General features: G+C 45.4%; 1 protein-coding gene and 2 pseudogenes across 1 annotated transcript; all 3 read right to left on the minus strand.

Annotated features, from left to right (window-relative positions):
* Nucleotides 1-18,421: 18,421 nt before the first annotated feature.
* On the minus strand, nt 18,422-29,013 carry LOC138667645 (homeobox protein AKR-like). Its single transcript, XM_069755770.1, has 2 exons — nt 28,797-29,013; nt 18,422-18,599 (listed from the first exon to the last, which is right to left on the minus strand). The coding sequence occupies exons 1-2, from the start codon at nt 29,007-29,009 to the stop codon at nt 18,462-18,464; spliced, it is 351 nt and encodes a 116-aa protein (XP_069611871.1). The 5' UTR covers nt 29,010-29,013; the 3' UTR covers nt 18,422-18,461.
* On the minus strand, nt 27,416-28,447 carry LOC138667894 (EKC/KEOPS complex subunit Tp53rkb pseudogene; annotated as a pseudogene).
* A 35,799-nt stretch (nt 29,014-64,812) lies between the features above and the next one.
* On the minus strand, nt 64,813-65,660 carry LOC138666754 (EKC/KEOPS complex subunit Tp53rkb pseudogene; annotated as a pseudogene).
* Nucleotides 65,661-70,705: the final 5,045 nt, after the last annotated feature.

Consider the following 70,705-nt stretch of genomic DNA (forward strand, 5'->3'; position numbering starts at 1 on the left):
GAGGGATCAGATCGAAATCACATCCCAGATTGCATGGGGGCAAGGAGTCTCGTCCGGATCCTCCTCTGGTACCTGTAATCGAAAAAGTGACCAATAACGCTCACACAAAGCATCGGTTGCAGCAAAATGACTGCTTCTACCAGAATTGGCTTTCAGCCAAATGTTATGTTTAAGACACACCAGAACCAGTTGTCTCAAAATACTCGCAGCCCATTTGTTTTTGGAGGACAATGTGTTAATGGAAAGATTCACTTCTGGGTTAAGAGATAAAATGATAATCCTAGAGTTTTTAATAAGTGAACCCCATGTAGCGATACCCAAAAAAATAGAAAAAAGCTCCAAAACCACCAGGTTGCTGGTAACACCACCAGCAACCCAAGAATCAGGCCAAAGTTGCATGATCCAATGCGAGGAAAATAAGATGGCAAAACCAGGGTAACTCCGAATAGAGACAGCAAAAGGAATAGAATCCGAAGAAGCGAAAGGGGTTTGCCAACAGCATTTACAGTTATAATTCGAAATGAAAGACAGCCAAATTCTGGCATCTTTCTTCAATTCAGAACTGATTCTGATGTGGGAGTTGGGACATGAAAAGCCCTTCGTGGCCTCATAAAGGCGACGAGAAAATGCCCGGCCAATAGGAATAATTCTTAAAGCAAAATTCAGAAGACCCAATAAAGACTGTAATTCTTTCAAGGTGGATTTTGGTTTGGAGAGAAAATTGATCAAGGCAGAGCGCAGCTTAGCAACTTTCTCATCCGGGAGTCTACATTCCATAGAAGAAGAGTCCAAAGTAATGCCTAGAAATTCAATTGACCTAGAGGGAAAAAACGTTTTTTTTGTGCGCAATGGGAACACCAAAAAGAATTCAACGTAAGAAAGCACTCTGAAGAAGATTAAGGACCAACAAACAAAAAGTCATCCAAATAGTGCAATATACCTGCTTCAGGAGAATTTGTTTCCAACACCCAATGTAAAAACGAGGAAAAGCTTTCAAAATAAAAGCAGGACAGTGAGAAGCCCATGGGAAGGCATTTATCAAAGTAAAAGCAATCAAGGAAATGAAAACCCAAAGAAGAAAATCGGTAAGGATGCACAGGAAGAATCCGAAAGGCAGATTTAATATCGGATTTTGCCATTAAAGCGTCCTGACTGAACTGCCTCAAAATATCCACAGCCCTATCAAAGGAAGAATAGGAAACTGAACAGGTTGAACTATCAACCTCATCATTTAGCGAAGACCCAACGGGAAAAGATAAATGGCGAATAAGCTGAAAAGAACCCGGGTCTTTTTTAGGGACAACGCCTAAAGGAGAAATTCTAAAATTAGGAAACGGGGGGGGGGGGGGGGATGAGAAAGGACCAGCTATCCTACCAAGTTTCAATTGGCTCAATAATTTCTCTCAAACTACATCTGGATAAGAAACTGAGCGTAAATTCTTAATGATTTGGCAACCCGACCCCTTAAAAGGAGGAATGAAAAAAACAGAAAAAAATCCGTTAAACAGCAAACTACTGATCATTTGATCTGGGTAATGATTTAGCCATGAAACCATTCTTTCCACCTTCACCGGGGTCTGTGCTCTTTCCATTAGCATCCTTTGAAAGGGACTGAGCTGATTGTTTCTTGAAACACTTAAGGTACCTTCACACTAAACGATATCGCTAGCGATCCGTGACGTTGCAGCGTCCTCGCTAGCGATATCGTTTAGTTTGACACACAGCAGCGATCAGAATCCTGCTGTGATATCGCTGGTCGGGGCTAGAGGGCCAGACCTTTCTTTGGTCGCTGGCTCTCCCGCTGACATCGCTGAATCGGCGTGTGTGACACCGATTCAGCGATGTCTTCGCTGGTAACCAGGGTAAACATCGGGTTACTAAGCGCAGGGCCGCGCTTAGTAACCTGATGTTTACCCTGGTTACCAGCGTAAAAGTGAAAAAAACAAACAGTACATACTTACCTACCGCTGTCTGTCCCTGGCGCTGTGCTCTGCACTCCTCCTGTACTGGCTGTGAGCGTCGGTCAGCCGGAAAGCAGAGCGGTGACGTCACCGCTCTGCTTTCCGGCCGCTGTCTTCACAGCCAGTACAGGAGGAGTGCAGAGAAGCAGAGCGCCGGGGACAGACAGCGGTAGGTAAGTATGTACTGTTTTTTTTTTTTTCACTTTTACGCTGGTAACCAGGGTAAACATCGGGTTACTAAGCGTGGCCCTGCGCTTAGTAACCCGATGTTTACCCTGGTTACCGGGGACCTCGGGATCGTTGGTCGCTGGAGAGCTGTCTGTGTGACAGCTCTCCAGCGACCAAACAGCGACGCTGCAGCGATCCGGATCGTTGTCGGTATCGCTGCAGCGTCGCTTAATGTGAAGGGGCCTTTAAATGCGGGGTGAGAATTCCCACAAAAGGAGCAGTCATGACAGAATCGACAATTAGAGCTCCATTTACAATTGGATTCATTAAAGGCAAAACAAAAGCCTTTCTTAGAGAGAGGGGTAGTAGATGATCTACCAGAAAAATGTCTTTGAGGAAGCATTAGATTCAACCATAAGCCGACATCTTTACTACCCCAATGAACCTCGGGGTGCACCACTAGCTTTTGGCGGAAAGCTTCATCATAATGAAGCCAAGCGACTCCGCCAAAATTGTGGTACGCTTCGAGAATGATATCAATGTGCTGGAACAGCTTGCTACACAGATGCGGGGATTTCTCGCAAAAGCCTGGATCCAATTATTGAAAGATTTAAATGTACGCTTAGCGTCATCAGAATCAGGCTTGTCATCTTTCTTATCTCCTTTATTCGGCTGTTCCCTGCGGGGGAAAAAGCGAAAACAAATCTACATACTGATTGCTCCAAATGAGCTCTTTAGTAGCAGAGCTCAAATGGAAGCCTAAAGGGGATAATTCGCATGTCAAGGCTTCTTTAAAAGTGTTCTTAGGAGAAACAGTAGTAAGATCTACTGAGGGAATGGAAGGGGGAGCTGATGGAATTATACCGCTTAAGGCCTCTGAAAGCACATTCTGTAAAATGTGCTTTAGATCAGAATTATACATAGATAAAGGCATATTAATGTTCTCACCCCTTCCAGCGTTTCTATCGACGAGTGGTATCTCCGGTGCGCAGCCTGCGCTCAAGCCCTCCATGTTAGGCGAGCGCACCTGCGTGGCAGTGGTAGGCAGGACTTCAGTAACCCTGGAGTGCGCGGGCAGATTTCTTGAAAGAAGGGGAAAGCAGGAACTTGCAGCCGCTGAAGACGCCGACAGGGTATTTGAATTTGGCGCTGCTGTCGCGGTTCTCTGACGGCCGCGAGGCTCACTAGCCCTGTCGGCGGTTCTTGATGACATAGTCGGCCGTTCTTCTTGCCGCCTATGGGAATCTCGCGATGCACTGCGAGACTTCCTTGTTGGAGGCCGGCGGGACTTCTTGCTGGGCTCCTCTCTGGGACGGCTGACCGGAGAAGCTGCAGGGGATGGGGAGTAAGCGGTCTGGGGCTTCCTCTTCCTTGCAACGCCACGGGAGCTCGGCGGTGAAACTGGAGGTGGGCACGGTGGCTGTAGCGGTGAGCAAGGTTCCGAAGGAGGAGGGACGGTTTCTGGAGCTGTGGTAAGAGGTCTCGTGGCGAGGCAGCTCCTTAACCATTCAGCGCTGTCTTCTTCCCCTGCTCTAGCCAGGATCTGCTGAAGGAGGTTCTCCATTCTGACCGGTATCTTCTTTCTTCAGACGGTACCTCAGAATGATTGAAACCTGCCAGCACCTGGCTTTAAATATCCCAGCGACAGCCCAGCAACGGGCTGACAACCAATTGTCAGCCGTTAAAAGACCGCCAAAAACAGCTGGCTGAAGCCGGATTTACCCTCAGACAGACAACTGTAAACAAACAACCACTGGGTTTAACCCTTAGTTAACCTTAAAACTCCCAATGAGTTATAGTCTGTGTGGCCATGTGACCCCCCCTATATTCCCTACTTAAAGTAGGGGGGCTTCCATTCTTTGGCTTCATTAGACTCTACATCAGATTCAATGAAACAAAAGTAGTACAATAAAATGAATGAGCAACACGAACACAGCACAATTACAAGATTCATTTCTGTGGTAAATTAGTTAGGGAAGAAAACCAACTGTTTCTAAAAACAAAGAAAATTGTATTTTTCCTTATTTCTGTATATTTTACCCTTTCAAGCATGGAGGTGCAGATAAACATTATTGGTCCCATTATTATTCGTCCCTTTATTTACCTTGTATCATACTTTTGTTATTAGATACTCAGCAGAAGATTACATGAGATGAAAGTGCACACATTTAGTAATATGAAGACAAATCAGAATAATGGGATTCAGTTCTGGGATAATATTTTTTGGGGGGAAACCAACTTGTGAAAAACCCAGGTGCCATTTCTGTACTAGGCACATTCATTTGCAAGTTAATTGCTGAACCTCCAGAAGTTTTCAGAGGCAAAATCAGAACTCAGTGTTTATTGTGCATATACTCCTCAACATTGAAATTGCAAAACCAAGAATCACAGGCTGGATATACATCTTAATGATATGGAAATGATGGAAAAATAAAAAATTCAAACTATCTTGATATATTTAGTATCACGTACAACTGCCAAGCACACAATTACACATGGCATGCTATTAATGATTTTATGTTCTGCCCCACTGAATACACTTGGGTATGCAAATCATCAAGGTCCACCGCGGACAGCTCCCATTACAATTGCCAGCCCATGACATTCCAGATGAGTTTTTGGGCACTTTTCTATTGCAATTTCTTACCGTAGAGGACTGATATATATATTAATTAGAAAACACAAATAACACCTGTCCCTTTCATGTGTTTTTTTTGTATTTTTTTTTTCAAATTTGAAAGGTCCAGGTGGAAACCACTCCACTTGATCTGAATGGGCTGAGCCATTTCTATGAGCTAACATATCAGTCATTCATATACATTACTAGTGATAAATTCTTTTCGAGATCACAGTACAGGGAGTACTGAGTAGAGATATTGAGTGGCCAACAGTATATAACATCAGTTTGTGGAAAAGTTAAGGTACCGTCACACTCAGCGACGCTGCAGCGATATAGACAACGAGCCAACCTAAACTAGATCGCTGGAGCGTCGCTGTTTAGGTCGCTGTAGAGATGTCAAACACAGCAACTCCAGAACGATGCAGGAGCGATCCAGTGACGTAACGGCGACTCTCTTCTCGTTCTCGCTGGTTGTTAGCTCCATGTCAAACAGCCGGAGTGTACCGACCTGGCAAGAAGGAGACGCTGCGACGCCCCCTATGCTCGTTGCTGGCGTCTTTGCTTTTGATGTCAAACATGACGATACACGCCGACCTGGCAACGAAATAAAGTTCTGGACTTCTAGCTCCGACCAGCGATGGCACAGCAGGATCCAGATCGCTGCTGCGTGTCAAGCACAATGATCTCGCTATCCAGGACGCTGCAACGTCACGGATTGTTGTCGTTCTCTTTGCAAAGTTGCTGAGTGTGACGGTACCTTTAGGCTCTACAAGACTGTTCACAGGGGAATGGGGCCCATTTGTTAGTAACTGAATCAAAAAATCTCCTCCCTGAGAGGATTAGTAGAGCAGATTCCTTTAAAAGAGATAGGAAGTTAACCCTTTTTTAGCATTAGGACTGTCATTGTCCTGTAGGTATTTTATGTTGTATGGCTTTGCTGTTTGACAAATGTCATCTTACAATGGCCCTCCAGATGTCATCTTCCATAGCATAAGTAAATGGCAAGAAGCCCTTTCTGTCCAAATGGATGGATTGTGAACCCTAAAGGGCTTATACAGCTTTGGAAGCATTGATTTTTTTTAAATAAAATGCATCTATTTGGGGATAAAAATCTTTTTTGCTATTTGGTTACATTGAAACTTTTCCACTGTTTGTTATCTATAGTCTGTGTTAAGTGTTGTGAATTCTGCTTTTGGGCTCCCTCCGGTTGTTGTAGGTGGTAATACAGTTGTCCCTGGCTTGCAGTCCTGGTCAGGTGTATCTGCTGATTGCAGTTCTGACTGGGGTATTTAGGTGTGCTGGATTCATTAGTCTGTGCCAGTTGTCCATGGTTTTTGGAGGTTTTGGATCCCTGTCTGGTTCCTCCTGCCTTGCTGCCAAATCAGCAAAGATAAGTGTCTGGTTTTTGTTTCTGTGGCACACATGCTGTGTGCTAAATTATTTCAGTGCTATTCATTTGTTTTTTCTTGTCCAGCTTAGATTGTGTCAATATTTTCTCAGTCTTGTTGGATTCTCTGGAGTTGCAGATATACGTTCCACGTCTTTAGTTAGATGGTGGAATTTTTGTACTTTCTGCTGTGGATATTTTTGGAAGGGTTTTAATACTGACCGCTTAGTATTCTGTCCTATACTTTCCTTTTTAGCTAGAGTGGCCTCTTTTGCTAAAATCCTGTTTTCTGCCTGCGTGTGTCTTTCCTCTACTACTCACAGTCAATATTCGTGGGGGGCTGCCTATCCTTTGGGGTTCTGCTCGGAGGCAAGGTAGATTTCCTATTTCTATCTATAGGGGTATTTAGTTCTCCGGCTGTGTCGAGGTGTCTAGGATTTGTTAGGCACACCCCACGGCTACTTCTAGTTGCGGTGTTAGTATAGGATTTGCGGTCAGTATAGTTTCCACCTACTCCAGAGAAAGATTCATGCGGCTCCAAGGTCCACCGGATCATAACAGTTAAGGTACCGTTACACTAAATGATTTACCAAAGATCACGACCAGCGATACGACCTGGCCGTGATCGTTGGTAAGTAGTGTTGAGCATTCCGATACCGCAAGTATCGGGTATCGGCCGATACTTGCGGTATCGGAATTCCGATACCGAGATCCGATACTTTTGTGGTATCGGGTATCGGTATCGGATACATAGAGATGTGTAAAATAAAGAATTAAAATAAAAAATATTGATATATTTACCTCTCCGGCGGCCCCTGGACTCAGCGCGGGTAACCAGCAGGCTTCTTTGTTCAAAATCAGCGCTTTTAGGACCTGAGAATCACGTCCCGGCTTCTGATTGGTCGCGGGCGGCCCATGTGACCGCCACGCGACCAATCACAAGCCGTGACGTCATTCGCAGGTCTTTAAAAATGAGCGCGTTAATGACTTTCAAAGACGTCGCGGCTTGTGATTGGTCGCGGCCACGCGACCAATCACAAGCCGCTACGTCTTTGAAAGCCATTAACGCGCTCATTTTTAAAGACCTGCGAATGACGTCACGGCTTGTGATTGGTCGCGTGGCGGTCACATGGGCCGCCCGCGACCAATCAGAAGCCGGGACGTGATTCTCAGGTCCTAAAAGCGCTGATTTTGAACAAAGAAGCCTGCCGGTTACCCGCGCTGAGTTCAGGGGCCGCCGGAGAGGTAAATATATCAATATTTTTTATTTTTATTCTTTATTTTACACATCCCTATGGATCCCAGGGCCTGAAGGAGAGTTTCCTCTCCTTCAGACCCTGGGAACCATGAGAATACCTTCCGATACTTGATGTCCCATTGACTTGTATTGGTATCGGATATCGGTATCGGCGATATCCGATATTTTTCGGGTATCGGCCGATACTATCCGATACCGATACTTTCAAGTATCGGACGGTATCGCTCAACACTATTGGTAAGAGGTTGTGTGGTCGCTGGGGAGCTGTCACACAGACAGCTCTCCAGCGACCAACGATGCCGAAGTCCCCGGGTAAGCAGGGTAAACATCGGGTTACTAAGCGCAGGGCCCCAAAAAACACTACATACTTACATTCTGGTGTCTGTCACATCCCTCGCCGTCAGCTTTCCGCACTGACTGTGTCATTGCCGGCCGTAAAGCAGAGCACAGCGGTGACGTTACCGCTGTGCTCTGCTTTTACTTTACGGCCGGCAGGTGCTCAGTCAGTGCGGGAAGCTGACTGCGAGGGACGTGACAGACACCGGAATGTAAGTAATGATTTTTGTTTTTTTTTGTTTATTTTTACATTTACAATGATAACCAGGGTAAACATTGGGTTGCTAAGCGCAGCCCTGCGCTTAGTAACCCGATGTTTACCCTGGTTACAAGCGAACACATCGCTGGATTGGCGTCACACACGCCGATCTAGCGATGACAGCGGGTGATCCAGCGGCGAAATAAAGTTCTGGCCTTTTAGCTCCGACCAGCGATATCACAGTAGGATCCTGATCGCTGCTGCGTGTCAAACACAACGAGATCGCTATCCAGGACACTGCAACGTCACAGATCGCTGTCGTTCTCGTTCAAAAGTTGCTCAGTGTGACAGTACCTTTACACTGTTGTGGAGAGTCCGCAAACGAGCTTATGCTAAGGGTTTGTTTACATGATCAGATAATCCTTTCAAGGATGAATGTTCATACCTCACAACTAGAAAACAATTGACCAAACTAGAAAATAAGGGCTTAAGGTACCTTCACACTGAACGATATCGCTAGCGATTTGTGACGTTGCAGCGTCCTGGCTAGCGATATCGTTCAGTTTGACATGCAGCAGCGATCAGGATCCTGCTGTGATATCGTTGGTCGGAGCTAGAAGGCCAGAACTTTGTTTCGTCGCTGGACTCCCTGCAGGCATCGCTGAATCGGCGTGTGTGACGCCGATTCAGCGATGTCTTCACTTGTAACCAGGGTAAACATTGGGTTACTAAGCGCAGGGCCGCGCATAGTAACCCGATATTTACCCTGGTTACCATTGTAAAAGTAAAAAAAAAAAAAACAGTACATACTCACATTCTGATGTCTGTCATGACCCCCGGCGTCCACGAGAGCTTCTCTGCACTGACGGTCAGCGCCGGCCGTAAAGCAGAGCACAGCGGTGACGTCACCGCTGTTACGGCCGACGCTGACACATTCAGTGCAGGGAAGCTCTCAGCAGCAGCGCGTGCATTAGCAAGCGCTCCTGCCGAAAGCAGTTTTAACCCTGTGGACGACGGCGGGGGACGTGACAGACATCAGAATGTGAGTATGTACTGTTTTTTTTTTTTAACTTTTACAATGGTAACCAGGGTAAATATCGGGTTACTAAGCGCGGCCCTGTACTTAGTAACCCGATGTTTACCCTGGTTACCCGGGTGCTGCAGGGGGACTTCGGCATCGTTGAAGACAGTTTCAACTATGCCGAAGTCGTTCCCCTGATCATTGGTCGTTGGAGAGAGCTGCTGTGTGACAGCTCCCCAGCGACCACACAACGAATTGCCAACAATCACGGCTAGGTCGTATCGCTGGTCGTAATCGTTAGTAAGTCGTTTAGTGTAACGGTACCTTTAGTGTATTTTCAACCATTCTATTCACGATTCTTATAAAGATCGTTATACTGTAACATCAAACATCGTGCACTGTGTTCTAATTGGCAGATATCTATTTAGGACTTTTGTCTGTCTAATTGTTGAATGATTGAGCAATTGCCATTTTCATTACACGATTTTCTACAGATGAATGAGACTTTTTTTTACTTGTCTAAACGATTTCATGCAAGATGAAATACGCACCGTTCAGTCACTCAACCAATTCGCATTCTACAATTATGATGTATCAGTCTTACAATCTTACAGATTATTGGCCAGTGTAAATGAGCCTTTAGGGAATGTTCACATGACCATAGATTTGGTCCAAGTGTTGTCTGTGAAAAAAATTGACTACACTTGGAAAGTGTTAGGACCAATGTTATTCAGTTGCCCCTCCACTGTTCAGATGAATGTTTTTCTTCATGGACCAGAAGTCTGTGAAACAAAAATCACATCATGCATTACATTTTTCTGTATTTGAGTTAGACTCGCTTATTCCAGTCTATGGGTGCTGTTGTGAATTCTGTGGTCAAGCTCCCTCCTGTGGTAATGAGTGGTACTTCGGCTGGTTCTGTCTATGAGTTTCCTTCCGCAGGTGACGAGGTTAAGTCGTTAGGTGCTGCTCTACTTAACTCCACCTAGTTCTTTGTTCCTGGCCTCCAGTCAATGTTCCAGTATTGGCCTTGCTTTCTCCTGGATGTTCCTGTGGCCTGTCTGCCTTGCATGAGCTAAGTTTTGCTTATGTTACTTTGTTTCCTAAATTTTCTGTCCAGCTTGCTATATTGGTTTTTCTTGCTGCTGGAAGCTCTGAGACACAGAGGGAGCACCTCCGTACCGTTAGTCGGTGCGGAGGGTCTTTTTGTCCCCTCTGGGTGGTTGTTTGTAGGTTTTTGTGCTGACCGCAAAGCTATCTTTCCTATCCTCGGTCTATTCAGTAATTCGGGCCTCACTTTGCTAAAATCTATTTTCATCTCTTTGTTTGTATTTTCATCTTACTCACAGTCATTATATGTGGGGGGCTGCCTTTTCCTTTGGGGATTTTCTCTGAGGCAAGGTAGGCTTATTTTTCTAACTTCAGGTTAGCTAGTTTCTCAGGCTGTGACGAGGCGCCTAGGTTCTGGTCAGGAGCGCTCCACGGCTACCTTTAGTGTGGTATGATAGGATCAGGGATTGCGGTCAGCAGAGTTCCCACGTCTCAGAGCTCGTCCTTTTTTGTAACTAAACAGGTCACTTGTGTGCGCTTAACCACTAGGTCCATTGTGGTTCTGAATCACCTGTTCATAACAGTTCTGGAGGCCCAAAGTACTAATGCTTCTCAATAGAGGGAAAGGAGAAGTTCTGAGACCATTTTTTTTTCTTTGCACTGTGTTTTGTCTTTTTTCCCCTAGACATTTGGGTGGTTCAGAACACAGGTGTTGTGATGGACATTCAAGCTCTGTCCTCTTTGATGGATAATCTCGCTATAAGTGTACAGAACATTCAAGATTTAGTGGGTCAGAATCCTATGTTAGAACCTAAAATTCCTATTCCTGAGTTATTTTCTGGAGATAGAGCTAAATTTCTGAATTTCAAAAATAATTGTAAACTATTTCTGGCTTTGAAACCCCGCTCCTCTGGTCACCCAGTTCAACAAGTAAAGATCATTATTTCTTTATTACGCGGCGACCCTCAAGATTGGGCATTTTCTCTTGCGCCAGGAGATCCTGCATTATGTAATATTGATGCGTTTTTTCTGGCGCTCGGATTGCTGTATGATGAACCTAATTCAGTGGATCAGGCAGAGAAAAATTTGCTGGCTCTGTGTCAGGGTCAGGATGAGGTAGAGATATATTGTCAGAAGTTTAGGAAGTGGTCTGTGCTCACTCATTGTAATGAATGCGCGCTGGCAGCAATTTTCAGAAAAGGTCTCTCTGAAGCCCTTAAGGATGTCATGGTGGGATTTCCTATGCCTGCTGGTCTGAATGAGTCTATGTCTTTGGCTATTCAGATCGATCGACGCTTGCGTGAGCGTAAAACTGTGCACCATTTGGCGGTATTATCTGAGCATGGACCTGAGCCTATGCAGTGCGATAGGACTTTGACCAGAGCTGAACGGCAAGAACACAGACGACGGAATGGGCTGTGTTTTTATTGTGGTGATTCCACTCATGCTATCTCCGATTGTCCTAAGCGCATTAAGCGGTCCGCTAGGTCTGCCACCATTGGTACTGTACAGTCGAAATTTCTTTTGTCAGTTACTTTGATCTGCTCTTTGTCATCCTATTCCGTCATGGCATTTGTGGATGCAGGCGCTGCCCTGAATTTGATGGACTTGGAATATGCTAGGCGCTGTGGGTTTTCCTTGGAGCCCTTGCAGCATCCTATTCCATTGAGAGGAATGGATGCTACGCCTTTGGCCAAGAATAAGCCTCAGTATTGGACCCAGCTGACCATGTGCATGGCTCCTGCGCATCAGGAGGATATTTCCTTTTTGGTGTTACATAATTTGCATGATGTGGTCGTGTTGAGGTTGCCATGGCTACAAGTCCATAATCCAGTATTGGATTGGAAATCAATGTCTGTGTCCAGCTGGGGTTGTCAGGGGGTACATGGTGATGTTCCATTTCTGTCTATTTCATCATCCACCCCTTCTGAGGTCCCAGAGTTCTTGTCAGATTACCAGGATGTATTTGATGAGCCCAAGTCCAGTGCCCTACCTCCGCATAGGGATTGTGATTGTGCTATCGATTTGATTCTTGGTAGTAAATTTCCTAAAGGTCGACTGTTTAATTTGTCTGTACCTGAGCACGCCGCTATGCAGAGTTACGTAAAGGAATCCTTGGAGAAGGGTCATATTCGTCCGTCGTCTTCACTATTGGGAGCAGGGTTCTTTTTTGTGGCCAAGAAGGATGGTTCGCTGAGACCTTGTATTGAATACCGCCTTCTAAATAAAATCCCGATCGAATTTCAGTACCCCTTGCTGTCTGATTTGTTCGCTCGGATTAAGGGGGCTAGTTGGTTCACCAAGATAGATCTTCGTGGTGCGTATAATCTTGTGCGTATTAAACAGGGTGATGAATGGAAAACAGCATTTAATACGCCCGAGGGCCATTTTGAGTACCTGGTGATGCCATTCGGACTTTCTAATGCTCCATCAGTGTTTCAGTCCTTTATGCATGACATCTTCCGAGAGTACCTGGATAGATTCCTGATTGTATACTTGGATGATATTTTGGTCTTCTCGGATGATTGGGAGTCTCACGTGAAGCAGGTCAGAATGGTGTTCCAGATTCTGCGTGCGAATTCTTTGTTTGTGAAGGGGTCTAAGTGTCTCTTTAGTGTTCCGAAGGTTTCATTTTTGGGTTTCATTTTTTCCCCTTCTACTATGGAAATGGACCCTGTTAAAGTTCGAGCCATTCATGATTGGACTCAGCCGACATCTCTGAAGAGTCTGCAAAAGTTCCTGGGTTTTGCAAATTTTTATCGTCGCTTCATCAATAATTTTTCTTGTATTGCTAAACCGTTGACTGATTTGACCAAGAAGGGTGCTGATGTGGTCAATTGGTCTTCTGCTGCTGTGGAAGCTTTTCAAGAGTTGAAGCGTCGTTTTTCTTCTGCCACTGTGTTGTGCCAACCAGATGTTTCGCTCCCGTTCCAGGTCGAGGTTGATGCTTCTGAGATTGGAGCAGGGGCTGTTTTGTAGCAAAGAAGTTCTGATGGCTCGGTGATGAAGCCATGCGCCTTCTTTTCCAGGAAGTTTTTGCCTGCTGAGCGTAATTATGATGTTGGCAATCGTGAGTTGCTGGCCATGAAGTGGGCATTCGAGGAGTGGCGTCATTGGCTTGAAGGAGCTAAGCATCGCGTGGTGGTCTTGACTGATCACAAGAACTTGATTTATCTCGAGTCAGCCAAGCGGTTGAATCCTAGACAGGCTCGTTGGTCGCTGTTTTTCTCCCGTTTCGACTTTGTGGTTTCGTACCTTCCGGGCTCAAAAAATGAAAAGGCGGATGCCCTGTCTAGGAGTTTTGTGCCCGACTCTCCAGGTTTGTCTGAGCCGGCGAGTGTTCTCAAGGAGGGGGTAATTTTGTCTGCCATCTCCCCTGTTTTTCGGCGGGTGCTACAAAAATTTCAGGCTAATAGACCTGACCGTTGCCCAGCGGAGAGACTGTTTGTCCCTGATAAATGGACGAGTAGAGTTATCTCTGAGGTTCATTGTTCGGTGTTGGCTGGTCATCCTGGAATCTTTGGTACCAGAGATTTGGTGGCTAGATCCTTTTAGTGGCCGTCTCTGTCGCGGGATGTGCGTTCATTTGTGCAGTCCTGTGGGATTTGTGCTCGGGCTAAGCCCTGCTGTTCTCGTGCCAGTGGGTTGCTTTTGCCCTTGCCAGTTCCGAAGAGGCCCTGGACACATATCTCTATGGATTTTATTTCGGATCTCCCCATCTCTCAAAAGATGTCGGTCATTTGGGTTGTTTGTGATCGCTTTTCTAAGATGGTCCATTTGGTACCCTTGTCTAAATTGCCCTCCTCCTCTTATTTGGTGCCATTGTTATTCCAGCATGTGGTTCGTTTACATGGCATTCCGGAGAACATCGTTTCTGATAGAGGTTCCCAGTTTGTGTCGAGGTTTTGGCGAGCCTTTTGTGCTAGGATGGGCATTGATTTGTCTTTTTCCTCGACTTTCCATCCTCAGACAAATGGACAGACGGAACGAACCAATCAGACCTTGGAAACATATCTGAGATGTTTTGTTTCTGCCGATCAGGATGATTGGGTGTCCTTTTTGCCTTTGGCTGAGTTCGCCCTTAATAATCGGGCCAGCTCGGCTACTTTGGTTTTGCCGTTTTTCTGCAATTCCAGCTTCCATCCTCGTTTCTCTTCAGGGCAGGTTGAGTCTTCTGACTGTCCTGGTGTGGATACTGTGGTGGATAGATTGCAGCAGATTTGGACTCATGTGGTGGACAATTTGACATTGTCTCAGGAGAAGGCTCAGCGTTTCGCTAACTGCAGACGCTGTGTGGGTCCCCGACTTCGTGTTGGGGATTTGGTTTGGTTGTCATCTCGTTATATCCCTATGAAAGATTCTTCTCCTAAGTTTAAGCCTCGTTTCATTGGTCCGTATAGGATTTCTGAGGTTCTTAATCCTGTGTCTTTTCGTTTGACCCTTCCAGCTTCTTTTTCCATCCATAACGTGTTCCATAGGTCATTGTTGGTGAGATACGTGGCACCTATGGTTCCATCCGTTGATCCTCCTGCCCCGGTTTTGGTTGAGGGGGAGTTGGAGTATATAGTGGAGAAGATTTTGGATTCTCGTATTTCGAGACGGAAACTCCAGTACCTGGTTAAGTGGAAGGGTTATGGTCAGGAAGATAATTCCTGGGTCTTTGCCTCTGATGTTCATGCTGCCGATCTGGTTCGTGCCTTTCATTTGGCTCATCCTGGTCGGCCTGGGGGCTCTGGTGAGGGTTCGGTGACCCCTCCTCAAGGGGGGGGTACTGTTGTGAATTCTGTGGTCAAGCTCCCTCCTGTGGTAATGAGTGGTACTTCGGCTGGTTCTGTCTATGAGTTTCCTTCCGCAGGTGACGAGGTTAAGTCGTTAGGTGCTGCTCTACTTAACTCCACCTAGTTCTTTGTTCCTGGCCTCCAGTCAATGTTCCAGTATTGGCCTTGCTTTCTCCTGGATGTTCCTGTGGCCTGTCTGCCTTGCATGAGCTAAGTTTTGCTTATGTTACTTTGTTTCCTAAATTTTCTGTCCAGCTTGCTATATTGGTTTTTCTTGCTGCTGGAAGCTCTGAGACACAGAGGGAGCACCTCCGTACCGTTAGTCGGTGCGGAGGGTCTTTTTGTCCCCTCTGGGTGGTTGTTTGTAGGTGTTTGTGCTGACCGCAAAGCTATCTTTCCTATCCTCGGTCTATTCAGTAAGTCGGGCCTCACTTTGCTAAAATCTATTTTCATCTCTTTGTTTGTATTTTCATCTTACTCACAGTCATTATATGTGGGGGGCTGCCTTTTCCTTTGGGGAATTTCTCTGAGGCAAGGTAGGCTTATTTTTCCATCTTCAGGTTAGCTAGTTTCTCAGGCTGTGACGAGACGCCTAGGTTCTGGACAGGAGCGCTCCACGGCTACCTTTAGTGTGGTATGATAGGATCAGGGATTGCGGTCAGCAGAGTTCCCACGTCTCAGAGCTCGTCCTTTTTTGTAACTAAACAGGTCACTTGTGTGCGCTTAACCACTAGGTCCATTGTGGTTCTGAATCACCTGTTCATAACAGGGTGCTCAGAAAACATTGCATCCCATCCAGAACTGTATTGCATCTGCTCTGATTTTTATTAATGGCTGATGTATAAAAATGATGCTATATGGATTGAACACGAATTACAATACAGGTGAAAAATTGTCCATTTATTCAGGAAGAAAATCAGGCAATTTTATATATGCTTGTGTCAACTTCACCTAGTGCCCGTCATTCCCATTATATGGCTGTGGGCCAAACTATGGTTCTGCCATCTTTTTCTTCATCCATCCTGGCCAGCTCTCCCATACACAGGAGTGCTTGCTCGGGCAAGCATTACTATGGTTTCTATGAGACAGCCACTGACAGACATGTCATCCAGTGGCTTATCTCCAGGAGAACAAGAGGATCAGAAATTTGGACATGTCTGACCATTATTTCCCCCACGCTCAGTTGTCCTGGGCCCCCATACATTTTAGACTCTTGATCAAACCTGTTGACATCAATTGGTGCAGCAAACATTAGTGTAATGTGGATAGTAGGAATAAGGGAGAGTTTGTAGATCATTTCATCTTTTTCTGAGCTCTTCTCAGCTGATTTATGACCACAGACGGCTTCACAGTTGAATGTGCAGGAAATCTAACAGCCTATAAAATACAACCTGTGCAACATTTTTAATAAGACACAATTGAATCATTTTAAGCCTTAAATACATGCACTAAAATAAAAAATCTCCCTAAAGGTAGACAACCCCTTATAATATTTGCTATTTATTTAAGCCTTTCTCTGCATATATCTTTTTTATCTAATTTGCAAACATTGCTGCAGGGTATGTTAGTGTTATACAAATTATTAAATCATAACTGTTATTCCCCCTGGTTTTTCTACTTGGATTAAGGTGTTTTTATGTTTTATTGTGAACCATCAATGAATCCAAATTCAGTTTACAATTTTATATTGATCAGCAGAAAATTAAATACAATAACAGGAATTATTTATGTTCATTCACAAATGTCCAATTGCTTTGTTGTGCTGACTTTGAGGGTATGTGCACACGTTGCGGATTTTGTGCGGATTTCGCCTGCATTTTTACACCTGTAGATTCCCATTATGAAATAGGTGTAAAACACTGCGGAATCCGCAGAAAGAATTGACATGCTGCGGAAAATAAACCGCTGCGTTTCCGCGAGGTATTTTCCGCAGCATGTGCACTGAGGATTTGGTTTTCCATAGGATTACATGGTACTGTATAACGCATGGAAAACTGCTGTGAATCCACAGCGCCAAATCCTCTGCAGATCCGCAGGAAAATCCGCAACGTGTGCACATACCCTGAAAGGGTTGTCTGTTAGATTGGACATCAGGGCACATTTACTAAGGGAACGTCTCATGCTGCGCTGCCACATGCATCTGACAGCCATTGTCGCCTACATGGGCTAATGAGGGCACAAGTTTGTGAGAACACGGAATTTGCTGTAATGTTTTTGATGTCAAAAACACTGTGAACCTGATGTGCCCTATTTAATAAGATCCATCAGTTTTTGGGGGACCTGATTGAAACACATCTATCATTTCTGAATTAGCAGCTTTTGAGAACATGGGTGTTTCTGCTTAGTTTCTAAAATACCCAAAATGTAAAGACAAGTCATGATGTGCACAGTGCCTTGTGGCAAAATGGTTTTTATAGTGTTTTTGGAAAATACTATTGACTTTTTCACAGATCCTCAAACACAATGCTCTTTTATGATCTCTACTCTTCAAGTAATATGATCAGATTAATGTTTTAGCGTAAAAGTTAAAAAAAAAAAAACACTTCATACTTACCTTCCGCTGTCTGTCCTTCGGCGTTCTGCTTCTCTGCACTGTGTAAGCACAGCGGCCGGAAAGCAGAGCACAGTGGTGACATCACTGCTCTGCTTTCCGGCCGCTGTGCTTACACAGTGCAGAGAAGCAGAACGCCGAAGGACAGACAACGGAAGGTAAGTATGTATTTTTTTTTTTTACATTTACGCTGGTAACCAGGGTAAACATCGGGTTACTAAGCGCGGCCCTGCGCTTAGTAACCCGATGTTTACCCTGGTTACCAGGGGACCGGCATCGTTGGTCGCTGGAGAGCTGTCTGTGACAGCTCTCCAGTGGCCAAACAGCGATGCTGCAGTGATCGGGATTGTTGTCTGGATTGCTGCAGCGTCGCTAAATGTGAAGGTACCATAAGAATTATCACTTGCTCCTCCACCAACCAGGCTGATTGTTTTTCTCCAGCCAAGGAGATCTCAAGCTAACAATTTTTGAGCAAACAACCCCCCCCCCCCCTTTGTCCACCTTCACATTTAATAGTGCAGGGTGCATGTGAAATCTGACATTGTGGGTGATAGGAAAGAGGCTTTCCCCCTAATACAGCTTCCTGTAGCCACAGGCTCCATTTTGTGACATCCCACCCCCTTCCCTGTTCTTTGGCATCTACTTTAGACAGAGAGAAAAACATTCATGTCAAATAAAATGTCTGAAGGAAACAAAGCGTTTCAACAAAACCTTCAGTCATTGCCTTCTCACAACATAAAAAACACAGACCTCTTTTTAGGCATGATATTTATACAACACACCTGTGTATTTAATGGTAATTAGTTGCAAATGTCCATTCTTTATTAGCAAAAAGACAAAAAATCTTGACAACAATGAATTACAATAGATTTCCATGCTTTTTCCAGAATAGATGAGTTTCAATCCTTGCTCAGCCAGATCAGTGTTTGCCTCATGCTGTGCTCCCTTCACTACTAATTTTCAGACCCATTAAGTTCAGGTTCCCTTCAGCCAATATCGATGGGTTCGATTGATGGTCCAATTTGTATGGGAGCGCCATCAACTGATGATAGGGGCAGCTGTCAATCATGTATGTCCAATTTTGGACTGCTGATCGCATTGCTCTCTCTGAGCTAAGCTGACAGCTGACATGTCAGTGGCGCTCTCTTAGAGAGCAGAAGAGTGCTGGGCCGAGCAATCGCTTCTGTTGAACAGTCGGTTTAGATGGCTGTTGGACGGACGATTGGCCAAATCCTCGCTCATCCGACAGTCTTCTCGTGTATGGCCAGCTCTATGGAATACAGATGAAAATAGATTCAAAATAGTCAAAGGTTTTCATGGGTATAATTGCTCTAATTGATTACAGTGCAATCTTCAAGGCCAAGTTCTCACCTTGCATAAATACTGATTTTGTGCTTTTTATCCTTGTGTTTTCTGCAGCGGTTTACACAAAAGTACACAATGTGGCTGTGGGGGCATCATACCATGTGCACGTATGTGGGGGCATCATCATACTAATCTGAGAGCAGGGCAATATATAGTCCGAGACCTGTAACCCTGATTCCTGCCATGTGTCACTTACTGGGCTGCTTAGTGTAGTTTTGATAAAATCACTGTTTTATCATCATGCGATTATCATTAGAGGAATAGTAAACCTGCTGCAATGCTAGACCTGCAGAAGATAAATTACAGGTTTTATCTAAAATATACAAACAGGTCCAGTATGTAATGTGATTCTGGAGTAAGGGTTTCTTCTCAGACGGTGTAGAAAAAACCTAGTGACCGGTTTACTGTAAGGATTTGTGCACACGATAAACGCTGCAGGTTGAATGCTGCATACTTGTGCAGCGTCCAATCCACAGCATCCAGATGTTACGGCACAGAGGACGGGATTTCAAGAAATCTTATGCCCACTATCAGTGTCGGACTGGTGTGCCAAGGGCCCACCAGTAACATTGACTTTGGGGGCCCACTTTTCACCTGCATACAAATATTATACTACCCTCAGACACAAAGTTACCTATATCTCTACATAATAACAAACTAGCTAGTTTGGTTACTGAATGATGATATGCTATTTTTTTCTGTACAGAGTAAATCATGTGAATTATGCCAAGTACTGCCCATACAGTGGGGTTGGTGGCCCAGACCTGCACAGGGGCCCACCGGGCGATTCCCCTGTTACCCTGTGGGCCAGTCCGAGCCTGCCCACTATTCGTTCACCTATGCCTGTTTATCAGACGAACATGCGGCGCGTCTTTCCAGGACGCAGCATGTCTTTTTATCTTTCTGAGATTCGAGCCTCGCAAGAGAAATTTCACCCGTACAATGTATTAGGGGCGGTGAATCTGCACGGTTCAGGGAACACATGCGAATATCGCTGCGTGTAATAACCGGCAGCAATTGTTCCATATAGAATGGAGGGGTGGGGGCGGGAGCGTCACTTTTTGGTTCTATATATTTTTTCACATTTATATGTTTCCATTACCTAAAAATTAGCTGTAATAAGTTAAAATGTAAAGGGGTTATCCCACAAGGGATATTTATCACTTCTCATCCAATAGGTGATAAATGTCTGATTAACTCAGTTACGAGCTTTAATGGAGCAGTGCCTGAGCGTTACTAATGTCACTGCATTCAGTGGAGTGATTTAGCAGATTTAGCAGATTTTTTAATATGTCTTAAAGGGGTTGTTCAGTCCTGTGACTACAGACTTCTGAATCTTCTGCACGCTGTGAGGATTCTCCAGCGCCGACACAGGGAGCCAGTGGTCATGTAAAGAATGTAATCTGCATACTCCTGGCCACATTCTGACAAGATGGCCGTGGCCTCGCTCAATGCAGGTGAATTGAGTCAAGCCAGAAACCGTCGAGTCGGGAGTATGCATCATATCTTGAAGTGTCACAAAACTTTTGCACAATTCGAAGTTATATAAAACTTTTGTGATGTTTGTGGTTTTTGCACTAGTTTCTGCCAGCTCTGCCAATACTGGGCACAATGCCAGTCTTAATTGGGTCCAGAATATCATATAAACCTAGAAGACACATAAAATGAAACTAAAAGCAGTGATTTAATACCTTTTTAGCTTCAGAAAATAGTATTCTCAGAACTTAACGTAAACCTCAGCTGATACGTACTGCCCACACCGTGTGCAGCATGTGTCAGACACTAGATATATCCACTCGGCCAGGTATGTTTCACTCCGGAACACTGTGATGTCCGACTAGTCTACAGTGCGGTCTTTATCACCAGCGGCTTTTAAAGAATGTTTTTCTCTGAAACGCCGCTGTGTTTCAGAGTCAGACATACCTGTTTGAATTAATTTAACCAGCGTCTGATACATGCTGCCTACGGATTGGGCAACATGTGTAACGTGGCAAATGGTGGTAGCCGAGGGTGAGATATAGCAAGGTACCTATATCATAGGGGCACATTATGCACTTATTGGCTTTTATCTGCTAGCTGGGTGGTATGCTGGCATGTTATGACATCTGAATTGTATCTATCATTTTTTGATCATGTTGCTCTATAGTAGTACCAGTAAATTCCCAATACTTATATGGGGCCAATGATATGGTGTTATCAAGATGTTGCTGAGTGTGGCAGGGTGTGGCCGCCATGATTTGATGCATCCATCACCCAGAGCTGATAGGCCTGATGTTCCAAGAATTATTGGCATGTTTGACAACAAATCCAATGTTGTACAAAGAATCCTCAGGAAACACTGGGATACTAAGAGCTGATCCCGAGTTAAGAGATTTCATCCCACCAACCCCTAAAATTACTTACCGGAAGGTTAGATCCATCAGAGACCGATTGGTCCACAGTTTCTACGAAAAAGGGAAACCACCTGGCACGTGGTTAGACCGCAAACCGTGTGGTACTTTTAGATGTGGAGACTGTAAGTTCTGCCCGTGGGTTAGAAGGGAGAAATCCTTTTGGGGTACCACATCAGAAAGGGTCTATTTTATTTGAGACTTTGCAAACTGTAAGACAGAAGGGGTAGTATACATGGCTTCCTGCTTGTGTCCACTCAATTATGTCGGGAAAACAAAAAGGGACCTACGCAGGCGCATTGGCAAACATCTTGGTGACATCAAGCACAAAAGGGATACACCTCTAGCAAAACATGTTAGGTTTGTTCATCAAGATGATCCCAAGGTGCTGTCATTCTGTGTCCTTGAGGTAGTGCGACGGAACCCATGGGGTGGGAATTTAAATAAACTTCTTCTTCAAAAAGAATGTCAATAGATATTCAAACTACGAACTCTTGTGCCGGATTGCTTAAATGAGCAACAAAATTATTGTTGCTTTATGATTCAAATGTCCTTTATCACTAGCCAGAATCAAGACTGTTAGGTTTTATCCAGTCATTATATCGCATATCTTTCTATATATCTTTTGTTAATCTTTGGCATTATTTTCTTTCCTTGTCTTAGATACCTGGTATTATGGGGGCACTATTCTGATTAAAAAAAATGTATGGCTATCTGTGTAAATATGTGCTCCTGTTTGTAACATTGCAGCTTTAGAATGCAAATATATGCTCCTTCTTGTAACATTGTGTTTAAATGTAGTCCGGGTGGCAGTGTGTGTAATAGATTGCGTTTGTATGTTGGTGCATATAGGGCAATGTCTATACTTTAGCAGGATATGTTGCCTTGGGGGGATGATCCGGACACAAAGCGTGGGCCCTACACACTGGTTGGCTGCTATACACATGGGTTAACACTGTGCTTAATTACGCAGTTTCCCTGTTGGCGGCGCATGCGCGGTAGTGTTTGGCTGTTTGCCATAATATAGCTGATGTAAGACCGACGCATGCGCTGTATGCAGTGTGTAGTGATCTTATCGGTTCATGTGACCTGTACATCTAGCATCTCCCAGGAGGGGGAGCATGTGCACTGTAGATTGGTGCGACTTGCCTTCAAGGTAATGGCGCTGCTCACCCCAATGCAGGGCTCTCTCATAGACCGTTTGGAGGAGTGGCGAATCTGGGTATACCCGCCAAACAGGAAGCAGCTGGCATACCACATTAAGGAGGATGTTTCTATGTGTAGTCTGCAGCCTTTTTTTTGGACAACTCTCTACTGTCATGTGATTATTGAATCTCTCCTGATGAACCCGTGTGTAGGGGAAACACGTCGAGAGTCTATTTGTTTCATGTGAGGAGTCTCTTCATCGGGACCCTAAACTGTCTATACACCACAGACTAACAGATGAGTATAAATTGTATTATCAAGGTACCTATATCATAGGGGCACATTATGCACCTATTGGCTTTTTTCTGCTAGCTGGGTGGTATGCTGGCATGTTATGACATCTGAATTGCATCTATCATTTTTTGAGCATGTTGCTCTATAGTAGTACCAGTAAATTCCCAATACTTATATGGGGCCAATGATATGGTGTTATCAAGATGTTGCTGAGTCCCTAGACGCCTATTCTGTACGTGTTTATACACCTGATATTGTGTACATGGGGGATGAATGACATATTCTGTCTCATCTCTTACATCACATTTCTGGTTGGTCCCATTCATTTTATACAACACAATATACCATTACACGATTGTGACAGGCCGTCTGGCCTTCTATTTCCAACTATCATCTTATAGGGTATAAGCAGGAGATTAGGGACAGCCACCGTACGAGCGGGGGCGCCATTCTCGTGTTAGGGTGCCAACCTCTGCATCTAGGTAGGCAGATATATAGGTGTTTTTTGTAGTGTCTAGGGAAATATCACCCATTTCTACACATCTATTGAATGAGTAAGCGGCAGCACTCTCTTGTCACTGGTTCAAGGTACTACTGCATGATATCTTAAGGTGGGCTTACATCTCTATCTTTTCTAATAGAGGTTATTAGTGCCTGGGTAGATATCATCCTAGTCATACCAGGGGAAGATATCCCCTTACAATTTTCTATAGCCCAAACCATATAGGCTATTCTACTTTAGGGTATTTCTACCTATTTGTTCTTAATCAATATTTAATAAAGGTTATATACATTTTTACAGGGTTTCTTTTCTGTAAACCGGTGTTCTTCCCTTGTTGGTTATTTAGTTTGTGAGAAGTCTTTCCTGCCCTGGCATAATACATGAAGATGGGGTCCTGGCTGGGTGTGTGGACCTTAGCTTCGGGATGTCACACCCTTGCAGGCAGCATGGTTGCCGGTGACTTTGGCTGGCCAGGACCAGGTTTTACAAAGCTCAATGAGAGAGACAACTACTTAAAATGGAACGGTCTTTTACCGAACAGTAACTTGGTGGGAGTTATGTACAAAAGATAGTGGGTGCATAACTTCATGAACATTTCACTTAATACATGGAACATCTTCCTACACATTTTCTTTCTTCCCTTACTTAGTCCTCTGACTTCACCATGATTCAGCATGGTACTTCATAACCTTCCCTCAACCTCCTATTAAAAGTGAATATGATCTCTGCCACAGTAGTTGGGTATAGACAGAACACGTTGAACAGAGCTGTGCTGTTCTGCTAAGTTCATTGCTTACATCCAATCAACTCCACAGTTGAAAACAGCTGTGTAGTGTGGGTGCTGGATGATGGACCCCCATCTATCTGATAAGATAAAGCTATCTGATCTGGAGGCCATCAGTATCTTAAAGAGAACCTGACGCTTGATTCACATTGCTCAATTTTCAGACAGCATGACTTAGGGCCTGGCAGCACAATTGCAACCAGGTTTTTTTTTCTCTGAATCGTTTCAGTGTTTTAGAAGAAGCATAGTTTAAAGATTCGGCAAGATGTGTTGAGATTACCCCTCCACACTGCTCAATCTCCTGTAGTGTGGCGGTGAGACGTTGCATCAGACTCATTCCATCTCTGTCAGCTGGATCTTTAAACTTAGGCAGTGATTCACGTTGTGCATAGTTTGCGCAGCTAAAATCAAGTGACAGGTTGCCTTTAATTACATGAAAGCCCTTCAACTCTTGCTTTTCAAGAAACTGAATTTTTTTTTTATCAAAAGGCTATATTTGTCTTCCTCAGAAACTCATAGGATTGTGTTAAAATGCCTTCTGATAGCTGTCTCTAATGATTCCATCATACACCTGAATGCTCAACTCAAGAGCTGATTCTTCTCATATCTTCCAATGTAGGAGAGTCAGGAGGCCACCATCCCAATTTAGCAGACTTTAACATAATGGATATGGAGCCAGCTTAATTCCTTTATGTATATTGCTGTGCACAATCTCAGCAGTCTGTGCAATGTACACAGTCTCCCTGATTCACCAACACACTTAACATTTGTCTTTTACCAGGAGATAATTATATTAAGTGATAGCACATGTGACAAGTCAAACAGTGATCTCCCCATGTCTAGCATGCAAAATAAGCACCACACTTGACTGCGTATCACCAAGATTGGTCCTTCATTCTAATGACATCATCCACCCCACTCAATACCAAATTCCCCATAAAAAATGCTTAGTACCGAACGAATTAAGACATGACCATTCTTTTCTTTGGATAAATTGGCCACAGCGGCCATTTTATTGACAAAACAAGCATAAATAACACCAATTATACAATTGTGTAAAAAACTTGAGGGGAGGGTTCTTGGAGCTAAAAAATCTGGCACACCATGGGCCCCCCCACAAACTTATAACAAAAACCTTCTTTACCCTCAGCCGTAACCACCAGCTCGAGGGACCATGTAACCCGTTTCCGGGCAAACAAACTCCAAAGCTCTCGAGGTAAACTCCCCTTCCAGAGCCCGTAAACCAAAGCCAGATCAACCCCACAAAACCTCAACTCCAAGAACCCCACCCCCCCGCCAAACCAGCCACTGTGACGACAATATGAACATGAACTCCCTAGAAGTAAATAACCTGGTTAATTCCAGATGCCCCAACCCAAACTAATCACCCAAGCCCCAACCCCAAAAAAGGGAGGGTGGGTGGGTCTTCTCTCCTTGCTGATGCAACGTGCAGTGTCCCTTCCCGCGCTTTTTGCCCCAAAACCCGCCCCTCCTCAACCTAAGCACCCGCTCCGTTTTATCCCCTTTGAACCAATCCCACTGCGCTTATTACAGCCCCCCCCCCCACTTGTTTATAGATCAAAGTAAAAAAATTGGCTATAGACATTTAATATCTCAGTAACAGTTCTCATAACTAATAGATTAAATTGCTAAACCTGCCAATAGGTGATCTAATGTACACGGGAACTTCATGACTCTCCACAGCTTAAAGCTGTTACACATAACTAGTTATTGAACCCGTTCTACGCCTGGGTGGTGAGCATTTATATTGGTATATGGTCTCCATCCTGGTATGTTTCTTTCATCCTGCGCCCTAATCTTGTCATGTGCTGCTACCATCTTGCGCCCCCATCCTGTCATGTGCAGCCCCCATCTTGTTTTGTGTGCCTCCATCTTGTGATGTGCTACTGTCTTCCTGAGCACTCATCCTGTCATGTGCTCCAATCCTGTACCCCAATGCTGTCATGTGGTGGTCCCATCCTGTACCCCAATCCTGTCATGTGGTGGTCCCATCCTGTACCCCAATCCTGTCATGTGGTGCTCCCATACTCCACCCCAATCCTGTCATGTGCTGCTACCATCATGCGCCCCCTTTCTGTCATGTGCTGCTCCCATCCTGTGCCCTTATCCTGCCATGTGCTGCTCCTATCCTGTGCCCCCATCCTGTCATGTGCTGCTCACATCCTGTCATGTGCTGCTGCCATCCTGCTCCCCCATTCTGTCATATGCTGCTCCCATCCTACTTCCCCTTTCTGACATGTGCTGCTCCCATCCTGTGACCCCATGCTATCATGCTTTGCTCCCATCTTGAGCCCCCATTCTGTCATGTACTCCTCCCATCCTACGCCCCAGTTTTGTCATATGCTGCTACCATCCTGCGGCCACATTTTGTAATTTGCTGCTCTCATCCTGCGCCCCCATCATGTCATGTGCTGCTGCCATCCTGCACCCCTGTTCTGTCATGTGCTGCCCTATTCTGTCATGTGCTGCTCCCATCCTGCGCCATTGTTCTGTAATTTGCTGCTCCCATCCATATGCCCCATACGCTGCTCCATAAAGGTTGATGGCCCCCATAAGATGCTCCATAGTATATGCTCTGTATGCTGCTCCATAAAGGTTGATGGCCCCCATAAGATGCTCCATAGTATTATATGCTCTGTATGCTGCTGCAATAAAAAAAAAAATAACATACTCCCCTATCGTCGCTGGGCGCCGAGTGCTGGGGGGCCTGAGTAGGCGGGGACACCGGCGCGCTGTGGGGGTCAGGTGCCTGAGTCGGCACTAGCTCAGGCCCACGGCACTTGCTATAGTCACCTGGCCCTGATCCACTGCTGCGTGCCGCTCCGTCTTCCGGGTCCTCTGGCTGTGACTGTTCAGTCAGAGGGCGGCGCGCATTAAGCGCGTCATCGCGTCCTCTGAACTGAACGTCAAAGGCAGAGGATGTCGAGGATGGAGCAGCGCGCATCGGTGGAACGGGACAGGTGAATATAGCCGGACCCATTGCACGGCGTTAATTGCGACATTTTCGCCGTGCAACGCAGTCCGTTAGCGTTAACCCATTTACGCAATGTGAACCTAGCCTAATTGTGGGGAGAGTAGAGGACAATGTGAGCTGTCTTCAGCACCCGGCGCCTGAGAACAGAGCAAAGTGTGCTGGCTTGTCTCAGGTGTAGATGCGCGTGATACTGATGCGGCACACGTATGAAACACAGGGCATCTCCGATACTGTTTTTTTCCAGTACCGTAAATATTAGGACATGTGATGGAGGCCTAAGATGGATGACTGACTACCAGAAAGAGCTGAAAGAATGAGGGGGTGACCTCCTACTGTGACTATCTGCCAGGAAGAGATGAGTGACGAATAAACACCCTTACTGTCACTGACTTCTAGGGACAGCTGAGAGAGACAGCGGGACAACGGAGTGACCAGATGACAGGTCAATGATCCCTTAATGACCTAATGGCCAATAATGGTTGATGGCAGAAACAGTACTCTGGAGTATAAACCATTGAGAAAGAAAATCAGGAGCGGGATTATGGCTGGTGGTGTTGGAGTTTCCTTTTTGGCTGGAGGAACATTGCATCTGTCCTATATCACACTGGCATAAAAAAGTATCAAGATTTAATAGTATTTTCATTACCATCATAAACAGAATATCAAATGCAACCCAAAGGATGTCCTATATACGACGGTCTACCCAACCATGGACCGCTTCCTGCCTCTCAGTCTGACTTCGTCCAGTTTTTTAATGACGGGGCTGGATTTCTTGGAGGCGGCTGTGTAGCTTTGGAGCAGAGCTCTGAACACGTCCTCTGTCTGGGGGTGAGTGCTGAGGAAAGCCTTTTCCAAAACATAAAGGTCGACACCTTTATCTTCTGGGAGAGCAGAGATGAAGCTCAGGCCGAAATCGATCAGCACCAGGTTCAGGTCCGGATGTGAAGGCCGTAGGAGCATGTTCGAGGTGGTCAGGTCCCCATGGACGACATCCTCATCATGCATCCAGGCCAATATCTGACCAATCCTTTCTGCAAGGCTGTACAGGCTGCTGCCATGTTCTTGCGCTGTCATTATGAAGTCCCGAACAGTGACTGATCCTTCTATATCCTCCAGGTAGATGCAGTTAGAGACATAATCAACAAAATAAACCACAGGAGTGGCAATACCTGCCTTCCTGCACCTGAAGATTGAGCGCACCTCCTGGGCGGTCCGCCGGTGTGTCAGCTTCTCGTCCAGGGGAAACGCTCCTTCACTACAGCCGCTTTCCCCAGGAAACTTCCCCGGTACACCCGAGCCTCAGCCCCCTGCTTCATGAGCTGCAGCCCCCCAGGTACCGCCGAGTCCGCTCCCTGCTTATGCTGTCCACGCTGTTCTCCACAGCATTCATGGTAAAGGGTAAACCCAAGCATCCTGTAGTGAAAGCATGAACAGGTTGTCTAACAGGGTAGATCAGAGGCAGAGGTACCAAGTTACCAGCCATAGTGGGGACAGCCAGCATACCAGGTATGGTATGGTGCTCCATCTGTGTCATTGACGAGAAGGCAATTGATCTTTGCTGAATTGGGGGAGACTCGGGGTTTTGGTTTCCCTTCCGAGAGATTGTGTACTGGTTAGGGTCTTTACCATCCTTACGCAGCATGTCCGGCAAGGTCTGTCTTTGAGCATTTATAAACCAGTTGGAAATCTACATGTACAGCACTGCTAAGACTTTGCATGGTATTGCAGAGCAGCCCCATGTAAGGCAATAAGGCCACGCTGCAATACCACAAAGTCAAGAGAGGCACTATTTAAGGGGGCAAATCATTTTTCTTTCAATCTTTTTTTTTTTTTTTTTTGCAACAAGTACAAAAACATTGACTGGTTCCAGAAAACCAATTTTGTTACCCCTATCACCGCTATTGTGTCATTATTATACAACTATCCTAAAATACTGGCTTCAAAGGAGAACCACTATGTACTCATATATAAGAAATCATTGGGGGTCGTACCTGCAGCACTGTGAGACGAGTCTGTAGAGATAACATATCTTTCTCCGTGTCTGAGGGATAAGCATTGTGTCTGTGCTCATACAACCAGTCGTGTAGGACTTTCACAGCCTCTTTCGGCAGATTGCCTCTGCGCTTCCTCTTTGACCCGGGAACTTCCAGCTCCACGCTGTCATGCTCACTGTCAGTCAGGATACATTCCTTTATGTTGGCCATAATTGGTCCTGTGGTGAGAAACATTGGGTCAAACAATGGTAGAGATATACACAGCATGAAAAATGTATGTTCTACATAGTGTAGAAATGGCCGTCATGAACAATCTACCAGGACTGAAAGGCATCACTGCACTACAGGAGTCTGGTTTCTTCCTGAAAATGGCCAGAGAGTGGTGAGGGGCTTCATTTACACATGAGGGTCATCCTACTTAGCATTGTCTAGACTTCCTTCAATCAGACATCACATACCTAAAGGATACACCATAAATATTTGATAGATATGGGTCTTAAAAGGCAATATCATGTGCATAAGCCATAAAACATAGAAAGAATAAAATAGTGAAAAATAGAAGTATGTAAACTACTAATCTCATGGGACTCCTATAAGTAAACAGACAATCATTGGTTGACTGTCACCGTATAAAGGCTGGCCATGCAAAAATATTGAAAACCATTGGCTCTGACAGCTATCTTCCTTACGCCCTACACAGCAACTCAGCTGAGCATTCCTGTATTCCCCATGGGGAGGGTAGATTTAAGGTACCTTCACACTGAACGATATCGCTAGCGATCCGTGACGTTGCAGCGTCCCGGATAGCGATATCATTGAGTTTGGCACGCAGCAGCGATCAGGATCCTGCTGTGACATCATTGGTCAGAGCAGAAAGGCCACAACTTTATTTCGTCGCTGGCTCTCCCGCAGACATTGCTGAATCGGCGTGTGTGATGCCGATTCAGCGATGTCTTCACTGGTAACCAGGGTAAACATCGGGTTACTAAGCGCAGGGCCGTGCTTAGTAACCCGATGTTTACCCTGGTTACCAGTGTAAATGTAAAAAAAAAAAAACACTACATACTTACATTCCGGTATCTGTGGCGTCCTCCGGCGTTCTGCTGTCCTGCACTGTGTCAGCGCTGGCTGGCCGTAAAGCAGAGCACAGCGGTGACATCACCGCTCTGCTTTACGGACGGCGCTTACAGTGCAGGGAAGCATAGTAACATAGTAACATAGTTAGTAAGTCCGAAAAAAGACATTTGTCCATCCAGTTCAGCCTATATTCCATCATAATAAATCCCCTGATCTACGTCCTTCTACAGAACCTAATAATTGTAAGATACAATATTGTTCTGCTCTAGGAAGACATCCAGGCCTCTCTTGAACTCCTCGACTGAGTTTGCCATCACCACCTCCTCAGGCAAGCAATTCCAGATTCTCACTGCCCTAACAGTAAAGAATCCTCTTCTATGTTGGTGGAAAAACCTTCTCTCTTCCAGACGCAAAGAATGCCCCCTTGTGCCCGTCACCTTCCTTGGTATAAACAGATCCTCAGCGAGATATTTGTATTGTCCCCTTATATACTTATACATGATTATTACATCGCCCCTCAGTCGTCTTTTTTCTAGACTAAATAATCCTAATTTCGCTAATCTATCTGGGTATTGTAGTTCTCCCATCCCCTTTATTAATTTTGTTGCCCTCCTTTGTACTCTCTCTAGTTCCATTATATCCTTCTTGAGCACCGGTGCCCAAAACTGGACACAGTACTCCATGTGCGGTCTAACTAGGGATTTGTACAGAGGCAGTATAATGCTCTCATCATGTGTATCCAGACCTCTTTTAATGCACCCCATGATCCTGTTTGCCTTGGCAGCTGCTGCCTGGCACTGGCTGCTCCAGGTAAGTTTATCATTAACTAGGATCCCCAAGTCCTTCTCCCTGTCAGATTTACCCAGTGGTTTCTTGTTCAGTGTGTAATGGTGATATTGATTCCTTCTTCCCATGTGTATAACCTTACATTTATCATTGATAAACCTCATCTGCCACCTTTCAGCCCAAGTTTCCAACTTATCCAGATCCATCTGTAGCAGAATACTATCTTCTCTAGTATTAACTGCTTTACATAGTTTTGTATCATCTGCAAATATCGATATTTTACTGTGTAAACCTTCTACCAGATCATTTAATGAATATGTCTGTGTGACAGCTCTCCAGTGACCACACAGCGATGCTGCAGCGATCGGCATCGTTGTCTTGATCGCTGCAGCGTCGCTAAATGTGACGGGCAGCACGGTGGCGCAGTGGTTAGCACTCCAGCCTTGCAGCGCTGGGGTCCTGGGTTCTAATCCCACCCAGGACATCTGCAAAGAGTTTGTATGTTCTCTCTGTGTTTGCGTGGGTTTCCTCCGGGCACTCTGGTTTCCTCCCACATTCCAAAGACATACTGATAGGGATTCTAGATTGTGAGCCCCATCGGGGACAGTGATGATAATGTGTGCAAAACTGTAAAGCGCTGCGGAATATGTTAGCGCTATATAAAAATAAAGATTATTATTATTACCTTTAGCCTCAGCCAGAATTACCAGTAGTCAGTTAGAACAGATCCAACTGCAATCCATTGACAAACAAGTTGTCCAGACTAAAAAAAAAAAAAAACATTATTTCAACTGGATACATTTTTTTAACATTGAAAGCTAAATGGCCATCCATTTGAAACTGATCAATAAGGAAAAAATGGATGGCCAGTTAACAGATCTGTTTTCCATAGACTTCAATGTTAAAAGACCAGATCCAGTTTAAATCAATTTTACTTAGCACAACTTTCTGACAATAAATTGCTGCTGGATCCGTTCTACTGAAAGGCTCTGTTCACATGTACAGTAATCAAAGGCGATGTTCACATTTCCACCAACAATTTAACATAACTTAAGCATACAGCATCCAGCTAAAGCAAAAAATACTTCAACTGGCACCAGTTCTTGTGTGGTCTTTGTTCAGCCGATCACCCAGGTCTGGACCTAGCACACACAAGAAATACTTCAGTTGCCACCATGCTGATCTCCCCACTATTTGTGGAGGAGCAGATCACAATCTATTGTTCCCCATCAGAGTGGCTGCACAAGAATTACTGACAACAAGACAACAGTTTAACAAGAAAGTGAATCAGAAAAGTCACAGCATATATAATCCCGAATCTTCCAGAAACATTCCCACACGTGTTTATCCCACCAGCCTCTCACTTGCAGGGACAACTGCCCTTTGACATCACAGCACTGGTACAAGCTCACTGACAGTGTAAGGAAGAAGTATACTTACGAGATGGGACGTAGCAGATGCTCAGGTCTCACTGGGTTCTTGGATCCTTGATCCTGGAAGTCCTTAGTCCTGGTGGTCTATAGTTATGGAGGTCCTTAGTCCTGGGGTTCAGGTGAGATCAGTCACAGATTGCGATAGTTCTGAAATCTCAGGACCTTAGGTGACAGCTTTATCCCCTGACTCTCCAGGTTTTGGGCGGGGTAGTGTTTGAATTCGGTGCTCTGGGGGGCTCATGGTGTCAACTTCTTGTCACTTGCTATCCTGGAATTCTTTATCCTGGAATTCTTTATCTATTGGTATGCAATGGTATGCAATTGTTCCCAATGTTTTGAATACACTTGGTCCCCAGCTGGCTGCCTGTGTATTATCATGCAGACATGGTAGTAGCCCTACTTCAGCCCTGGTGGTGTGGGGAAGTGTGTAAAACAGGAATTCCCCCACTCCTGCATCCTCCCCTTACATGCCTGAGTTAAATTTGTCCTGTGTGTGGCACCCATGAGCCAAGTATGCCTTAATATGTAGAGAAGTGATGACATCCAGTCAGTTTTCTGTCATAGATACAGTTCTGGAGCAAATATGGGATTTCTCAGGTTATAGAAACATTCACTGACACACAATCCTCCAAAATTCACCTCACAACTCGTCATCTCCTCTTTGCGTTTCACATGAGGAGATTTTTTTACATTTTTTTTTCTCAACATTTTTTTCCTCGAAATTTGAAAAATTATTGAAGGGTGGAAAAGCGCATGACATTTTTTTTAAAATAAGTTTTTGAAGAGTTTTACTTCAAAATCTATCGCAATCTCTTCTAAACCTCTTCAGAAAAAAATGTCTCTAAAAAATATTGTTTCTTGAAGCAACTCGCATTAAAAAAAAATCAGTGTGCACATAGCCTGAGAAATAGATGTATGTCCTAGAGTAGGTATAAAAAGTCATCAAGAAAAGTGAGACGATTTTTTTTTCACTTATCCATATACAATCCGTTTTTTTACCGCAGCGTCTAATACCCATTTACAGTTTCCTAAGGTACAGAAGTGCAATATATCCCTAAATATCGGATGTTGCACTGTGGCTCGGTATGGCATCTGATTTGTGCCCCTATAGACCTGAACGGGCGAGTCTCATCCCATTTTTAGAATAAACTTGTGCATGCTGCCATGTTTTCACATTCAGAAAATAATCGCTCCTCTGCAGCGCCCTCTAGAATAACATTGGTCCGAGTGCTGTCTATTTTGTACTTGTGCTGTCCATTTTGTACTTGTGCTGTCCATTTTGTACTTGTGCTGTCCATTTTGTACTTGTGCTGTCCATTTTGTACTTGTGCTGTCCATTTTGTACTGGTGCTGTCCATTTTGTACTGGTGCTGTCCATTTTGTACTGGTGCTGTCCATTTTGTGCTTGTGCTGTCCATTTTGTGCTTTTGCTGTCCATTTTGTACTTGCGATACGATACGATGCACTTTATTAATTCCGTGGGAAATTATGGTATCACAGCAGCACAACTTACATCATAAGAATCATAAAATGAATTACTTAGTTGACATGACGGTTTGTTGACAGAAGGACATTATACATTAGAATAGGACATACTCAGCGGGTGAACTGAAAAGTAGGAGAAATAAAGTAGACAATCACCTTTATGATTTAACCCTAATGTTATTGTTGTACATACCCATAGCAGTTAGCACAAACGATTTCCTAATTTTTTCCTTCTTACACCTCAGAAGTATTAGCCGGTTACTGAAGGTGCTCTTCTGTCTCATGAATAGCTCATATAGTGGATGTGCATTATTGTTCATAATTGCCCTACACTTTCTCAGAGTTCTTCTCTCCACTACCTCCTCAAGAGAGTCCAGATTGCAGCCGACAGCAGAGCTTGCCTTTTTGATAAGCTTATTCAGCTTATTAGCATCAGAGGCCTGCACACTATTACCCCAGCATATGATTGCAAAAAAGATGTCACTTGCCATTACAGACTGGTAGAACATTTCTAACATTTTGCTGCACACATTAAAAGACCTCAGGTTCCTTAGGAAATAAAATCTGCTCATCCCCTTCTTGTAGACAGTCTCTGAGTGGCATCTCCAGTCCAGTTTGCTATCCAAATGGACCCCCAAATATTTATAACTCTCCACCTGCACTACCTCCTGACCAGCAATAGTGATCGGTAAGCATTCCAACTTAATCCTGCTATAGTTGGTGTTGTGAATTCTGTTGCCAAGCCCCCTCCTGTGGTCATGAATGGTACTTCGGCTGGTTCTGTCCATGAGCTTCCTCTGACGAAAGTGAGTGGGGATGTGGCTTCTGAGTTTCCTTCCACAGGTGACGAAGTTAATTCGTTAGGTGGCGGCTCTATTTGACTCCATTTAGATCTTTCCTCCATGCCACCAGTCAATGTTCCATGTTATGATTAGGTAGTTCAGAACCAAAATGGACCTTGAGGTACAGGGCATACAAAGTGACCTGTCAATAATCAAAACATAGGACGAGCTCTGAGACGTGGAAACTTTGCTGACCGCAATCCCTGATCCTATCATACCACACTAGAGGTAGCCGTGGATTGCTCCTAACGCTCCCTATGCAACTCGGCACAGCCTGAGAAACTAGCTAGACCTGAAGACAGAAAAATAAGCCTACCTTGCCTCAGAGAAATTCCCCAAAGGAAAAGGCAGCCCCCCACATATAATGACTGTGAGTAAAGATGAAAATACATACACAGAGATGAAATAGATTTAGCAAAGTGAGGCCCGACTAACTGAATAGACCGAGGATAGGATAGATAACTTTGCGGTCAACACAAAACCCTACAAAGAACCACGCAGAGGGGAGCAAAAAGACCCTCCGCACCGACTCACGGTACGGAGGTGCTCCCTCTGCATCTCAGAGCTTCCAGCAAGCAAGAAAAAGCAATATAGCAGGCTGGACAGAAAAATATAGCAAACAAAAGAAACACCAGCAGAACTTATCTTATGCTGGAGAAACAGGCCACAGGAACATCCAGGAAGCAAAAGGACAAACACTGGAACATTGACTGGAGGCTAGGATCAAAGCACTAGGTGGAGTTAAATAGAGCAGCAGCTGATGACTTAGCCTCATCACCTGAGGAAGGAAACTCAGAAGCCGCAGTACCACTCATGTCCACCAACGGAAGCCCATAAACAGAATCAGCCGAAGTACCACATTTGGCCACAGGAGGGAGCCTGACCACAGAGTTCACAACAGTTCCAGTATTGGTCTTGCTCTCTTCTGGATCGTTCTTGTGACCTGTCTCCTCTGCATAAGCTAAGTTCTGCTTGTGTTTCTTTTGTTTGCTATTTTTCTGTCCAGCCTGCTATTTTGATTTTTCTTGCTTGCTGGAAGCTCTGGGACGCAGAGGGTGCGCCTCCGCACCGTGAGTCGGTGCGGAGGGTCTTTTTGCGCTCTCTGCGTGGTCCTTTTGTAGTATTTTTGTGCTGATCGCAAAGTTACCTTTCCTATCCTCAGTCTGTTCAGTAAGTCGGGCCTCACTTTGCTAAATCTATTTCATCTCTGAGTTTGTGATTTCATCTTTACTCACAGTCATTATATGTGGGGGGCTGCCTTTTCCTTTGGGGAATTTCTCTGAGGCAAGGTAGGCTTTATATTTCTTTCTTTAGGGCTAGCTAGTTTCTCAGGCTGTGCCGAGTTGCCTAGGGAGCGTTAGGAGCAATCCACGGCTGCTTCTAGTGTGTGTGATAGGATTAGGGATTGCGGTCAGCAGAGTTCCCACGTCTCAGAGCTTGTCCTATGTTATTTATAACTATCAGGTCATTTTGTGTGCTCATAACCACCAGGTCCACTGTTGTCCTAACCACCAGGTCATAACAAGTTGGCCACCAACTCCTTGGTTTTCTTAACATTTAGTTGTAGATAGTTACCATTGCACCAATCCACGAAATTCGACACCACCCTTCTATATTCTTCATCCACCCGATCTCCCCTAATACATCTCACAACCACGGAGTCATCCGAAAATTTTTGAAGGTGGCAAAGTTCAGATTTATACTGAAAGTCTGATGTATATAGTGTGAATAGAAAGGGTTCAAGCACCGTTCCCTGGGGGTCACCTACACTGCTCATGACCCTGGACAGATCGATTATCCTCCCTTTTTGACCTCACTCCCCTGAAAAATGACAGACACATTTTCTTTTGGATATTAAACGGCCACAGCAGCCAATTTATTAGTAATTACCAAGACTCTTGGTAGGGTCCTTGAAGTCATAAAAATTCTAAAGTCTGGTGGTCTATGTTTCCATGGCATTGCCCCTTCCCCCCCCCCCCCCCCGCTTTTTACTCCTAGCCGCGTTTAATTTTAGCTCAGGAGCACCGCGAGTCCAGGGGAAGAGGTTACCTCCATTCTGTTAACGTGACCCCGATGTTCCATCGCCAGGTGTCACTCAAAACTCACGACCATGTGACCCCGACATACCATCGCCGGATGCCACCCATTACCACCAGCCCACCACCAGGTAACCAACCAATGAAGGGGGTTTGTGGCCTTTTAAAGAATCCCCACTTCAAATTTTTACCGACTTTGAGGACTCACCAACGCCACACCGAGAGCACCTCGCCTCAGGAGCTCGAGACCCCACCAACTAGCAATGCTGTGGCCTTCATTATCCCTCCTTGCAGCACTGCGATCCACACATCCATCCCGGCTGCATTCAGGTGTACCCCGTCAGCTCGCCAAAATGCCCTATGCACATCCTCCAGGCCCGCACGGCGAACCGCCACTCCCCCTCTCTGCACTACGAATTTGGATATTGCTTTATTAACCTTCATGCGTGCTTTGTTAACCTTCGGCACTGACCGCGCTCCTCGCCAGAATTTTCTAGGCACAATGTCAGACCATACTACTTAGAGGGACATACACAGAGGGAGCACCTCCGTACCGTTAGTCGGTGCAGAGGGTCTTTTTGTCCCCTCTGGGTGGTTGTTTGTAGGTTTTTGTGCTGACCGCAAAGCTATCTTTCCTATCCTCGGTCTATTCAGTAAGTCGGGCCTCACTTTGCTAAAATCTATTTTCATCTCTTTGTTTGTATTTTCATCTTACTCAGTCATTATATGTGGGGGGCTGCCTTTTCCTTTGGGGAATTTCTCTGAGGCAAGGTAGGCTTATTTTTCTATCTTCAGGTTAGCTAGTTTCTCAGGCTGTGACGAGGCGCCTAGGTTCTGGTCAGGAGCGCTCCACGGCTACCTTTAGTGTGGTATGATAGGATCAGGGATTGCGGTCAGCAGAGTTCCCACGTCTCAGAGCTCGTCCTTTTTTGTAACTAAACAGGTCACTTGTGTGCGCTTAACCACTAGGTCCATTGTGGTTCTGAATCACCTGTTCATAACAGCCAGCCCCCTATGTTTGTTAGATTTAACAGGCACCGTGCTAGCCAGCTCGTTTTCCAGGGTCCTTTGTGAAGGACCCCGGAAGCAAGATGGCGGCGCCCATTCCTCCACGTGTTCCCTGGCTTCGCAGCGCTGCCCCTGTACCGCTAGCCCACTGGATCGCTGCCTGACATTTGCAGGCTGAACGGCGGGGGGGTCGCTGCGTCTCCCAGCTATATAGCTGCCGCGCTGGGGGATTACTGCTGCTGAACGCCCTGCAGGGGGTCCGCCGCGCTGGGGAATTACCGCTGCCGAATGATCTTCAGGGGGATCGCTGCGCCTCACTGCTATGTGGCCGCCGCGCTGGGGGATTGCCGGTTCGGACGACTCTGCGGGGGGGTCGACACCCGCACCTCTCCTGGCCTGCACTCTTCCAGGCCGCACAGGCTGCACAGGGGGGGGCCCCAGCTCTCTGCCTGCCTTTCTTGACCGTTGGAGCCACCGGGGATGCCCTCTGGCAGCCCATCTCCGAGACCCCCGCTACGTGAGGATCCCGTCCCGGGCGTGCTGGCACATGGGCCTCTCAGAGCACCGGACCTACGCCCAGCTGCACCGACCCGACGTCTATTTGTCCCCGCTCTGGATCTATGTGCCCCAGTCGACATAGCTGGGCTACCCCCACTACTACCACCTAAGATCCCACTAATGGTCGTCTCTAACCAGCCCGGAGGGTGAATGGATGCAGCGGCCTGCAATTTACCTATCAGGTCCTCCATACTCGGTGAGTACTTGTTATCCAGCCGTCTGTCTGTGGTCAAAGAACACCTAGGTCCTGCCCAGTCCTTTTAACCCTTCCCTGAGACCACACCTCCCATTATCCTCTGTCATTTCTTCCCTGCTGTCCCTTTCACCCAGCCCCACCCCCCATCCCCTCCACCTCCCTGTCTATTCCAAACCACTAACTCTCTTCCAGTGTCATGTCCGCTTTCCCCTATCCTTGCGTGCGCGTTCAGCGGATACTGTAATCTGCTTGACACAACTGCTCCCATCTGTACAAACTGTGGCCGATCTGATGATAGTCAGTTATCCAATTTCTCATCCCCACCTCCACCTTCATATCAGTCATCTTTTTGTGTAGTAAAGGTGGCTGCAGGGAATTAAATGCACTCGAGAAATCAAAGAACATCGCTCGCACCGTGGTTCCATCAATCTCCAGAAATGAATGTACACTATGTAACAGAGAGAGAATAGCATCGTCCACCCCCAATCTATGTCGGTAAGCAAACTGAAGGGGATCAATAAAAGCGTTAACCCTCGGTCTTAAGTGAGCAAGAACTAATCTTTCCTAGGCCTTCATAGCATGAGATGTTAAGGCTACAGGACGATAGTCATTTAGGGTTGCAGGAGAAAAAGTCTTGGGTACCGGCACCAGACAGGAAGTTTTCCATAACACTGGTACCCTCTGTGTTTGTAGACTTCCATTAAATAGGAGTGTAAAGACAGTACACAGCTGGTCTGCACAAACTTTAAGGACACGTGAGCGGAGTCCATCTGGTCCTGCTGCTTTACCAATGTTAAGTGACTTAAACTGCCTCCTCACATCATTTTCGGATACTGTAAAATTAGTCTGCTCCTCCTCCAATATCGATGTTGCAGAATTTGCACCCAATTCCCCTCCACTTCCAGTTGGCAGTACACATGTACTGCTAAATCTATTGAAATACTCGTTCATCTCATTAGCCTTGTCCAGTTTTCCTCCACCGTGTTCAGACCTTACCTTAAGCCCAGTCAGTAATTTCATTCCTGACAAAACCTCCCTGGTATTATTGTGGGACAGTTTCTTTTCAACTTTAATTCTGAAGGCTTACTGGGCCTCCTTTATTTTATACTTCAATTCATACTGTATCATTTTAATTTCCTCTTTGTCGCCTAATTTAAATGCCTTTTTTTCCTGTTGAGCAAATGCTTCAATTCCTTTGTTATCCATGGCTTGTTTGCAAAACACCTAATCTTTTTAGCTGGCACCAGCATATCAGTGCAGAAGTTAAGGTACCTTCACACTGAACGATATCGCTAGCGATCCGTGACGTTGCAGCATCCTGGCTAGCGATATTGTTCAGTTTGACACGCAGCAGCGATCAGGATCCTGCTGTGCTATCGTTGGTCGGTGCAGAAAGTCCAGAACTTTATTTCGTCGCTGGACTCCCGCAGACATCGCTGAATCGGCGTGTGTGACGCCTATTCAGCGATGTCTTCACTGGTAACCAGGGTAAACATCGGTTTACTAAGCGCAGGGCCGCGCTTAGTACCCCGATGTTTACCCTGGCTACCAGCATAAACGTAAAAAAAAAACAAACACTACATACTTACATTCCGGTGTCTGTCCCCCGGCGCTGTGCTTCTCTGCACTGTGTAAGCGCCGGCCGGAAAGCAGAGCACAGCGGTGATATCACCGCTGTGCTTTCCGGCCGGCGCTCACAGTCAGTGCAGAGAAGCAATTTGTTGTAAGCTGCCATTTTTCCAAACTGTCTGAGGGCTTCAATTTCGCATGCTGAGCTATAGATTTTATTGGTATAATTTCAGGCTGCATACTAGGTTTTTTATTGCTTTTTTTGGTGAATGCACCTGTACAGGTTACTGTTTTATATTTTAATAGACTTTTATCGACGTGGTGATACCAAATATGTAGATTTTTTTTTTTTTACATTTATATATTTTTTACTGGGGAAATGAAGGAGCGATAATTGTTGTTTTTAAATATGTATTTTTTTTACTTTTCACTTTAAGTCCCTATTGAAGACATCAATTTGAAAAAGCTTGATCGCTTGTTGTATATACTGGAATACCATGGTAGCGGTCATAAATGCAGTACTGCCAATCGCTAACCGCAGTACTGCCAATCGCTAACAGTAGACCTGTCAGTCACTGGCAGCAGTACTGTAAGGCTATGTGCACCCGTCAGGATTTCTAGCAGAAATTTTCCTGACAAAAACCAGACATTTCTGCCAGAAACTCATGCGTTTTTTCACGTTTTTCATGCGTTTGACACTTTTTTTGTGCGTTTTTTCCCAAATGCATAGAATTGTGGGAAAAACGTGGAAAATCCGCAAAATTAATGAACATGCTGCTTTTGTTATCGCGATGCATTTTTTTCGCAGGAAAAAAACGCACCATGTGCACAAAACATGCAGAATGCATGCTAAATGATAGGATGCATAATGTATGCATTTTAAATGAGTTTTTATAGCGTTTTTATCGCGAAAAAATGCGAAAAAACCTGAACGTATGCACATACCCTAAATCTTTGGTAGCAGTCATAAATGCAGCTTTCATTGATTGACAGTATCATGAAAGGGATTTATAGCAGAGTTTGGAGCTCAGCTGGTCTCAGCGTTTTGTGGAGCGGGCACCAGCTTCATCTATGACATAAAGGTAAATCACGGAGCCTCTAGTAGTTAATCTAGAGTAGAGAATATTAATAACATTTGTGTTTCAATTACTCAGTTGTGTTAATAATATGACTAAAAATTGCCCAAAATTTGCCAAGTGTTTTTGAGGAGTTTTGAGTTACAGAGGAAGAATTTAGTGCGTTTCTGGTCTAAAAACTCATCAAAACACAGTATGATCAGTGTTTTTTGAGATGGAAAAGTCCAGTAATTTCAAAAGAAATCCGTATCAGAAATCCTTGCAGATTGTTAATGTAATTTTCAGTTCTTTTTTTAAGATAACAGTTTTTACAGCTTTTTTTGTTGCGCTTTGGCTTAATTGACAATATTACAGTAAATTCCACTAGGAACACACAACTTTTTTTAAACGCAATATGCTTTTTGCAACCACATTATAAAAAAACTTACTATATGAACAAAGTCTCTCAAAATCCACCAAAAGCTTATTCAAAGAGTGTATGAGGCAATCACAATAAAAAAAAACAAAAAACAAAACACTGCATGAACAAATTCCGAGGGTCATTTTAGTATTGAAATTAGTGCTGATTTCTTGTGGCTTTATTTATTTAAATGGGATATTAAGGTACCTTCACACATAACAATATCGTTAACGATATCGTTGCTTTTTGTGATGTAGCAACGATATCGTTAACTAAATCATTATGTGTGACAGCGACCAACGATCAGGCCCCTGCTGGGAGATCGTTGGTCACTGGGGAAAGTCCAGCACTTTATTTTGTCGCTGGATCTCCCGCTGACATCGCTGAATCGGTGTGTGTGATGCTGATTCAGCGATGTCGTCACTGGTAACCAGGGTAAACATCGGGTTACTAAGCGCAGGGCCGCACTTAGTAACCCGATGTTTACCCTGGTTACCGTTGTAAATGTAAAAAAACAAACACTACATACCTACATTCCTGGTGTCTGGTCAGGTCCCTCGCCTTCAGCTTCCCGCACTGACTGGTGAGCGCCGGCCAGCCGTAAAGCAGAGCACAGCGGTGACGTCACCGCTGTACTTTACGGCCGGCGCTTATCTTGACCCACTCCTCCATGCAGATCTTCTCCAAGTTATCTAGGTTCTTTGGGTGTCTCATGTGGACTTTAATCTTGAGCTCCTTCCACAAGTTTTCAATTGGGTTAAGGTCAGGAGACTGACTAGGCCACTGCAACACCTTGATTTTTTGCCTCTTGAACCAGGCCTTGGTTTTCTTGGCTGTGTGCTTTGGGTCTTGTCTTGTTGGAAGATGAAATGACGACCCATCTTAAGATCCTTGATGGAGGAGCGGAGGTTCTTGGCCAAAATCTCCAGGTAGGCCGTGCTATCCATCTTCCCATGGATGCGGACCAGATGGCCAGGCCCCTTGGCTGAGAAACAGCCCCACAGCATGATGCTGCCACCACCATGCTTGACTGTAGGGATGGTATTCTTGGGGTCGTATGCAGTGCCATCCAGTCTCCAAACGTCATGTGTGTGGTTGGCACCAAAGATCTCGATCTTGGTCTCATCAGACCGGAGAACCTTGAACCAGTCAGTCTCAGAGTCCTCCAAGTGATCATGAGCAAACTGTAGACGAGCCTTGACATGACGCATTGAAAGTAAAGGTACCTTACGGGCTCGTCTGGAACGGAGACCATTGCGGTGGAGTACGTTACTTATGGTATTGACTGAAACCAATGTCCCCACTGCCATGAGATCTTCCCGGAGCTCCTTGCTTGTTGTCCTTGGGTTAGCCTTGACTCTTCGGACAAGCCTGGCCTCGGCACGGGAGGAAACTTTCAAAGGCTGTCCAGGCCGTGGAAGGCTAACAGTAGTTCCATAAGCCTTCCACTTCCGGATGATGCTCCCAACAGTGGAGACAGGTAGGCCCAACTCCTTGGAAAGGGTTTTGTACCCCTTGCCAGCCTTGTGACCCTCCACGATCTTGTCTCTGATGGCCTTGGAATACTCCTTTGTCTTTCCCATGTTGACCATGTATGAGTGCTGTTCACAAGTTTGGGGAGGGTCTTAAATAGTCAGAAAAGGCTGGAAAAAGAGATAATTAATCCAAACATGTGAAGCTCATTGTTCTTTGTGCCTGAACTACTTCTTAATACTTTAGGGGAACCAAACCGAATTCTGGTGGGTTGAGGGGTTGAATAATAAATGACCCTCTGAAAAGACTTTTCACAATTTAAAAAAAAAAATAAACAAAGAAATAACATTCTTTTTTGCTGCAGTGCATTTCACACTTCCAGGCTGATCTACAGTCCAAATGTCACAATACCAAGTTAATTCCAAATGTGTAAACCTGCTAAATCTGCAGGGGGTTGACTACTACTTGTAGGGACTGTAAGTCAAGATGTGCACAGTGCCTTGTGGCAAAATGGTTTTTATAGCGTTTTTGGAAAATACTATTGACTTTTTCACAGATCCCCAAACACAATGCTCTTTTATGATCTCTACTCTTCAAGTAATATGATCAGATTGATGTTTTACCAGAATTTGTTCACGTCACATTCCAGTGACAATGCAAAAGGCACTGGGGTCAAGAATCACCATTTTTTCTTTATTAATTTGTGCCAAGTTTCGCAAACTTATTCATGGGGCGATTCGAGTCTTTCTAAGCCTGTTTTTTATGACAAAATAAGGCTTTATAAGCGCTTCATAGATGATCTGATCATCATATGGAAGGGGACATAGGAGGAAGTGGCACAATTAATAAAGGAGCTCAAAAATAACACCTGGGGGATTACCTTTACATCACAAATTAATAAAGAAAAAATGGTGTTTCTTGATTTAGAGATCAGCCATAATGGGAAAAAAATCATCACCAAATCCCACTTCAAAAAAGTGGATTCAAATGGCTTTTTAGATTTCAATAGTGCACGTTACAAGAAGTGGAAGGTCAATATACCCCACAGCCAATTTTATCGCATCAGAAAGAATTGTACGAGAGAATCTGATTATGTAGCTCAGTCTAAAATTTTAAAAAGAAAATTTAAGGAAAAAAGATACCCGAAAAATTTGATAAATGGTGCATATAGGGACAACAAAATAAAAACACAGGAGGAATGTTTAAAAGGAAAAACCAGGAAGGGGGATACTTTGACTACTGGTAAGGTGTTCTGTCCTCACTAGCTGAGGCAGGCTCATACGTAGCTATACAGTCAGCTAAACCGCTATACCGGGGTCCAATAAGGAGACTGTGGTTGAGTCTGTGCTTTATTAAACGTAGTGGTATATTGATGCGGTGAAACTGTGAACAATGATATACATAGTATCAGTGCAGGGTATAGAACAAATACATAATACACATGATATACATTATGCATAACATTAGAAGGCTAGTAACTGAACTGGGAGTACAACTGGCTAAGCTAGGCTAGTATAGAGCAGGGATTATCTAGAGAAGGCATAAAGACATACCGGCAATGCAATCGCAAGGGGGATGAAGTGAAGCGTCTTTCCTTGAAGGCAAACTGAAGAAAGTGAAAGGAAAAATGGAGGGAAATGGAGGCTGAGCTACCATAATGCATTGCAAAAGAGGAGGAGAATCATACATGGATAATACAAAAACAAGATTGAACTGCCAACATAACTCTGGCCGCTAGAGGGAGCCAAAGCATCACAGATGAATAAAGGCATGAATATATCAATACTGTATACTGAGGAAACTGCAATTATGCAAGCAAATAATCAGGGTAACAATATTAGATGGCGGAGACAGAACACTCCCCGTCTGGCATCAACGGATGTCACTACTCCTTTCTTCCGAAGGCAACAATAGGACCAGTTCAGATACCGGTCTGGAAAATGTCTTAGGTTCATTCCCTTTGGTCATCCTTAGCTCAACTTTGCGGACGTTGCCGTCCTTGCTCGGGAACGTTGCGGTAACTAGGCCAAGTGGCCACTGGTTCCGATGAATCTGACAGTCTTTCACAAGAACAAGGTCACCTATGTTCAGATTAGGTTTAGTAGATTGCCACTTCGTCCGTGGCTGCAGGGTAGACAAATAGTGTTTGCGCCACCTGTCCCAGAAAGTATTTGCAAGACTTTGTACCTGTCTCCATTGGCGCTTGTAGAGGTCCTTCGCGTCGAATCCTCCTGGAGGGGCACTGGACAGTCCCGTTTTCTGGGTAAGTAGAGTAGCTGGAGTCAATAACAAGGGCTCCTCAGGGTCGTTAGGAACTGGAACCAGGGGTCTTGCATTAATTATAGCTGCAGCTTCAGCCATGAAGGTGATTAGGCTTTCGTGGGTAAGCCTCGCTGCTCCTTTACATTTTTCCATGTCACGAGTTCTGGTGGTCCTGAATGAGCGAGCTATATGAGTCAGGCAGGTAATGGCTCGAGTAAGTGACTTCCAACTTGAGAATCTGTCGAACCTGCAAGATCCAAGCTGGATAACAGAGGTCATTGTATGTAGTGTAGACACCTGGGGGCGGATTTCAGCATCTGAGTCCTGTCCTACTAGTTCAAAGGTGTCTGGAAAACATTCCTAAATGTACAATAGTTTTGGTCCAGAGAGCCACGTTGTGCTTCCTAGTCGACTTGCGTCAACTGCTCTAGTTGCATGATCTGCGGGATTCTGGTCTGTGGGTATGTAATGCCACTGCTGTGGGTGAACTGATCTCCTGATTCGTAGCACTCTGTTATTGACATAAACGTAGAATCGCCTGGTTTCGTTGTGGATATATCCCAGGACTACTTTGCTGTCTGAGTAGAACTTGGCCTGTGTCAAGTCGATATCCATTTCGGATGCGATGAACTCCGCTAACTCAACGGCTAAGACTGCGGCACAAAGCTCTAACCTGGGTATAGTGTGCTCTGGTTGTGGTGCGAGTTTGGCCTTTCCCATGATGAAACCAATGTGGCACTGACATTTGGAGTCTACAGTTTTGAGGTAGGCAACAGCGGCAATTGCTTTGACAGAAGCATCTGCAAATACGTACAGTCTTTGGCTCTGTATCTCAGTAGATGGCACAGGGGTGTATGGTCTTGGCACATGCAGGTTGGAGAGTGCCGCTAATGAGTTCTTCCACTCTTCCCACTGGATCCTCTTATCAGGTGGCAGAGGTGCATCCCAGTCAGATGTTTCCCTAGTTAAGTCTCTTAGTAGGGCCTTGCCTTGTATAGTAACAGGAGCTGCGAAACCCAAGGGATCGTACAGACTGTTGATGGTAGACAGGATGCCTCTACGTGTGAAAGGCCTTTCTTCCTGGCTGACCTGAAAAGTGAAAGTGTCTGATTGTAGGTTCCAGAGAAGCCCAAGGCTGCGTTGCATTGGTGCGGGGTCTGACCCCAGGTCCAGGTCTCTGAGACCATTACATAGGTCTTGAGAAGGGAACGCTTCCATGAGTTCTTGGCTGTTTGAGGCTATTTTATGAAGCCTAAGGTTTGAGCAGGCAAGCATGTCCTGGGCTCTCCTGAGAAGTCTGATGGCAGTCTCATTTGAAGGCATGGCTTTTAGACAGTCGTCGACATAAGTCCTTTTATATGAATTGTCTGACATCTGCTCCGTATTCTGGTTCTCCTTCCTGAGCTGACCTTTTGAGTCTGTAAATGGCGACTGCAGGTGAAGGACTGTTGCCAAAGATGTGCACTCTCATGCGATACTCTGTGACTTCTTTAGTAGGATCATTGTCTCTGTACCAGAAGAATCTTAGGCAGTTCCTGTCTCTCTCTCTCACAAGGAAACAATGGAACATTTGCTGGATGTCAGCGATGAAGGCAATGGAATCCTTACGGAAGCGCATAAGTACACCCAGTAGTTTGTTATTGAGGTCTGGTCCTGTCAGTAGAACGTCATTCAGGGAGACATCATTAAACTTAGCACTGGAATCAAACACTACTCTGATCTGGCCTGGTTTTTTAGGGTGGTATACTCCGAACATGGGTAGGAACCAGCATTCTTCAGAGTCTTTGAGAGTGGGAGTTAGTTCTGCGTGACGGTTTTCAAAAATCTTTGACATGAAGGAGAAAAAGTGATTTTTCATCTCTGGTTTCTTTTGCAGATTACGAATGAGAGAGGAGAAACGTTGTAATGCCTGATTTCTGTTCTTCGGTAGACGTGGTCTGTGGGTTTTGAAGGGAAGAGGTGCGACCCAGCTGTTGGTCTCCTCTTTACCGAGTCCCTTGTCCATTACCTCTAAGAACAACTTGTCCTCTACCGACATTGCCACTTGGTTGTCCTGCTTAGTTCTCTGGAAGACTGTGCACCCTAACTGATCCTCATAGCTTCCCGACACTATACTGCTTTCGTGAGTAAAGTCTATTAAATGGTTGGGCAGTTTGATGCTGTGTGGCAGTTCCCTGACATGGAACTCATTGTTACAAGGTTGAAACAGAGATGGACGTCCTTTCTCCAATGTATTCGTCAGCATGCTTGTCACAGAAGATGGGGCGTGCATGCGTCCCAAGCATACGTTGCCAATTATGACCCATCCTAGGTCTAGCCTTTGGGCATAGGGAGCATTGTGAAGTCCATTGATATGACGTCTCACTTTATGAACCTGTAGGATATCTCTCCCCAACAGCAGAATTATCTGGGCCTGATGGTCGAGTTCCGGTATAAGGTGTGCTATTTGTTTTAAGTGAGCGTGATGGATTGCTACATCTGGCGTAGGGATTTCAGATCTGTTGTCTGGGATCTGGTTACATTCGATGATCGTAGGTAGCGGTAGGCAGAATTGTCCATCTAAAGACTCGATCTGGTAGTCAGTAGCTTTCCTGCCTGCTGTTGTCACAGTACCTGCACACGTCTTTAAGGAGTAGGGAGTGCTTGGCCCTTTGATGTTGAATAGGTCAAAGAACGTTGATCTAGCCAAGGATCGATTACTTTGATCATCCAAGATAGCATACAGTCTTAAGGTACCGTCACACTTAGCGACGCTGCAGCGATACCGACAACGATCCGGATCGCTGCAGCGTCGCTGGAGAGCTGTCACATAGACCGCTCTCCAGCGACCAACGATGCCGGTAACCAGGGTAAACATCGGGTAACTAAGCACAGGGCCGCGCTTAGTAACCCGATGTTTACCCTGGTTACCATCCTAAAAGTAAAAAAAACAAACACTACATACTTACCTACAGCCGTCTGTCCTCCAGCGCTGTGTTCTGCACTCCTCCTGTACTGTCTGTGTGAGCACAGCGGCCGGAAAGCAGAGCGGTGACGTCACCGCTCTGCTTTCCGGCTGACCGACGCTCACAGCCAGTACAGGAGGAGTGCAGAGCACAGCGCTGGAGGACAGACGGCTGTAGGTAAGTATGTAGTGTTTGGTTTTTTTACTTTTAGGATGGTAACCAGGGTAAACATCGGGTTACTAAGCGCGGCCCTGCGCTTAGTTACCCGATGTTTACCCTGGTTACCAGTGAAGACATCGCTGAATCGGTGTCACACACGCCGATTCAGCGATGTCTGCGGGGAGTCCAGCGACGAAATAAAGTTCTGGACTTTCTTCCCCGACCAGCGACAGCACAGCAGGGGCCTGATCACTGCTGCCTGTCACACTGGACGATATCGCTAGCGAGGACGCTGCAACGTCACGGATCGCTAGCGATATCGTCTAGTGTGACGGTACCTTTACAGCTTGGTCTCTATGGCCCTTTGGGTATACTCTGACGAGGCATATTTTTGAATAGGACCTACTGTCTATTGTCCCTTTGCAGACCTCGGTACATTGTGAAGTGATCTCTGGCGTAGCTGTATCAGTGTTCCTTTCCTCCCCGCCATGCTCACTGTCAGCTGGCGCGTTTTGTGTACTCCATGGAGCTGGGCCAGGGTGTAGAGCGGTGTTATGATCTGTTGTGCCATATTCTGTGCATTTTACACTGACCTTGCAATCCTTGGCGAGATGAGTTGTGGACGAGCAGCACTTGTAGCAGATACCGTTTTCTTTCAGGAAGCTTCTGCGATCTGGCATAGATTTTCCTCTGAAGGCTCTGCATTTCAGGAGAGTATGAGGCTTCTGATGAAGTGGGCACTGCTTGTCAGAGTCCTGCACCTTTGTCTCTGATTGGGAGCTGCCAGCAGACCTGTAATTAGAATCTGAAGAAGAAACATAAGTCTTGTGTACTGCTACAGATGTTCTGCGTGGATTTGCAGGTGGTGATGGTGTGGCATATGGTATTGCAAAGTCAAAGCTGGGATCGTTTCTATTTCTTGCTTGTTGGTGTATGAAGTCTACAAAAACGTAGAAGGGAGGGAATGGAACGCTGTGTTTGTATTTGTACGTGGAACCATGTGTGAGCCACCTCTCCTGAAGATTGTAGGGCAACTTCTGGACTATAGGGTTAACACCTCTGGCTGTGTTGAGAAATGCAAGTCCCTGTAGGTCGTCCTCGTATTTGGCAACTTGGACTTCCTTTAGCAGGTCGCTTAGCTCTCTAAGTTTCTGGAGACCTTTGTTAGATATTTTAGGAAAGTCATCGATTCTTTTGAACAAGGCTCTTTCTATTACTTCTGCTGAGCCGTAACACTCATCCAGCCTTTTCCAGATTTCTTTGAGACCAGTCTCAGGGCGGTTTATATTAATGTCTCTGATCCTTACTGCGTGTTTGACTGACTCTTCTCCCAGGTATTTGACTAACAGGTCTATCTCTTCCCTGTGTTGTAGCCCCAAGTCTCTAATGAGATTTTGGAAGGAAGCTTTCCAAGCTCTGTAACCTTCAGCTTGGTCAGTGAATTTCATGAGTCCCTTGGCAACCAGTTCACGTCGTGTGAAGAACTTGGCAAATTCTGTCGTGAACCGGTTGTCAGCAGAGTATACTGGTGATGGGTCGCCCTGATAGTGATGTGAGGTGCGTTCGTACCTGTTAGTGTCCTCAGGGTGGTGCCAGCCGGTGTCGTATTGCTTCGGTCTGACATACGGTGTGTCAGCAGGGTGATTCATGTTGGTTACTTCGCTGGAGACATCGTATTCTGGTTTTGGTACTGGTTCAGGGTTATAGTTTGGATCAGGAAGTTCATTAACATACTGAGATGTGCTTTGTGGTGAGTCTTGCAGTGGAAACTCCAGACTCGACGTACTGCTTTGGCTATGCAGCTTGGGATTTTGCGCGGCTTCTAGCGATTCTGCTTCGGCGAGGGCTGCGGCAGCTTCCCTTTTTGCTGCTAGGCTTTCTAAGGCGGCATCCACACGTGCCTTCTCTAACTGCGTCCTTCTCTCTTGGTCGGCTCTCTCATCATCTATGCGTGCTTTCTCTAACTGCGACCTTCTCTCTTGGTCGGCTCTCTCATGATCTATGCGTGCTTTCTCTAACTGCGACCTTCTCTCTTGGTCGGCTCTCTCATGATCTATGCGTGCTTTCTCTAACTGCGACCTTCTCTCTTCGTCATCTAGGCGTGCTTTTTCTAATTTAAGTTGCATCTCTTGGTCAGCAAAGCTCGCTCGTATTTTGGCGGCTTCAGCATTTGCGTGGGCAATGGCGACCGCGCTGCTGATGGATGTTGTCTTTGAGGAGACGGAAGTAACAGATCTTGTCCTATGCGATTTGTGAGACATGGTGTCTTGGGAAAGTGCTTGGCAGTGCAGAGATTGCTGCAGCTGTATTTAGTCTCTGAGTAGCCGGTGACTTGAATCCCACTAGTTGGATCGCTGCCGTTTCACTGTTCTGTCCTCACTAGCTGAGGCAGGCTCATACGTAGCTATACAGTCAGCTAAACCGCTATACCGGGGTCCAATAAGGAGACTGTGGTTGAGTCTGTGCTTTATTAAACGTAGTGGTATATTGATGCGGTGAAACTGTGAACAATGATATACATAGTATCAGTGCAGGGTATAGAACAAATACATAATACACATGATATACATTATGCATAACATTAGAAGGCTAGTAACTGAACTGGGAGTACAACTGGCTAAGCTAGGCTAGTATAGAGCAGGGATTATCTAGAGAAGGCATAAAGACATACCGGCAATGCAATCGCAAGGGGGATGAAGTGAAGCGTCTTTCCTTGAAGGCAAACTGAAGAAAGTGAAAGGAAAAATGGAGGGAAATGGAGGCTGAGCTACCATAATGCATTGCAAAAGAGGAGGAGAATCATACATGGATAATACAAAAACAAGATTGAACTGCCAACATAACTCTGGCCGCTAGAGGGAGCCAAAGCATCACAGATGAATAAAGGCATGAATATATCAATACTGTATACTGAGGAAACTGCAATTATGCAAGCAAATAATCAGGGTAACAATATTAGATGGCGGAGACAGAACACTCCCCGTCTGGCATCAACGGATGTCACTACTCCTTTCTTCCGAAGGCAACAATAGGACCAGTTCAGATACCGGTCTGGAAAATGTCTTAGGTTCATTCCCTTTGGTCATCCTTAGCTCAACTTTGCGGACGTTGCCGTCCTTGCTCGGGAACGTTGCGGTAACTAGGCCAAGTGGCCACTGGTTCCGATGAATCTGACAGTCTTTCACAAGAACAAGGTCACCTATGTTCAGATTAGGTTTAGTAGATTGCCACTTCGTCCGTGGCTGCAGGGTAGACAAATAGTGTTTGCGCCACCTGTCCCAGAAAGTATTTGCAAGACTTTGTACCTGTCTCCATTGGCGCTTGTAGAGGTCCTTCGCGTCGAATCCTCCTGGAGGGGCACTGGACAGTCCCGTTTTCTGGGTAAGTAGAGTAGCTGGAGTCAATAACAAGGGCTCCTCAGGGTCGTTAGGAACTGGAACCAGGGGTCTTGCATTAATTATAGCTGCAGCTTCAGCCATGAAGGTGATTAGGCTTTCGTGGGTAAGCCTCGCTGCTCCTTTACATTTTTCCATGTCACGAGTTCTGGTGGTCCTGAATGAGCGAGCTATATGAGTCAGGCAGGTAATGGCTCGAGTAAGTGACTTCCAACTTGAGAATCTGTCGAACCTGCAAGATCCAAGCTGGATAACAGAGGTCATTGTATGTAGTGTAGACACCTGGGGGCGGATTTCAGCATCTGAGTCCTGTCCTACTAGTTCAAAGGTGTCTGGAAAACATTCCTAAATGTACAATAGTTTTGGTCCAGAGAGCCACGTTGTGCTTCCTAGTCGACTTGCGTCAACTGCTCTAGTTGCATGATCTGCGGGATTCTGGTCTGTGGGTATGTAATGCCACTGCTGTGGGTGAACTGATCTCCTGATTCGTAGCACTCTGTTATTGACATAAACGTAGAATCGCCTGGTTTCGTTGTGGATATATCCCAGGACTACTTTGCTGTCTGAGTAGAACTTGGCCTGTGTCAAGTCGATATCCATTTCGGATGCGATGAACTCCGCTAACTCAACGGCTAAGACTGCGGCACAAAGCTCTAACCTGGGTATAGTGTGCTCTGGTTGTGGTGCGAGTTTGGCCTTTCCCATGATGAAACCAATGTGGCACTGACATTTGGAGTCTACAGTTTTGAGGTAGGCAACAGCGGCAATTGCTTTGACAGAAGCATCTGCAAATACGTACAGTCTTTGGCTCTGTATCTCAGTAGATGGCACAGGGGTGTATGGTCTTGGCACATGCAGGTTGGAGAGTGCCGCTAATGAGTTCTTCCACTCTTCCCACTGGATCCTCTTATCAGGTGGCAGAGGTGCATCCCAGTCAGATGTTTCCCTAGTTAAGTCTCTTAGTAGGGCCTTGCCTTGTATAGTAACAGGAGCTGCGAAACCCAAGGGATCGTACAGACTGTTGATGGTAGACAGGACGCCTCTACGTGTGAAAGGCCTTTCTTCCTGGCTGACCTGAAAAGTGAAAGTGTCTGATTGTAGGTTCCAGAGAAGCCCAAGGCTGCGTTGCATTGGTGCGGGGTCTGACCCCAGGTCCAGGTCTCTGAGACCATTACATAGGTCTTGAGAAGGGAACGCTTCCATGAGTTCTTGGCTGTTTGAGGCTATTTTATGAAGCCTAAGGTTTGAGCAGGCAAGCATGTCCTGGGCTCTCCTGAGAAGTCTGATGGCAGTCTCATTTGAAGGCATGGCTTTTAGACAGTCGTCGACATAAGTCCTTTTATATGAATTGTCTGACATCTGCTCCGTATTCTGGTTCTCCTTCCTGAGCTGACCTTTTGAGTCTGTAAATGGCGACTGCAGGTGAAGGACTGTTGCCAAAGATGTGCACTCTCATGCGATACTCTGTGACTTCTTTAGTAGGATCATTGTCTCTGTACCAGAAGAATCTTAGGCAGTTCCTGTCTCTCTCTCTCACAAGGAAACAATGGAACATTTGCTGGATGTCAGCGATGAAGGCAATGGAATCCTTACGGAAGCGCATAAGTACACCCAGTAGTTTGTTATTGAGGTCTGGTCCTGTCAGTAGAACGTCATTCAGGGAGACATCATTAAACTTAGCACTGGAATCAAACACTACTCTGATCTGGCCTGGTTTTTTAGGGTGGTATACTCCGAACATGGGTAGGAACCAGCATTCTTCAGAGTCTTTGAGAGTGGGAGTTAGTTCTGCGTGACGGTTTTCAAAAATCTTTGACATGAAGGAGAAAAAGTGATTTTTCATCTCTGGTTTCTTTTGCAGATTACGAATGAGAGAGGAGAAACGTTGTAATGCCTGATTTCTGTTCTTCGGTAGACGTGGTCTGTGGGTTTTGAAGGGAAGAGGTGCGACCCAGCTGTTGGTCTCCTCTTTACCGAGTCCCTTGTCCATTACCTCTAAGAACAACTTGTCCTCTACCGACATTGCCACTTGGTTGTCCTGCTTAGTTCTCTGGAAGACTGTGCACCCTAACTGATCCTCATAGCTTCCCGACACTATACTGCTTTCGTGAGTAAAGTCTATTAAATGGTTGGGCAGTTTGATGCTGTGTGGCAGTTCCCTGACATGGAACTCATTGTTACAAGGTTGAAACAGAGATGGACGTCCTTTCTCCAATGTATTCGTCAGCATGCTTGTCACAGAAGATGGGGCGTGCATGCGTCCCAAGCATACGTTGCCAATTATGACCCATCCTAGGTCTAGCCTTTGGGCATAGGGAGCATTGTGAAGTCCATTGATATGACGTCTCACTTTATGAACCTGTAGGATATCTCTCCCCAACAGCAGAATTATCTGGGCCTGATGGTCGAGTTCCGATATAAGGTGTGCTATTTGTTTTAAGTGAGCGTGATGGATTGCTACATCTGGCGTAGGGATTTCAGATCTGTTGTCTGGGATCTGGTTACATTCGATGATCGTAGGTAGCGGTAGGCAGAATTGTCCATCTAAAGACTCGATCTGGTAGTCAGTAGCTTTCCTGCCTGCTGTTGTCACAGTACCTGCACACGTCTTTAAGGAGTAGGGAGTGCTTGGCCCTTTGATGTTGAATAGGTCAAAGAACGTTGATCTAGCCAAGGATCGATTACTTTGATCATCCAAGATAGCATACAGTCTTAAGGTACCGTCACACTTAGCGACGCTGCAGCGATACCGACAACGATCCGGATCGCTGCAGCGTCGCTGTTTGGTCGCTGGAGAGCTGTCACATAGACCGCTCTCCAGCGACCAACGATGCCGGTAACCAGGGTAAACATCGGGTAACTAAGCACAGGGCCGCGCTTAGTAACCCGATGTTTACCCTGGTTACCATCCTAAAAGTAAAAAAAACAAACACTACATACTTACCTACAGCCGTCTGTCCTCCAGCGCTGTGCTCTGCACTCCTCCTGTACTGTCTGTGTGAGCACAGCGGCCGGAAAGCAGAGCGGTGACGTCACCGCTCTGCTTTCCGGCTGACCGACGCTCACAGCCAGTACAGGAGGAGTGCAGAGCACAGCGCTGGAGGACAGACGGCTGTAGGTAAGTATGTAGTGTTTGTTTTTTTTACTTTTAGGATGGTAACCAGGGTAAACATCGGGTTACTAAGCGCGGCCCTGCGCTTAGTTACCCGATGTTTACCCTGGTTACCAGTGAAGACATCGCTGAATCGGTGTCACACACGCCGATTCAGCGATGTCTGCGGGGAGTCCAGCGACGAAATAAAGTTCTGGACTTTCTTCCCCGACCAGCGACAGCACAGCAGGGGCCTGATCACTGCTGCCTGTCACACTGGACGATATCGCTAGCGAGGACGCTGCAACGTCACGGATCGCTAGCGATATCGTCTAGTGTGACGGTACCTTTACAGCTTGGTCTCTATGGCCCTTTGGGTATACTCTGACGAGGCATATTTTTGAATAGGACCTACTGTCTATTGTCCCTTTGCAGACCTCGGTACATTGTGAAGTGATCTCTGGCGTAGCTGTATCAGTGTTCCTTTCCTCCCCGCCATGCTCACTGTCAGCTGGCGCGTTTTGTGTACTCCATGGAGCTGGGCCAGGGTGTAGAGCGGTGTTATGATCTGTTGTGCCATATTCTGTGCATTTTACACTGACCTTGCAATCCTTGGCGAGATGAGTTGTGGACGAGCAGCACTTGTAGCAGATACCGTTTTCTTTCAGGAAGCTTCTGCGATCTGGCATAGATTTTCCTCTGAAGGCTCTGCATTTCAGGAGAGTATGAGGCTTCTGATGAAGTGGGCACTGCTTGTCAGAGTCCTGCACCTTTGTCTCTGATTGGGAGCTGCCAGCAGACCTGTAATTAGAATCTGAAGAAGAAACATAAGTCTTGTGTACTGCTACAGATGTTCTGCGTGGATTTGCAGGTGGTGATGGTGTGGCATATGGTATTGCAAAGTCAAAGCTGGGATCGTTTCTATTTCTTGCTTGTTGGTGTATGAAGTCTACAAAAACGTAGAAGGGAGGGAATGGAACGCTGTGTTTGTATTTGTACGTGGAACCATGTGTGAGCCACCTCTCCTGAAGATTGTAGGGCAACTTCTGGACTATAGGGTTAACACCTCTGGCTGTGTTGAGAAATGCAAGTCCCTGTAGGTCGTCCTCGTATTTGGCAACTTGGACTTCCTTTAGCAGGTCGCTTAGCTCTCTAAGTTTCTGGAGACCTTTGTTAGATATTTTAGGAAAGTCATCGATTCTTTTGAACAAGGCTCTTTCTATTACTTCTGCTGAGCCGTAACACTCATCCAGCCTTTTCCAGATTTCTTTGAGACCAGTCTCAGGGCGGTTTATATTAATGTCTCTGATCCTTACTGCGTGTTTGACTGACTCTTCTCCCAGGTATTTGACTAACAGGTCTATCTCTTCCCTGTGTTGTAGCCCCAAGTCTCTAATGAGATTTTGGAAGGAAGCTTTCCAAGCTCTGTAACCTTCAGCTTGGTCAGTGAATTTCATGAGTCCCTTGGCAACCAGTTCACGTCGTGTGAAGAACTTGGCAAATTCTGTCGTGAACCGGTTGTCAGCAGAGTATACTGGTGATGGGTCGCCCTGATAGTGATGTGAGGTGCGTTCGTACCTGTTAGTGTCCTCAGGGTGGTGCCAGCCGGTGTCGTATTGCTTCGGTCTGACATACGGTGTGTCAGCAGGGTGATTCATGTTGGTTACTTCGCTGGAGACATCGTATTCTGGTTTTGGTACTGGTTCAGGGTTATAGTTTGGATCAGGAAGTTCATTAACATACTGAGATGTGCTTTGTGGTGAGTCTTGCAGTGGAAACTCCAGACTCGACGTACTGCTTTGGCTATGCAGCTTGGGATTTTGCGCGGCTTCTAGCGATTCTGCTTCGGCGAGGGCTGCGGCAGCTTCCCTTTTTGCTGCTAGGCTTTCTAAGGCGGCATCCACACGTGCCTTCTCTAACTGCGTCCTTCTCTCTTGGTCGGCTCTCTCATCATCTATGCGTGCTTTCTCTAACTGCGACCTTCTCTCTTGGTCGGCTCTCTCATGATCTATGCGTGCTTTCTCTAACTGCGACCTTCTCTCTTGGTCGGCTCTCTCATGATCTATGCGTGCTTTCTCTAACTGCGACCTTCTCTCTTCGTCATCTAGGCGTGCTTTTTCTAATTTAAGTTGCATCTCTTGGTCAGCAAAGCTCGCTCGTATTTTGGCGGCTTCAGCATTTGCGTGGGCAATGGCGACCGCGCTGCTGATGGATGTTGTCTTTGAGGAGACGGAAGTAACAGATCTTGTCCTATGCGATTTGTGAGACATGGTGTCTTGGGAAAGTGCTTGGCTGTGCAGAGATTGCTGCAGCTGTATTTAGTCTCTGAGTAGCCGGTGACTTGAATCCCACTAGTTGGATGGCTGCCGTTTCACTGTTCTGTCCTCACTAGCTGAGGCAGGCTCATACGTAGCTATACAGTCAGCTAAACCGCTATACCGGGGTCCAATAAGGAGACTGTGGTTGAGTCTGTGCTTTATTAAACGTAGTGGTATATTGATGCGGTGAAACTGTGAACAATGATATACATAGTATCAGTGCAGGGTATAGAACAAATACATAATACACATGATATACATTATGCATAACATTAAAAGGCTAGTAACTGAACTGGGAGTACAACTGGCTAAGCTAGGCTAGTATAGAGCAAGGATTATCTAGAGAAGGCATAAAGACATACCGGCAATGCAATCGCAAGGGGGATGAAGTGAAGCGTCTTTCCTTGAAGGCAAACTGAAGAAAGTGAAAGGAAAAATGGAGGGAAATGGAGGCTGAGCTACCATAATGCATTGCAAAAGAGGAGGAGAATCATACATGGATAATACAAAAACAAGATTGAACTGCCAACATAACTCTGGCCGCTAGAGGGAGCCAAAGCATCACAGATTAATAAAGGCATGAATATATCAATACTGTATACTGAGGAAACTGCAATTATGCAAGCAAATAATTAGGGTAACAATATTAGATGGCGGAGACAGAACATAAGGAAAAAAGTGATGATCGCTGGAAAATTAATTTTGTGACAACATTCAATAGGGGAAATAAAGTCATAAGAACTGTGCTTTTTAAATATTGGTATATCTTGAAGCGTGACCCTGTCTTGGGAAAACATCTCCCTGATAAACCAGGGATTACATATAGAAGGGGGAAAACTTTGAAAAATTTGGTGGCACCCAGTAAATTAAAAAAAACAGTTGGATTCAAAAAGAAAAAACATTTATAAAAGTAAGGATCAAACTTTATGTGGAGTTCTTCAAGGAACCGGAGTTTTTAAATGTAACTCCAAAAAATGTTGTACCTGTGGGATCCTAGATCATGGAGCTAAAACTATCAAATGCAATAATACTGGTGATGTCTTTGAAATCTCACAAAGACTCACCTGTAGTAGTGATCATGTTGTGTATGTCATCACATGCAGTTGTGGTTTGCAATATGTGGGACGCACTGTACAGACACTGCGCTCCCGCATTAATGGCCACAGAAATAGAGCAAAAAACAGCTTTTTAAAACAATCTCTCAAGGCATCTGCTACTTAAACATAATAACATTTTTAACATAAAAGTAACTCCAGTGGAGCAGATACCCTCTGGAGTTGCAAACAGGAATGCTCTTTTAAACAGGAAAGAAACGTTTTGGATATATCGTTTGGGAACATTATTTCCAAATGGATTGAATGATATCTAAGGCTACGTTCACATTGGCGTTCCGCCAATGTGCGTCGCTGTTGCGCCGGCGACGCAGCGGCGACGCGCCCCTATGTTTAACATAGGGGACGCGTGCGTCGTTTTGGTGGCGTTTTTCACCACGTGCGTCGTTTCCGACGCTAGCGTCGGACGCAAGAAAACGCTACATGTAGCATTTTCTGTGCGTCCGATTTTCGTCAAAAACGACGCACGCGTCGCGCGTTGCGTCGCCGACGCAGGGCGGCGCAACGCTAATGTGAACGTAGCCATAGAGAGAGTTTAAAGGTTGTTTTTTTTTCTCTCTTTCTTGCATCAATGTTAACAAGGATGTATCAATCAGTGGGTGTTTTCCTGAACTTGGTCCACACCCCAAATCAAGGTTCTGAGGCTGGGATAATAGGTTTGATACTATATATAAGTGTAATTGAATTTTATACTAGTAGGATTTGTACTGTGTTTTTATGATACCTGAAGAAGGATATATACTGTATCCGAAACGCATTGTATCTCTTCTATTTTAAGTTATGAAATAAAAAAATATAAAATATCATCTTTGGATGTGAGTCCTGGGAAGCACTGCCATTCATGGGCTGGATGTGCTTTTCTTGAATTACTCATCCTGTGTGAGCCTGACTCTGGCTCTTTCACTTGGATCCACCCGAGGCAAGCTGCAAGCCCTGTATATTGAAAAGTATCTCAGAAGGGAGTTTTGAGGATACATAATCTAAAGCCATTTCAGTCTTTCATCAGGTGAGTGCATAAAATTGTGCACCCTTTAAAGACTATAATATTGTGTTTACGCACTTAGGGCGCCGCAATTTGTCTGTTCTTCTCTCCTAAACAGGGTTTTTTTGTAAACTAGGTAGTTTGGTTACTGAATGATGATATGCTATTTTTTCTGTACAGAGTAAATCATGTGAATTATGCCAAGTACTGCTCATACAGTGGGGCACAGGGGCCCACCGGGCGATTCCCCTGTTACCCTGTGGGCCAGTCCGAGCCTGCCCACTATGCGTTCACCTATGCCTGTTTATCAGACGAACATGCGGCGCGTCTTTCCAGGACGCAGCATGTCTTTTTATCTTTCTGAGATTCGAGCCTCCGCAAGAGAAATTTCACCCGTACAATGTATTAGGGGCGGTGAATCTGCACGCTTCAGGGAACACATGCGAATATCCCTGCGTGTAATAACCGGCAGCAATTGTTCCATATAGAATGGAGGGGTGGGGGCGGGGGCGTCACTTTTTGGTTCTATATATTTTTTCACATTTATATATTTCCATGAATTAAAAATTAGCTGTAATAAGTTAAGCAGATTTTTTAATATGTCTTAAAGGGGTTGTTCAGTCCTGTGACTACAGACTTGTGAATCTTCTGCACGCGGTGAGGATTCTCCAGCGCCGACACAGGGAGCCGGTGGTCATGTAACCTAAAGAATGTAATCTGCATACTCCTGGCCACATTCTGACAAGATGGCCGTGGCCTCATTCAATGCAAGTGAATTGAGTCAAGCCAGAAACCGTCGAGTCGGGAGTATGCATATCTTGAAGTGTCACAAAACTTTTGCGCAATTCGAAGTTATATAAAACTTTTGTGATGTTTGTTGTTTTTACACTAGTTTCTGCCAGCTCTGCCAATACTGGGCACAATGCCAGTCTTAATTGGGTCCAGAAAATCATATAAAGCTAGAAGACACATAAAATGAAACTAAAAGCAGTGATTTAATACCTTTTTAGCTTCAGAAAATAGTATTCTCAGAACTTAACGTAAACCTCAGCTGATACGTACTGCCTACACCGTGTGCAGCATGTGTCAGACACTAGATATATCCACTCGGCCAGGTATGTTTCACTCTGGAACACTGTGATGTCCGACTAGTCTACAGTGAGGACTTGGTCCCCAGCGGCTTTTAAAGAATGTTTTTCTCTGAAACGCCGCAGTGTTTCAGAGTCAGACATACCTGTTTGAATTAAATTAACCAGTGTCTGATACATGCTGCCTACGGATTGGGCAACATGTGTAACGTGGCAAATGGTGGTAGCCGAGGGTGAGTGTTGTGAATTCTGTGGTCAAGCTCCCTCCTGTGGTCATGAGTGGTACTTCGGCTGGTTCTGTCTATGAGCTTCCTCTGGTGGATGTGAGTGGGGCTGCGGCTTCTGAGTTTCCTTCTTCAGGTGACGAGGTTAAGTCGTTAGGTGCTGCTCTATTTAACTCCACCTAGTTCTTTGTTCCTGGCCTCCAGTCAATGTTCCAGTATTGGTCTTCCTTTCTCCTGGATCGTTCTTGTGGCCTGTCTGCCCTGCATAAGCTAAGCTTTGCTGGTGTTACTTTTGTTTGCTATTTCTTTCTGTCCAGCTTGCTATATTGGTTTTTCTTGCTTGCTGGAAGCTCTGAGACGCAGAGGGAGCACCTCCGTACCGTTAGTCGGTGCGGAGGGTCTTTTTGCTCCCTCCGCGTGGTTGTTTGTAGGTTTTTGTGCTGACCGCAAAGCTATCTTTCCTATCCTCGGTCTATTCAGTAAGTCGGGCCTCACTTTGCTAAAATCTATTTCATCCCTGTGTTTGTATTTTCATCTTAACTCGCAGTCATTATATGTGGGGGGCTGCCTTTTCCTTTGGGGAATTTCTCTGAGGCAAGGTAGGCTTATTTTTCTATCTTCAGGGCTAGCTAGTTTCTCAGGCTGTGCCGAGGCGTCTAGGTCTGGTCAGGAACGCTCCACGGCTACCTTTAGTGTGGTATGATAGGATTAGGAATTGCGGTCTGCAGAGTTCCCACGTCTCAGAGCTCGTGCTATGTTAGTAACTATCAGGTCACTTGTGTGCTCTTAACCACTAGGTCCATTGTGGTTCATAACAGGTGAGATATAGCAAGGTACCTATATCATTTTTTGAGCATGTTGCTCTATAGTAGTACCAGTAAATACCCAATACTTATATGGGGCCAATGATATGGTGCTATCAAGATGTTGCTGAGTCCCTAGACGCCTATTCTCTAAGTGTTTATACACCTGATATTGTGTACATGGGGGATGAATGACATATTCTGTCTCCTCTCTTACATCACATTTCTGGTTGGTCCCATTCATGTTATACGACACAATATACCATTACACGATTGTAACAGAGCTGTTGAGTTCTGCTAAGTTCATTGCTTACATCCAATCAACTCCACAGTTGAAAACAGCTGCACAATTGCAACCAGGTTTTTTTTTTTTTCTCTGAATCTTTTCAGTGTTTTAGAAGAAGCATAGTTTAAAGATAGCTGTCTCTAATGATTCCATCATACACATGAATGCTCAACTCAAGAGCTGATTCTTCTCATATCTTCCAATGTAGGAGAGTCAGGAGGCCACCATCCCAACTTAGCAGACTTTAACATAATGGATATGGAGCCAGCTTAATTCCTTTATGTATATTGCTGTGCACAATCTCAGCAGTCTGTGCAATGTACACAGTCTCCCTGATTCACCAACACACTTAACATTTGTCTTTTACCAGGAGATAATTATATTAAGTGATAGCACATGTGACAAGTCAAACAGTGATCTCCCCATGTCTAGCATGCAAAATAAGCACCACGTTTGACTGCATATCACTTAGGCTAGGTTCACACTAGCGTTGCGCCGCCCTGCGTCGGCGACGCAACGCGCGACGCACGGAAAAACGCGCGCAAAAACGCGCGCGTTTTGCAACGCGTGCGTCGTTTTGGACGAAAATCGGACGCACAGAAAATGCTACATGTAGCGTTTTCGGAAACAACGCACGTGGCGAAAAACGCCACCAAAAAAACGCACGCGTCCCCTATGTTAAACATAGGGGCGCGTCGCCGCTGCGTCGCCGACGCAACAGCGGCGCAACGCTAATGTGAACGTAGCCTAAGATTGGTCCTTCATTCTAATGACATCATCCACCCCACTCAATACCAAATTCCCCATAAACAATGCTTAGTACCGAACGAATTAAGACATGACCATTCTTTTCTTTGGATAAATTGGCCACAGCGGCCATTTTATTGACAAATCAAACATAAATAACACCAATTATACAATTGTGTAAAAAAAAAAAACTTGAGGGGAGGGTCCTTGGAACTAAAAAATCTGGCACACCATGGGCAAAAGCCCCCATCCCCCCACAAACTTTTAACAAAAACCTTCTTTACCCTCAGCCGTAACCACCAGCTCGAGGGCACCATGTAACCCGTTTCCGGGCAAACAAACTCCAAAGCTCCCGAGGTAAACTCTCCGTCCAGAGCCCGTAAACCAAAGCCAGATCAACCCCATAAAACCTCAACTCCAAGAACCCCACCCCCTGCCAAACCAGCCACTGTGATGACAATATGAACATGAACTCCCTAGAAGTAAATAACCCGGTTAATCCCAGATGCCCCAACCCAAACTAATCACCCAAGCCCCAACCCCAAAAAAGGAGGGTGGGTGGGTCTTCTCTCCTTGCTGATGCAACGTGCACTGTCCCTTCCCGCACTTTTTGCCCCAAAACCCACCCCCTCCTCAGCCTAAGCACCCGCCCCGTTTTATCCCCTTTGAACCAATCCCACTGCACTTATTACAGCCCCCCCACTTGTTTATAGTTCAAAGTAAAAAATTGGCTATAGACATTTAATATCTCAGTAACAGTTCTCATAACTAATAGATTAAATTGCTAAACCTGCCAATAGGTAATCTAATGTACACGGGAACTTCCCGACTCTCCACAGCTTAAAGCGGTTACACATAACTAGTTATTGAACCCGTTCTACGCCTGGGTGGTGAGCATTTATATTGGTATATGGTCTCCATCCTGGTATGTGTTGCTTTCATCCTGGCCCTAATCTTGTCATGCGCTGCTACCATCTTGCGCCCCATCCTGTCATGTGCAGCCCCCATCCTGTTTTGTGTACCTCCATCGTGTGATGTGCTACTGTCTTCCTGAGCACTCATCCTGTCACGTGCTCCCATCCTGTACCCAAATGATGTCATGTGGTGGTCCCATCCTGTACCCCAATCCTGTCATGTGGTGCTCCCATACTCCACCCCAATTCTGTCATGTGCTGCTGCCATCCTGCTCCCCCAGTCTGTCATGTGCTGCTCCCATCCTGTGCCCCCATGCTATCATGCTTTGCTCCCATCTTGAGCCCCCATTCTGTCATGTACTGCTCCCATCCTACGCCCCAGTTCTGTCATATGCTGCTCCTATCCTGCGCCCCATCATGTCATGTGCTGCCATCCTGCACCCCTGTTCTGTCATGTGCTGCTCTATTGTCATGTGCTGCTCCCATCCTGCGCCCCATCATGTCATGTGCTGCTCCCATCCTGTGCCCCCACTCTGTCATGTGCTGCTTGCATCCTGCACCCCGTTCTGTCATGTGCTGCTGCCATCCTGCACTCCCGTTCTGTCATGTGCTGCCCTATTCTGTCATGTGCTGCTCTCATCCTGCGCCACCGATCTGTAATTTGCTGCTCCCATCCATATGCCCCATATGCTGCTCCATAAAGGTTGATGGCCCCCATAAGATGCTCCATAGTATATGCCTGATATGCTGCTCCATAAAGGTTGATGGCCCCCATAAGATGCTCCATAGTATTATATGCCCTGTATGCTGCTGCAATAAAAAAAAAATAACATAATCCCCTATCGTCGCTGGGTGCCGAGTGCTGGGGGGCCTGAGCAGGCGGGGACACCGGCGAGCTGTGGGGGTCAGGTGCCTGAGTCGCCGCTAGCTCAGGCCCCCGGCACTTGCTATAGTCACCTGGCCCTGATCCCCTGCTGCGTGCCGCTCCGTCTTCCGGGTCCTCTGGCTGTGACTGTTCAGTCAGAGGGCGGTGCGCATTAAGCGTGTCATCGCACCCTCTGAACTGAACGTCAAAGGCAGAGGATGTGGAGGACGGAGTGGCGTGCATCGGTGGAACGGGACAGGTGAATATAGCCGGACCAGTTGCACAGCGTTAATTGCGACATTTTCGCCGTGCAACGCAGTCCGTTAGCGTTAACCCATTTACGCAATGTGAACCTAGCCTAATTGTAGGGAGAGTAGAGGACAATGTGAGCTGTCTTCAGCACCCGGCGCCTGAGAACAGAGCAAAGTGTGCTGGCTTGTCTCAGGTGTAGATGCGCGTGATACTGATGCGGCACACGTATGAAACACAGGGCATCTCTGATACTGTTTTTTTCCAGTACCGTAAATATTAGGACATGTGAAGGAGGCCTAAGATGGATGACTGACTACCAGAAAGAGCTGAAAGAATGAGGGGGTGACCTCCTACTGTGACTATCTGCCAGGAAGAGATGAGTGACGAATAGACACCCTTACTGTCACTGACTTCTAGGGACAGCTGAGAGAGACGGCGGGACAACTGAGTGACCAGATGACAGGTCAATGATTGCTTAATGACCTAATGGCCAATAATGGTTGATGGCAGAAACAGTACTTTGGAGTATAAACCATTAAGAAAGAAAATCAGGGGCGGGATTATGGATGGCGGTGTTGGAGTTTCCTTTTTGGCTGGAGGAACATTGCATCTGTCCTATATCACACTGGCATAAAAAAGTATCAAGATTTAATAGTATTTTCATCACCATCATAAACAGAATATCAAATGCAACCCAAAGGATGTCCTATATACGACGGTCTACCCAACCATGGACCGCTTCCTGCCCCTCAGTCTGACTTCGTCCAGTTTTTTAATGACGGGGCTGGATTTCTTGGAGGCGACTGTGTAGCTTTGGAGCAGAGCTCTGAACATGTCCTCTGTCTGGGGGTGAGTGCTGAGGAAAGCCTTTTCCAAGACATAAAGGTCGACACCTTTATCTTCTGGGAGAGCAGAGATGAAGCTCAGGCCGAAATCGATCAGCACCAGGTTTAAGTCCGGATGTGGAGGCCGTAGGAGTATGTTCGAGGTGGTCAGGTCCCCATGGACGACATCCTCATCATGCATCCAGGCCAATATCTGACCAATCCTTTCTGCAAGGCTGTACAGGCTGCTGCCATGTTCTTGCGCTGTCATTATGAAGTCCCGAACAGTGACTGATCCTTCTATATCCTCCAGGTAGATGCAGTTAGAGACATAATCAACAAAATAAACCACAGGAGTGGCAATACCTGCCTTCCTGCACCTGAAGATTGAGCGCACCTCCTGGGCGGTCCGCCGGTGTGTCAGCTTCTGGTCCAGCGTAGGATGCCTGTAAGTCTTGGGGAAACGCTCCTTCACTACAGCCGCTTTCCCCAGGAAACTTCCCCGGTACACCCGAGCCTCAGCCCCCTGCTTCATGAGCTGCAGCCCCCCCAGGTACCGCCGAGTCTGCTCCCTGCTTATGCTGTCCGCACTGTTCTCCACAGCATTCATGGTAAAGGCTAACCCAGTCAGGATACATTCCTTTATGTTGGCCATAATTGGTCCTGTGGTGAGAAGCATTGGGTCAAACAATGGTAGAGATATACACAGCATGAAAAATGTATGTTCTACATACAAATGGCAGTCATGAACAATCTACCGGGACGGAAAGGCATCACTGCACTACAGGAGTCTAGTTACTTCCTGAAAATGGCCAGAGAGTGGTGAGGGGCTTCATTTACACATGAGGGTCATCCTACTTAGCATTGTCTAGAATTCCTTCAATCAGACATATCACATATCTAAAGGATACACCATAAATATTTGATAGATATGGGTCTTAAAAGGCAATATTATGTGCATAAGCCATAAAACATGGAAAGAATAAAATAGTGAAAAATAGAAGTATGTAAACTATTAATCTCATGGGACTCCTATAAGTAAACAGACAATCATTGGTCGACTGTCACAGTATAAAGGCTGGCCATACAAAAATATTGAAAACCATTGGCTCTACTGACAGCTATCTTCCTTACTCCCTACACAGCAACTCAGCTGAGCATTCCTGTACTCCCCATGGGGAGGGTAGATTTAGCCTCAGCCAGAATTACCAGTAGTCAGTTAGAACAGATCCAACTGCAATCCATTGACAAACAAGTTGTCCAGACTAAAAAAAAAAAAAAAAATTATTTCAACTGGATACATTTTTTTAACATTGAAAGCTAAATGGCCATCCATTTGAAACTGATCAATAAGGAAAAATGGATGGCCAGTTAACAGATCTGTTTTTCATAGACTTCAATGTTAAAAGACCAGATCCAGTTGAAATCAATTTTACTTAGCACAACTTTCTGACAATAGATTGCTGCTGGTTCCGTTCTACTGAAAGGCTCTGTTCACATGTACAGTAATCAAAGGCGATGTTCACATTTCCACCAACAATTTAACATAACTTAAGCATACAGCATCCAGCTAAAGCAAAAAATACTTCAACTGGTACCAGTTCTTGTGTGGTCTTTGTTCAGCCGATCGCCCAGGTCTGGACCTAGCACACACAAGAAATACTTCAGTTGCCACCATGCTGATCTCCCCACTATTTGTGGAGGAGCAGATCACAATCTATTGTTCCCCATCAGAGTGGCTGCACAAGAATTACTGACAACAGTCTAACAAGAAAGTGAATCAGAAAAGTCACAGCATCTATAATCCTGAACATTTCAGAAACATTCCCACACGTGTTTATCCCACCAGCCTCCCACTTGCAGGGACAACTGCCCTTTAACATCACAGCACTGGTACAAGCTCCCTATGACAGTGTAAGGAAGAAGTATACTTACGAGATGGGACGTAGCAGATGCTCAGGTCTCATTGGATTCTTGGATCCTTGATCCTGGAAGTCCTTAGTCCTGGTGGTCTGTAGTTATGGAGGTCCTTAGTCCTGGGGTTCAGGTGAGATCAGTCACAGATTGCGATAGTTCTGAAATCTCAGGACTTTAGGTGACAGCTTTATCCCCTGACTCTCCAGGTTTTGGGGGGGGATAGTGTTTGAATCCCGTGCTGTGATTGGCCAGTGCTCTGGGAGGCTCATGGTGTCAACTTCTTGTCACTTGCTATCCTGGAATTCTTTATCCTGGAATTCTTTATCTATTGGTATGCAATGGTATGCAATTGTTCCCAATGTTTTGAATACACTTGGTCCCCAGCTGGCTGCCTGTGTATTATCATGCAGACATGGTAGTAGCCCTACTTCAGCCCTGGTGGTGTGGGGAAGTGTGTAAAACAGGAATTCCCCCCACTCCTGCATCCTCCCCTTACATGCCTGAGTGGCATTTGTCCTGTGTGTGGCACCCATGAGCCAAGTATGCCTTAATATGTAGAGAAGTGATGACATCCAGTCAGTTTTCTGTCATAGATACAGTTCTGGAGCAAATATGGGATTTCTCAGGTTATAGAAACATTCACTGACACATAATCCTCCAAAATTCACCTCACAACTCGTCATCTCCTCTTTGCGTTTCACATGAGATTTTTTTTACATTTTTTTTTTTCTCAACATTTTTTTCCTCGAAATTTGAAAAATTATTGAAGGGTGGAAAAGTGCATGACTTTTTTAAAAAAAAGTTTTTGAAGAGTTTTACTTCAAAATCTATCGCAATCTCTTCTAAACCTCTTCAGAAAAAAAAATGTCTCTAAAAAATATTGTTTCTTGAAGCAACTCGCATTAAAAAAAAATCAGTGTGAACATAGCCTGAGAAATAGATGTATGTCCTAGAGTAGGTATAAAAAGTCATCAAGAAAAGTGAGACGATTTTTTTTTTTCACTTATCCATATACAATCCGTTTTTTTACCGCAGCGTCTATTAACCATTTACAGTTTCCTAAGGTACAGAATTGCAATATATCCCTAAATATCGGATGTTGCACTGTGGCTCGGTATGGCATCTGATTTTCGCCCCTATAGACCTGAACGGGCAAGTCTCATCCCATTTTTAGAATAAACTTGTGCATGCTGCCATGTTTTCACATTCAGAAAATAATCGCTTCTCAGCAGCGCCCTATAGAATAACATTGGTCCGAGTGCTGTCTATTTTGTACTTGTGCTGTCCATTTTGTACTTGTGCTGTCCATTTTGTACTTGTGCTGTCCATTTTGTACTTGTGCTGTCCATTTTGTACTTGTGCTGTCCATTTTGTACTTGCGCTGTCCATTTTGTGCTTCTGCTGTCCATTTTGTACTTGCGATACGATACGATGCACTTTATTAATTCCGTGGGAAATTATGGTATCACAGCAGCACAACTTACATCATAAGAAGCATAAAATGAATTACTTAGTTGACATGACAGTTTGTTGACAGAAGAACATTATACATTAGAATAGGACATACTCAGCGGGTGAACTGAAAAGTAGGAGAAATAAAGTAGACATTCACCTTTATGATTTAACCCTAATGTTATTGTTGTACATACCCATAGCAGTTGGCACTAACGATTTCCTAAATTTTTCCTTCTTACACCTCAGGAGTATTAGCCGGTTACTGAAGGTGCTCTTCTGTCTCATGAATAGCTCATATAGTGGATGTGCATTATTGTTCATAATTGCCCTACACTTTCTCAGAGTTCTTCTCTCCACTACCTCCTCAAGAGAGTCGAGATTGCAGCCGACAGCAGAGCTTGCCTTTTTGATAAGCTTATTCAGCTTATTAGCATCAGAGGCCCGCACACTATTACCCCAGCATATGATTGCAAAAAAGATGGCACTTGCCACCACAGACTGGTAGAACATTTCTAACATTTTGCTGCACACATTAAAAGACCTCAGGTTCCTTAGGAAATACAGTCTTTGAGTGGCATCTCCAGTCCAGTTTGCTATCCAAATGGACCCCCAAATATTTATAACTCTCCACCTGCTCTACCTCCTGACCAGCAATAGTGATCGGTAAGCATTCCAACTTAATCCTGCTCTAGTTGGCCACCAACTCCTTGTTTTTTTTTTAACATTTAGTTGTAGATAGTTACCATTGCACCAATCCACGAAATTCGACACCACCCTTCCCCTAATACATCCCACAACCACGGAGTCATCCGAAAATTTTTGAAGGTGGCAAAGATCAGATTTATACTGAAAGTCAGATGTATACAGTTTGAATAGAAAGGGTTCAAGCACCGTTCCCTGGGGGTCACCTACACTGCTCAGTAATCTGCTTGACACAACTGCTCCCATCTGTACAAACTGTGGCCGATCTGATAGATAGTCAGTTATCCAATTTCTCATCCCCACCTCCACCTTCATATCAGTCATCTTTTTGTGTAGTAAAGGTGGCTGCAGGGAATTAAATGCACTCGAGAAATCAAAGAACATCGCTCGCACCGTGGTTCCGTCAATCTCCAGAAATGAATGTACACTATGTAACAGAGAAAGAATAGCATCGTTCACCCCCAATCTGTCAGTAAGCAAACTGAAGGGGATCAATAAAAGCGTTAACCCTCGGTCTTAAGTGAGCAAGAACTAATCTTTCCTAGGCCTTCATAGCATGAGATGTTAAGGCTACAGGACGATAGTCATTTAGGGTTGCAGGAGAAGTCGTCTTGGGTACCGGCACCAGACAGGAAGTTTTCCATAACACTGGTACCCTCTGTGTTTGTAGACTTCCATTAAATAGGAGTGTAAAGATCGTACACAGCTGGTCTGCACAAACTTTAAGGACACGTGAGCGGAGTCCATCTGGTCTTGCTGCTTTACCAATGTTAAGTGACTTAAACTGCCTCCTCACATCATTTTCGGATACTGTAAAATTAGTCTGCTCCTCCTCCAATATCGATGTTGCAGAATTTGCACCCAATTCCCCTCCACTTCCAGTTGGCAGTACACATGTACTGCTAAGGCTACGTTCACATTAGCATTTTCCATTTTGCGTCGTGTTTGCGTCGGGCGACGCAGCGGCGACGCATGCGTCATGCGCCCCTATATTTAACATGGGGGACGCATGCGTTTTTTTTGCCGCAAGCGTCGGGCCAAGAAAACGCAACAAGTTGCATTTTTCTTGCGTCCAAATTTCGGCAAAAAACGACTCATGCGTCGCAAAACGCAGCGTTTTTGCGTGCGTTTTGGTGCGTTTTTATTTGCGTTGTGCGTTGCATCGCCGATGCAGCGGCGCTCAACGCAAATGTGAACGTAGCCTAAATCTATTGAAATACTCATTCATCTCATTAGCCTTGTCCAGTTTTCCTCCCCCCACCGTGTTCAGACCTTACCTTAAGCCCAGTCAGTGATTTCATTCCTGACCAAACCTCCCTGGTATTATTGTGGGACAGTTTCTTTTCAACTTTAATTCTGAAGGCAGTTTCTACGTTCACATTAGCGTTGCGCCGCCCTGCGTCGGCGACGTGCGCAAAAACGCGCGCAAACGCGCGCAAAAACGCGCGCGTTTTGCGACGCGTGCGTCGTTTTTGCCAAAAATCGGACGCCAAGAAAACGCTACATGTAGCGTTTTCTTGCGTCCGACGCTAGCGTCGGAAACGACGCACGTGGCGAAAAACGCCACAAAAAAAACGCACGCGTCCCCTATGTTAAACATAGGGCGCGTCGCCGTTGCGTCGCCGC

This window comes from Ranitomeya imitator, chromosome 2, assembly GCF_032444005.1.
Source record: "Ranitomeya imitator isolate aRanImi1 chromosome 2, aRanImi1.pri, whole genome shotgun sequence".
In the NCBI taxonomy this organism is placed as follows: Eukaryota; Metazoa; Chordata; class Amphibia; order Anura; family Dendrobatidae; genus Ranitomeya; species Ranitomeya imitator.

Coding starts and splice junctions, on each gene's coding strand:
- LOC138667645 (XM_069755770.1), bottom strand. CDS start 29,009: ATGGCCAACATAAAGGAATGTATCCTGACTGACAGTGAGCATGACAGC. Junction 18,600..28,796: donor CTCGTCTCACAGTGCTGCAG/GTACGACCCCCA, acceptor TGTATTCCATAG/AGCTGGCCATACACGAGAAG.